This window comes from Gossypium hirsutum, chromosome A03 (genome assembly GCF_007990345.1).
Source record: "Gossypium hirsutum isolate 1008001.06 chromosome A03, Gossypium_hirsutum_v2.1, whole genome shotgun sequence".
Lineage (NCBI taxonomy): Eukaryota > Viridiplantae > Streptophyta > Magnoliopsida > Malvales > Malvaceae > Gossypium > Gossypium hirsutum.
The window spans coordinates 107,235,499-107,307,587 of record NC_053426.1 but is presented as its reverse complement, the minus strand read 5'-3'; the positions used below and the strand labels follow the sequence as shown (position 1 = coordinate 107,307,587).

Sequence of the window (72,089 nt, the reverse complement as noted above, 5' to 3'; positions counted from 1 at the left end):
TAAGGATGTGTTTGAGATAATTTTTGAAATTTAAGCTCAAATTTAAAAGTTATGGTATTTTCAGTTTTAGGGACTAAATTAAAATAAATACAAAATTTGAAGAATGTGCTGTATAGATGAAATTGAACTCTTATTTAACTTCAATATGCTATTAGTTGATATTTGGAATTGATAATTGAATTAAATTAGGTTTAGATCAAGAATTACAACAACCGGAGGATTTACACAGAAAAGGGAATACTGTCGAATAGTCTGTGTTATTTAAAATGTCATCATTTTGTCAAGTAAGTTCATACAATATAACTAAATCTAAACTGTTGTTATGTTATGTTTAAATGTGTAATTATGTTTTATTGACAGCTTGAATTGTTTATGAATTGTTACATAAGTTGATGATTGAATTTAATTAAAATGGATTGATACAAAATGGAAATGTTAAGGTTAAATCCCGATGAACATAGTAAAAGCCTCATATGCGAGGTTACGGGTAGGTGCCCGATGGTACCAAGCTCTAGCATTTTTTGTGGACTTGAAGATACACATGACACAAGTTTAGCTTGGACTAGTAACATTACATGTATATTACGCCATAGCCAAGCTATTTGTTGTGTAGGTTTAACCCAGATGGGTAACCAAGCACTATTGTTTATGAACAGCTCAAACACTCATTGACATTTGTTGTGTAGGTTTAACCCAAACGGGTAACTAGAAACTATTTTTTTATTAGCTCGGATGAACAATTGTTATCAATTTCACCTATGTACTAAGTTCTTTTATGATTGATAAACTATAAAAGTAACACTTTCTAATCCCATACTTAGTATACTTTTGGATGATTTATTATATAATTGAGTGAATTAGATGTTCTTAATCCTTTAATTTCATGTTTTATACTCAGGAGAGCATAGGGGAACAAAAAGAGCAAAAAGGGGCCAAAAATGGACAAAACGGGCTGATTAAAGGACCCACACGGCCAAGACAAATTCCACACGGGTGGAGTATACGCTCGTGTGAGCCACACAGGCTGGCCACACGCCTATGTGGCAGCCCGTGTCGATATCACTCCAGGTTTCCCAAATACATGAAAAAAGTCAATTTTTAGGGTTTCTGAGCAGTCTAAAGTCTATAAATCCATACTAGAGGAAGACCTAAGGGGACACACAGAGCAGATAGTAGAAAATACTTGAAGAGATGCCGTTGGAGTCATCTCGGAAGCAGGATCTCCTCCAAAACTGAAGATCTCCCTTCAATTTCCTTCAAAGTTTTTGGGTTTTCTTTATGTTTTGTTATTCTTCTATTTTTGAGATGTTTTCCCCCATTAGTATGAACTAAACTCCCTAAATACTTAGGGAGGATGAAACCTACGATGGATTTTATTATTTAATTATCTAAATTACGCGATAAATACTTGTTCTGGTTCTTAATTATGTGTTCTTAATCATTGCTTAAATATTTTCAGGATATTAATCCAAGTTTGATGTGCTTATTCAGTGGGGCAAAAGTCTCTGTTTAAGAGAAGATCTAACATAATTAAGCGGAGTTGCATGCAATCCTAGAAATAGGAAGACATAAATCTACCGGATTAGAGTCAAATCTAATAAAGGAGTCCATAGATCGAGTAATGCGACAGTAGGGGTTTTAATTAGAAAGAGATTTCAATTAATCAACTTAGAGTCAATTGTTCTTAGTCTCGAAAGAGATATTAACATAATTTAAGGATTCCTACAGATCAAGACAAGTGAATAAATCGTTTAATTCAGAGTCAGAATAATAAGTGAAGTCTAGGTAGATTCTTCCTTGGGTATTGTCCTCATTATTGGTTTATTCGATTATTTTCTCCACTCTCTGTCACGTTCAGTAGTTAATTAGTTAAGTTAATTTTTAGATTAAAACAAATCTCTTATAATTTAGGCTAAATAATAAAGAGATAGTTAATACTAGTACTTTTAGTCCTTATGGATACGATATTCTGGACTCACCATAACTATACTACCATTCGATAGGTGCGCTTGCCTTAGTCGTGATCGTAGTCTAGTTTAGTGTTCCATAAAACGATCATCAGTGATGTTTCATTGGGTAGAAATAAAATATGGAAATGTGAGTACATCAAATTGGTGTTGGCAAATGAATGAACTTGATATAGAAGTGAGATACAAATTGAATTGTGGTGGAAATATGAACATTTGAGGTTATATGTATGGATTTAAATTCAAAACCTTACTTGATGATGTTGTATTATGCATTGATAGGGTTAACTATTTTGCTTAGTGAATGGTATATGATAAGAAATTAAGGTAAGTAGACATTTATATTGTATGAGCTTACTAAGTCTTTATAATACTTACCTGTGTTACTATTTTTTCTGTAGATTTTAGACATCCAGAATATGTTGACCGGATCAGCGAGAAGCATATACCTTTTGTCTGCCGATTCGGTAGACTTTTGATGTTTCGAGCTTGGCTATTTGTGGCATGTACATAAGGTGATTAAACTTTTTCAAGTTAATAAGTATTTTTTATAATTATTCTTGTATATAAGCATATATGATAACTTGCTAAATGATGGATTATTTGTGGCAAAGTTTGGATGATGTTATGCATATGAACTAGTATGTGCTTGTGTTTTGGTATTGTTAAGTTTGGATATATATATATATATATAAACATGTGCATATGGTGACTTAAGTAAATGTTGAATGGTATTAGCAAATGTGAATGGCAACCTTAATTAATGACATGTATGTGACCTAGCTTGAGGTAAAAAATGGTTAAGTGTTTTGGTATGGATTGCAGATTTCTATCGATGGTCATTGTAACACCCCCTAACCCCAAACCGTCACCTAAATAGGGTTACGAGGCATTACCGAACATATTGATTAATTTACAAACAATTCATGAATAAACAACAAACATATTAAAATTAAATCATTAAGTCTCTTTTATAAGCCCTCGAGGCCTAAATCACTTATTATAAATGAACAGGGACTTATTTAAGTACTCCGGAAATTTTTTTTCATAATATAGTTATTTTTTTATTTATTTTTTTATTATTATTTTAAAAAAACTCAATATAACCTTTTTAGAAACATCTAACCTTCCCTGCAATTTCAATTTTGCGACCAATTCAACACAAACAACAACTCAATAAATACAATCCTCATCCAAATCACATTCGTTTCATAACAATATCACTAGTCTTTATTTTTTCTAACATTATAACCATTCATACTTTCAAGTAGTATTTAAACATCTTAGTTAATTTCCATTCATATCATATATCAACTTATATTAACTTAACTAATATATTCATGAGTTAATAGAAAACATAGTCATATAAGCTTCAATACATGCATATAAACCATTTAAAGTATTTATAACAAAATCTACCGAAAAATCGAGATAGTGTGACTTGAGCGTGATGATCTGATCCTCTGACCCTCCCGTTAATCTACAAAGAGCAATAAACATTACAAGTAAGTGACTATAGCTTAGTAAGTTCGTCGGCTTTAACTATAAATCTTACTAAAAATTAGTTTTCTAAAATTCAAATCATATAGACATTTCAAGTAAGTTACTTTCATCTTGTAAGTTATAATCTCATTTAAAAAATTTTACTTAATTGAGCTCAATAATAATAATGATAACATTACTTACTTTTCTTTTTCCACACGTTACATTTACGACTTACCAACTTATCCATTCAAGGAACGACTTACGGATTTGAGTACATCGTGATCTGAAGCCCGAAGTCTAGCTGAAGCACATAAGTGCTAAATGGAAGCCTATAGGCTAACTGAAGCACACAAGTGTTAAACAGAATCCTGAAGGCTAACTGAAGCTCATCAGAGTTGAATTGAAACCCCAAAATGGTTAACTGAAACTCATATGAGTTAACGGAAGCTCGTAAGAGCTAAACGAAAAGCAAACACGAGAATTCACAACAAATGTTGAATCTTGATTTACTTGGGTAATTTACCGTCAATTCATCTTTTTCACTGAACAATCGTACTCATTTCCTGCGTTCCGTTCCTCCGAAATACTCAATTCAATTTCTTAACTTTTGTACATAATTTACTTATTTTCAACAATTAACATACATAAATATTAATCACCATTCATAAAATAATATTGAAATTTAATACTTTAACCATACGAACTTACCCGGAACAATTTGCAATAGTTGTAGAGATTTCTAGAACTATTCCAAAATTTTCTCTTTTCCTCGTTTATCCTCGATTTCTTGATTTGTAATATAAAATTTTTCCATTTATTCATTAGTATTTATTCAAATTATACTCTAATTTACAGCTTATGCACTTTAATTTTTGAAATTGCACTTTTACCCATAATTTTATAATTTTTACAATTTAGTCCTTACTTAATTAACCCTCCAATTGAACTAATTTTTATCAATTAACACTTCATTCTATTACTTTAAACTACTTCATAACTTTTTTAAATCATAATTTCAGAATGATACCTTAATTCCAAACTTTTTCACAATTAGGTCCTAAAAATCAATTTCCACTAAAATTGCTTAACAAAATCATCATATAATAAGATTAAAAATTCAAATTCATGCTAAATCATCATAAAATTACATAAATTATTCATGGAAACTTTAAATTTCACTCATATAATAAAAAATAAATGAATTTAATAGTAAGACCTAATTGTAAAAGTCTTAAAAACACAAAAATTACAAAGAAAAAGCAAGAATTAACCTCATATGATGCAAAAATATGAAAAACCAGCTTATTCCAGGCCTCCTATGATGTTTTTAACTGATGGGAAAGAAGAAAAATGAAGTAAAACCTAGATAATTCCAATTTAGTCCTAACTTTATTTAGTTAGTCTTGGCAATATTTCAATTTTTCCCTTATTTCACTAATTTCCTAACTTTTCCTCAGATATTGCCATCCAAAATATCTCCCTTGGGAAAATTTTCTCTTTTGGTCCTTCCTCATTAGACACTTAATCTATTTAATCACTTTCACAAGTTTTACACCTTTACAATTTAGTCCTTTTATTTAATTAACCACCCAAACGATAAAATTTTCTAACAAAATTTTAATATGATATTACTAACACTCCATAAATATTTATAAAAATATTTTTGGCTCAGTTTTATGAGATCGAGGTCTCGATACCTCGTTTTCAACTTAATTTATTTAATAATTTTTCTTTAAATTTTAATTTCACCTATTTAAAATATTTCTAACATCTCTCTCACTTCTAAATATTATTTTATTTTAATTTCCTAATCTTAGTCGTCAAATTTAGTGATCTCAAATCACTGTTCCGACACCACTAAAATTTTAGGCTGTTACGACTCTCCCCCCTTTAGGAAATTTCGTCCTCGAAATTTCTTACCTGAGAATAGATTTGGATATTGTGTTCTCATTGACTCTTCTGTTTCCCAGGTTGCTTCCTCTGAACCATGTCGATGCCATAGTACTTTAACTAATGGTACCTTTTTATTCTGCAGTTCTTTAATTTCCCGAGCCAAAATCTTCACTAGTTCTTCTGAATAAGTCATATCTGACTGAAGCTTAATTTCTGTATGCAGAATCACATGTGAATTATTTGGAGGTAAAGCGATACATACCATTTCCATTAATACTATACTCTGAATCCTGCTTGTCTCGAGCTATTTGTTTCTTTAATACCAACTTCGAATCTTCATCTTGTAACTCCCAAATTCATTGGAGAAATACAGGCTTGGCTTTCAATTCCGCTGTTACATATCCATCTTCACTAACAGACAAATGCGCATTCATTGACCGAAGTGCAAATAAAGATGATTTCCAATTGAGTGCTTCTGCAACTATATTAGCCTTCCCCGGATGGTAATCGATAACAAGGTCATAATCTTTTAATAACTCAAGCCATCTTCTCTGTCTAAAATTCAACTCTTTCTGCGTCATCAAATACTTTAAACTTTTATGATCTATATACACATAACATTTTTCACCATATAAATAATGTCTCCAAATTTTCAAAGCAAAAACAATTGCAGCCAACTCCAAATCATGCGTAGGACAATTCTTCTCGTGTGATTTTAACTGCCGAGAAGCATAGGCCACCACTTTTCCCAACTGCATCAACACACAACCCAAACCATTCAAAGATGTATCACTTTATACAACATATGGCACACTTGATTCTGTTTGAGTCAACACTGGAGCTTTTGTCAACATCTTCTTCAATTGATCAAAACTTTGCTGGCATTTGTCAGACCACACAAATTCAACATTCTTCTGTAGCAATCGTGTTATAGGCGAAGCAATCATTGAGAAATTTTTAACAAAGCGGCGATAATATCTAGCTAAACCTAGGAAACTTCGCACTTCCGTTACATTCTTTGGAGTTTTCCAATTTACCACTGCAGATACTTTACTCGATCTACTCGAATCCCTTCGGCTGAAACAATGTGACCCAGAAATCCAACCTTATCAAGCCAAAATTCACATTTGCTGAATTTTGCATATAATTGCTTTTCTCGCAAAGTTTGTAGCACTATCCTTAAATGTTGAGCACGCTCGGGTTTTGTCTTTGAATAGATCATTATATCATCAATAAACATAAATACAAATATATCCAAATAAGGCTGAAAAATACGATTCATTAAGTCCATAAATGCAGTAGAGGCATTAGTTAAACCGAAAGGCATTACCAGAAACTCGTAATGACCATACCGAGTTCTGAAGGCAGTTTTCGGCACATCACATTCTTTAACTTTCAGTTGATAATATCCGAATCGAAGCTCTATCTTTGAAAACACAGTAGCATCTTTCAACTGATCAAACAAATCATCAATGCGAGGCAAAGGATATTTATTTTTAATTGTAACTCTGTTTAACTGCCTGTAGTCTATGCACAACCTTAGAGATCCGTATTTCTTTTTCACGAATAAGACTGGTGCACTCGAATGTGACATACTCGGTCTAATAAACCATTTGTCTGGTAATTCCTGCAACTGTGTCTTCAGCTCTTTTAACTTAACTAGTGTCATACGATATGGTGTCACTGATATAGGAGCTGTCTCCAGTACCACATCAATCAAAAATTCAACTTCCCGATCTAGTGGTAAACCTGATAATTCTTTAGGAAATACATCAGGAAATTCATTAACAACCGGAAACTGTTCTAGTTTTGGTTCAGATCCTCGAGTATCAAGGATGTAAGCTAAAAATACCTCATTACCCTTCCGCATTAACCTCTGAGCCAAAAAAGCTGAAATAATTTTGACAACATCATTTGAATTCTCAGGCTCAATAGAAAGTATATCACCTGTCTGACATTTCAAACTGATCCACTTCTCGCGACAATTTATCACAGCATCATGTTTTTTCAACCAATCCATTCCAGTATAACATCAAATCCCGAAAAGGTAGCAACATTAAATCAGCAGGGAACTCACAGCCTTTTATTTTCAGTGGAAAATTTCGACACACTAAATTTACTATCACACTTTGTCCATACGGATTAGTAACTTGAACATCATATTCAGTTGGTTCAACAAACAATTTCTTTTCTTATGCTAATACTGTGCAAATATAAGAATGCGTAGACCCTGGGTCAATTAATGCATATACAATAACATCAAAGAGATAGAAAGTACCAACAATAACGTCTAGAGTCGTGGCTTCTTCTCTAGCTCGGATGGCGTATGTACGTGCCGGTGCTCTAACCTCTGACCGAGCAACATAATCTTTTACACTCGAACGAGTAGCTTCTGCAACATTGCTTTGACTCGCACGTTTACTTCTCTGAGAAGTAACCATCTGTTTTTCCTTTTGTTCTTCTTTATCTTTTTGTAACATAGGACAATTTCAGATAAAATGATCAGTGGCTCCACATTTGTAGCAAGCTCCTGCTTTACCTTTGCATTCACTTAAGTGGTATTTTCCACAGTGTTGACAATTAGACCTAGGAGTATTTTGTACATTGGCTTCACTAGCAACTGATCTGATTGATATTCCACGATCAGGTTGAGTTACTCTAGTCTTCGATCGTTCAGGTACCGATGTAGCTCAAATGGAATCCTCTTTAAACTTTTTAATCGGAAATTTTGAAAATGATTTGAAGGAGCTTCTTTTATAAGATTCTTTATTTCTTCTTTCTCGTTGCATCTTTCTGTTGTACACTTTTTCCATCTTTTGAGCTCTATCTGATAAAACCAAAAATTTTCAAATTTCCGTACCACTTATCATCATTCTAATTTCATCATTCAGCCCTTCTTCAAATCGGACACACATGTCTTCTTCTGTAGGAACAATCTCTCGAGCATATCTGCTAAGGTATACAAACTCTCTCTCATACTCAGCTACTGTCCGATTTTCCTGTCGAAGATCAAGAAGTTCTCTCTTTTTCTTGTCTAAATATCTTTTACCAACATATTTCTTTTTAAACCCAGCCTGGAAATATTCCCAAGTAAGTTTCTCGGCTGGTACCACAGCTTCTATTGTCTCCCACCTGTGATATGCTTCTTCTTTTAGCAAGGAAACAGCACACCTTAAATAGTCATCTGAAAAACAAGCCATTTTTTTAAACATTCTTATCGTGCTCTGCAACCAATACTCAGCTTTTACTGGATCATCATCTGACCTGCCCCGAAATTCTTCAGCCCAAATGTTCTAAGTTTTTCTATCAGAGTTCTCTCACTTGATTCAGTTACCGGAGGAAGAGGTGGAGGAGCAACCGATGGTACTACTGGTGGTACTAGGGGGAGGAGGTTGCTGGGTCTGATTCCTTTCCTGCATCCTCTCATTATACCACTGATTCATTACTCTAATAATCATGTTTCTAAGTTCTTGTTCTCGCATCAAGGAAATTGGAACATCACTACTTGTCCCTTGTTTAGATGTTTGTACTTTACTATTTGCTTATTCCTGTTCAGAATGTTCAGGTCTATCCGACATCTTTACAATCTATTAAAAAAACAAGGGTTAAATCGGATCATACACATCACACTATCACAGATTTATATGGCATGTATTTCTAAACATTTTACACATCACATCCATTCTGAGAATCGACTAAACCGAAGCTCTGATACCAATAAATGTAACACCCCTAACCCCAAACCGTCGCCAGAATAAGGTTACGAGGCATTACCGAACATATTGGTTAATTTACAAACAATTCATGAATAAACAACAAACATATTAAAATTAAATCATTAAGTCTCTTTTATGAACCCTCGAGGCCTAAATCACTTATTATAAATGAATAGGGACTTATTCAAGTACTCCGAAATTTTTTTTCGTAATATAATTATTTTTTATTTATTTTATTATTATTATTTAAAAAAAACTCAATATAACCACTTTAGAAACATCTAACCTTCCCTGCAATTTTAAATTTGCAACCAATTCAACACAAACAACAACTCAAATCTTCATCCAAATCACATTCGTTTCATAACAATATCACTAGTCCTTATTTTATCTAACATTATATCCATTCATACTTTCAAGTAGTATTTAAACATCTTAGTTAATTTCCATTCATATCATATATCAACTTATATTAACTTAACTAATATTTTTATGAGTTAATGCAAAACATAGTCATATAAGCTCCAACACATGCCATATAAACCATTTAAAGTATTTATAACAAAATCTACCGGGAAATCGAGATAGTGTGACTTGAGTGTGATGATCCGATCCTCTGACCCTCCCGTTAATCTACAAAGAGCAATAAACATTACAAGTAAGTGACTATAGCTTAGTAAGTTCGTCGGCTTTAACTATAAATCTTACCAAATATTAGTTTTCCAAAATTCAAATCATATGGACATTTCAAGTAAGTTACTTTCATCTTGTAAGATATAATCTCATTTAAAAAAAATTTACTTAATTGAGCTCAATAATAATAATGATAACATTACTTACATTTCTTTTTCAACACGTTACATTTACGACCTACCAACTTGTCCATTCAAGGAACGGCTTACGGATTTGAGTACTTCGTGATCTGAAGCCCGAAGTCTAGCTAAAGCACATAAGTGCTAAATGGAAGCCCGAAGGCTAACTGAAGCACACAAGTGTTAAACGAAAGCCCGAAGGCTAACTGAAGTACACAAGTGCTAAATGGAAGCCCGAAGGCTAATTGAAGCTCATCAGAGCTAAACTGAAACCCCAAAAGGGTTAATTAAAACTCATATGAGTTAACGGAAGCTCGTAAGAGCTAAACGGAAAGCAAACACGAGAATTCGCAGTAAATGCTGAATCTCGGTTTACTTGGGTAATTTACTGTCAACTTATCTTTTTCACTGAATGATTGTACTCATTTCCTGCGTTCCGTTCCTCCGAAATACTCAGTTCAATTTCGTAACTTTTGTATATAATTTACTTATTTTCAACAATTAACATACATAAATATTAATCACCATTCATAAAATAATATTTAAATTTAATACTTTAACCGTACAAACTTACCCGGAACAATTTGCAGTAGTTGTAGAGATTTTTGGAACTATTTGAAAATTTCTCTTTTCCTCGTTTATCCTCAATTTCTTAATCTATAATATAAAAGTTTTTCTATTTATTCATTAGTATTTATTCAAATTCTACTCTAATTTACAGCTTATGCACTTTAATTTTAGAAATTACACTTTTGCCCCAAATTTTACAATTTTTACAATTTAGTCCCTACTCAATTAACCCTCCAATTGAACTAATTTTTCTCAATTAATACTTTATTCTATTACTTGAAACTACTTCATAACCTTTTTAAATCATAATTTCAGCATTAGACCTTAATTCAAAACTTTTTCACAATTAAGTCTTAAAAATCAATTTCCACTAAAATTGCTTAAGAAAATCATCATATAATAAGTTTAAAACTTCAAAACCATGCTAAATCATCATAAAATTACATAAATTATTCATGGAAACTTTAAATTTCACTCATAGAATCAAAGACAAATGAATTTAATAGTAGGACCTAGTTGTAAAAGTCTTAAAAATACAAAAATTACAAATAAAAAGCAAGAATTAAACTTTCATGATACAAAAATATGAAAAACCAGCTTATTCCAGGCCTCCTATGGCATTTTTAGCTGATGAGAAAGAAGAAAAATGAAGAAAAACCTAGATAATTCCAATTTAGTCCTAACTTTATTTAGTTAGTCTTGGCAATATTCCAATTTTGCCCTTATTTCACTAATTTCCTGACTTTTTCTCAGCTATTGCCATCCAAAATATCTCCCTTGCAAAAATTTTCTATTTAGGTCCTTCCTCATTAGACACTTAAGCTATTTAATCACTTTCACATGTTTTACAACTTTACAATTTAGTCTTTTTTATTTAATTAACCACCCAAACGATAAAATTTTCTAAAAAAAATTTTAACATCATATTACTAACACTCCATAAATATTTATAAAAATATTTTCGACTCAGTTTTACGAGATCGAGGTCTCGATACCTCATTTTCAACTTAATTTATTTAATAATTTCTCTTTAAATTTTAATTTCACCTATTTAAAGTATTTCTAACATCTCTCTCACTTCTAAATATTATTTTATTTTAATTTCCTAATCCCAGTTATCGGATTTAGTGATCTTGAATCACTGTTCCGACACCACTGAAATTTTAAGCTGTTACAGTCTTGTTGGTGCCAAATGTGGCATATTGATTGTATGTTCAGTTGATTATGGAAATTTACACATGTTTTGGGCAGGTCTAATTGGTTGTGAAATACATTATAGGTCAATTTTAAAAGGTTGATTTATGCTATGCCTTAAGTGGTTTATTATGACGTATGCAGTCTCACATATGACTGTGTGCTCTGTATGATCAGGGTAGTTCTGGATAAACACGGTTACAACCTATCACACGTTCTAGCTACACGACCATGTGAATATTTATAAGATTTTATATTTAGGTCCACACAGTCTGATGACACGGTCGTATGACCCTGTTATACATGGTTTCAGTTTGTGACACATTTTGGATACACGACCATGTTATCTAGCTCCACATAGCCTCAGCCTGTCACACATCCCTGTGACCCCTGTTTTAAAATTTTACCTTTATTTTTGCATAAGTTTTAAAATAGTCATGAATTGATTTTGAGTCGATTTAAGAGCTTTCATAAGCTCGATTGAGACTTGGATTTGTTTGAAATTCATGTTAAACATAATACATGACTTGTATTTATCGATTTATTGAATACTGTTGATGAAAATGTATGAGATTGTTTCTGTTTATTGTTGTAGCATCCTATAGTTCGGGTGTGGTGATCGAACCGGGTAAGAAGTGTTACAAGATAATTAGAGTTAAGTTTTCGATGTTAGGTATTTAGAAATTGGGTTCTTGAATGAAATTGTATTTTCAAATTTGAGTACTTTGATTTGGGTTTGGGGATTTCGGTATTCTAAAATTGGTTTTTGGAATTGAATGTTTAAATTAGGGATTTAAATTTTAAATTTTATTTTAAATTCTAATAAATCAAATTTTTTTAGCGTGCACTGCACCTTCAAGGAATCTACTTTTTTTAGAGATTGGATTGACAAAACCAAAATAAGTTAAAGAACCAATTTTTATCCTCTCAAAATTTAATAGTTGTTTATGTGTGTATATATATTTTTCCATGTTGTTTATTTAAGAGAAGATGCCAAAATGGTACTATTATTGATATTATAATGCTATATATATATTTTGTAACTCCCCTAATCTAGAATGAATCGATATATCACAAATAAAGGGTATCAGATTTGGACACTAAGACTACTTAACTTGAACATCAATTTCAAAACTTTGTTTTAACATAAACAAACTCATTTGAATTTATCTAAGCCATTTCTAGGCTTCATTTAAAGTTTGGTAACAAACAGGGACCATTCAGGGGTTATTTGGGTTAAAACAGGGCATTAATGCATTTCCTCCACCAAATTCTCCATCAGTATCAGCTAGTGCAACACCTTCTCCATCAACATTAGTTTCAACTGACCTCTGTCACCCAGTATAGCAGCTATTGTACCTCCTCATATAGCTCCCCCAACATCAAACCCTACCTCTAACATTAAAACAACACAAATTAAGGTAAGAAAGTTCAATTGTTTGCTTCCTTTTTCTAACTACCAAATTATACTTGACAATGTTTTCTTCTTTATTGTTGCTAGGTTTATAGGATTTCAATATCAATTTACCAATCTCATGCAAAAGATTTAATTAACCCTGTTTTCATACCACAAGTTAGTCCAACTTGTATTGAATTCATATTGTTTTTGGATAGAATGAAATCAGTTTGAATTGATTTGACACTTCTCATGTGTTTTGGTTTTGCATTGAAAGTTGTATTGATTTCATATTGTGAGGAGATGTGCCTTTACCGGTAACGGTTGTTGGTGCATTAAAACTATCAAAATTTAGACCAGGTAGAAAGAGAGTAAGACATATTCTCATTGGAATGGGGTTATTTACTGATGATCAAACAGATTACAAATTTTGAATATAAGTATATCATTACATTTCTCAAGTTGCAATAACTTAAAATAACATATACAGTTTTGGCTTTACAGTTAAAGTTTTTCTTCACATGTAGTTTGGGTTAAATGGAGAGACTACGATATCTTTGTCATGTGAAAAACAAACTAAAAAAAGGAAGCTTAAGAACACTATTGAAACATTAAGCACTCAAGAAAGTAAAATAACTAAGATTACAAAGTCAAAGTCTAATCCAACCAAGATCTAAAGACCTTTATGGATATAGAATGATGAGTCTGTTGAAATAATTCATCATTTTGTGCAATTTCAAACTATTGCCACAACAAAGCAATGTATAATACCACAATAAAATGAAATGTAATAGGTAAGAGATATAAAATGACAATAAGCCTCTTTTCATTTCCATCACCATAAGGCATTACAAATCATTCTTCACTCTTTCCCATTATTATAAAACATTACAATATTGTTCATCACTCTTTCGCATACCATAGAACATTACAATATTGTTCAACATACACTTTGATTGCATCAATTCACTAGCATAACAAATGAATTAAGAACATAATCAAGAAAACATTAAAACAATTTTACACATAACTTTATTGCTTTTTGATATCATTTCTTTGTATGCTTTCATCTTTTATTTCTGATACGTCACCTTCTTCTGTAACATTTGCAACTCATCCATGTCCACCAAATGTTTAAGTTCAACATTTTCAATCCTCAACTTCCTGTTTTCACTCAATAGTATGTTGATTTGCACTACTAAATCTTCCACTACATTGTTATTATCTTTCACAATTGTTTGTCCATCGCCACTTGCATCAACCCAACGAAAAAAATTGCATCCATTAGATTATAAAAGAAAACAAAAAAAAATCAATTTAAACACAAAAAATCATAACAAACCAATTTACACGAATTTTAAATCGTAACATGTATTACAAAGTACGAACCAAACATATTTTGGTACGAGAATATGCATTGAGCATATTGCATTTCCCCCTAACTTTAAATCTATAAAATGATTTAGTGCATTATAAATTTTGTGAAATGAGATGCTAAACAAAATATATATATATATAATTAATAAAGTTTGGAATAAATCACATTAAAACAATAAGGGGACAAAATTAATATGAGAACAACATTTTTATAACCCGTAAAAAGCAATATATTATATGCATAATTACAAAAATTATCAAACTCAATTAAAATATTTACCAATAGCCTAAAATGATGAGAAACTAACTCAAGTGCAATACATGTCAAACTAAATCGAGCATTTAATGATAATATCAAAAAGCAATTAGGGGTTCCAACTTTAAAGACCAATCTGATCTAAAAAAAAAAAATCTAGAGATCAATATGAAAAAAGTTATTAATTTTAGGGACCCAAACAGTATGTTTAGCTTTTTTTTTATTTATGTGGAGTTACAGAAATCTGAAAATTTTAAAAACTTAATTTAATGGACAAAAAGGAACTTAAATTCTTCTCTCCATCCAATTATCCAAAGCCATTCATTTGAAAGCTGTGTTTCTACTGACGTTCATTAACTGTGAACACACGTTTTTTTGGTACAATAGTCAAGTGTGACTTCTTCTTCTTTTTTGCCTTTTAAAATTCAAATCTATTAAATTAATTGAAGATAATGAGATATTGAGATAAGGGTCGGTTATCAGATACGGATTGAATTAAAATTAAAAGATGGTATAAGAAATGCCAATTAATTAATTATTTATTTATTTTTTAGTTCTTGGTATCAGTTAAGTATGCTTATTGGAAGTTGATTATTTAAAGATAAATTACATTTAATTATTCCTTTTATTTTCTTAAATGTCTTAAATTTTATTTTAGATCATTCTTTGTACATTAAAATTTTACTATCATTACAATTTTTCGATAAGTTATTGATGTTTTAGATAAAATTTATTATACCCAACTGATTTACTCATAACCCAACCCATAAAAAACTTATTTATTTTTAAATTATTGTATGGTTGAAAAAATTTATCTGTAAAGTTTATATTTTTTTCTACCACACGATAGTTTAAATATACATAGATTTTTTAATTATAATTCGGGTTGAGACATGAGTAAACCAGTTGGATATAATATATATTCTCCAACTTATCAGTAACATAACTTAATAGAAAATTGTAAAGGTGTCATGATTTAAATAATTTTTAATGTATAAAGACTAATTTAAAGTAAATTTTAATGGAGTGACTAAAATCAACTTTACATAATAGTATAGGAAGTCATCATAGAGTTTGACTTCTAAAAATACATATTAATATTTAATTTTATAAATATCTAATTCACACTTAATATATAATGGATAATTATCTGGCACATTGTTAATGAAAAATTTTAACTCTGCAAATGAAGTCGAGATTTTATTATGTGATCTTAAATTATATTTAAAAAATTAAAATATAAAATAATAAGTATATGTCAAAATCTCAAATTCGCTTATGTATTCAATAATTATCTATATAATTATGTAATATTTTAGAATTAATTGACCAAATATTAATTTAATTTAATTTATAATACAACTATTAATAAGTTTAGGATCTTAATCTCATTGTCTAGAAAAGTTAGTGTGAATTGGTAAAGAATCAAATTATTTTTTAAAAATGTAATTATAATTAATTAAAATTAATCTGAGTTTATTATCATTGCTTTAAATAGGTACGTCGCTCGGAGTACTTATTCCTGCACGCCAAATCAACTATCCCGTGTTTGAAAGCTTGCAGCATACCTTTTTCTATGGTAAGAAATTTGACCTTTTTTAAGTAAAATTTCGATGCTAGGTTTTGATTAGTCGATGTATAATGTAGTCAATAGATATAAAGGAATTTCAAATTATTTTTTTTGAAAAGTAAGAAATAAACATGAATAAAACTTTAAGAAATTTCATATATTTTTTTCTAAAAAAAAGTAAGAAATAAAATACAAATGAATAAGATTTCAAGGTTTGTTTATTAAATGAATCAAATACAAATGAAGTTTGTTTGTTTAATTTATTTAAGTTTGTTATACCCTCACTCGACATGGACACCTAATGGCACAATAAACAATCTGAGAAGCACTCATAGACGACCTTCCGCCTTGCAGGCCAACCACCCGCATGCCTCGAAACTTTTATAAGGCTAATCATCTTGGGCCACCCACTATTAGTGGGTATACACTTCCAACCACTCACTATTAGCGAGTACACGTTTACCACCAAGAGGGGACCACTAAATGGCCATTGAGGCATAACAACCTCATGCTATCTCGACAAAGGAAATGTTAAAGCAGGCCCTCATTTGGTGTCAACCAGCCTGTCACCTAGCCGATCATATGAGCGGGCCATCGCTTGTACTGTCTGTGACATAGCACCATCGGGCATGGGGACTTTCCCCTTATAAATACTTCAAGGCGTGACGATGGAGGGATCTTTTCCCTTCCTTCAGCAACCTTAAGTATATCACCTAACACACGGTCTCTCTCTCATCTCGTTAACTCCTTGACTTAGACTCTTCATCTAACTTATGTGAACCAGTCTCCTTGTCACCACCACTATCTTTTCATTCTTAACTCATTTAAAATCATTTAAAATTTATTTATTTGTTTGATTATTACATAATTAATAATATGATTATTGTTCTTGTGCTTATTTTATTTATAATATAATATTAACATTTATATTTGGTTGTTTTATATCTAAAAATATTTTTTTTATGTTGATTTGTTTATTATTTATGAACATGTTTGTGAAAATGTTTGTTTAATATTCACAAACAAGTTCATTTAACTTAAATGAATGGACATGAATTTAATTTTTTTTTTACTTTTATACCGTATATTAAGCCCTTAATTGAATCAGTGTCACAACTAGACACCAATTCAATTAGATAATGACTAAAATATCATCTCTTTACAAAGTAAATTATATTATTATAAGGGTATTTTATCACTTTTTAATATCTTTTATATAAAAAATAGAAAAAAAACACACATATCATAATTAAATGTAGATTATAAATTAAATATCATAATTTATTATCTATTTATTTAAATAAGGGATAAATATTAAATTTATATATGAATTTTGATTTGTTATAATTATACACTTACAATTTAATTTGTGGTTCATATTTATACACGAAACTTTAATTTTGATACAATTATATATATTTAAAGAAATGGATACAAATATTTATTTTTATATTAGATTAATAAATTATTTGTATATGCAATATATCAATGTAAAATGGTGCTAATTCGATAGTATTGTCTTTAATTTGTAAAAATTGAATCAAATCAAATTTTCGAACATAAAATTGCACAAAATGAAAGTTTATATATGACATTACACATTAGATCAATGTTTATGTATAATTTTAAAATTTAAATTTAAACAAGAATTTGATATTTGGACCTTCAAATGCAGTTGGGTCCAAGGCAATCAAATAACAAACTAGACCCCATGGCCAATGTCTTTCTTTAGTTATACATTTTTGTATGCTTTAAGTTAATCTACCTATATGTTGAATTTGATGCTTCTATGGGGAGAAATCACATTACTAAAGGAAAGTAAATAATTTGTTTTTTTTAAATAAAAATGATAGAAAATTTGGCATAATAATGAAACATAACACAAACATGACATAAAATAAAATAGAAAAAATAAAAAATAATAGAAAAATATAACATGATAATGAGTATCTGAAAGGGGTATATTCTTTTTACCAATATTAATAAATATTAATACCATGTACCATTTTAGATTTATGATTATTTTTATACAAGTATTAATTTAGTTATATAAGTTATGATACTACTATTTCGAAGTTATATATATAATGAAAAAATAAAATTTTATTTCATAAAAGTAAAAAAAAAAATTATTTATCACAATTTTTGTAACTATTATCAATCGTAATACAGTCATCCATCTCTATATCAGACACTCTCTATAATAGCATTTCGCTATAACAACTAAATTTCTAGTAAAATCAATTTTTATATTTTATTTTAACTCTCTATAATATATTTTCACTTATAAAAGTAACATTCATAGTTATGAATAGTTATGAAGTACATTTCTTATTAAATTATTTCTCTACAACAACATATTGTTTAAATTTTTTATTAAAATTATAATTATTTCATATAAGCAAGCTTGTTAATTATAATTTATTAAATAAAAATGACATAATTAAAATATTGTTTCAATAAAATATTTAAATTTCACATGAAAAATCTATTAATCATATTTTATTAAATGAAATAATCTTCAATTTATGAAATTAATGATATAAATTCAATAAACTATTAAACTGCCTAATTAAATATTTTACTATGAATTTGAAACATTATAAACTTAGAATTTGGTTACTTGAATTTCATAACTCATAATTAATTAATTAAATTTGATAACTCAAACTAATTAATTAAACTTGTTAGATTTACATCATAATTAGTCCTGTGAAAGAATATACAATAAAATAGGGTAAACTACAAAAATAATCACTTTTATTTGCCTCAGATTACATTTTAGTCACTTATGTTTGAAATGTTACGTTTTAGTTACTTACGTTATTGTTTTGTTAAGAAGTGATCACTCTATCATTAAACTCCGTTATCTCCCTAACAGTAGTCCTACGTGGCAGTCCAAATAGGCTTTAAATGTCAATATAGATGTCCAGTAATTGGGATGAAAATAAGTTTTTAATTAAATAAATTTAATTTGGACTGCCACGTAGGATATCCAAGTTGGCATTTAAAACCCATTTGGACTGCCACATAGGACCGCCATTATGGAGGTAATGGAGCTTAACGGTAGAGTGATAATTTCATAACAAAATGATAACGTAAGTGACTAAAACGTAACATTTCAAACATAAGTGAAGAAAAATATGCATAAAAGTGACTTTTTTGTAGTTTAGGAAATAAAATATACATAAAAGGTTAAAACCTTTAAAAACAAATAGAGATAAATGAATATTTTAAACACATAATAATTAAACTTCAACATCTTCTAGGACAAGATGCCAATGGCAGCCTTCAAACATCAAAAGAGTGAAGAAAGGAACAAAACTGAGGATACTGACGTTTACCATAAGAAACATATCCACCATATATATTTATGAATTGCAATTACAAACAAACCAATACCTGAATATCTATAGATCCTGACCACACGTCTCTGTGTTTTCAAGGGTGCATGTTCATCCCTTCCCCATGTAGACGACTCCTTTTTTAAATCTACAAAAAAAGAAAAAAAACATAAGATAATTTTCATTTATCAACCATGGAGATTGAAGACCACAAAAATAATTCCAATATGAGTAACAAACGTGATTTTTATTGCTTACTGAAGCGTTTTGGCCGTTGGCAGTCCTCCATTAATCTTTTCGCTCGACTGTTTAGGAGAAGCATAAGCCATGATCAACAACATGACAAGCATTATACGTTCAACACAGGGTGGTTGTTGGGGAAGTGATAGACTTAGGCTTCGGCTTTATGGCAGCGTTTTCGACCTGGCCGTGATGCCATTGATAGATAGAGTTGAGAGCTTACAGGGAGTAATAAGGAAGGTTAAAAGAATAGAAGCTATGGGGCAAACAGGTAGATCCAACTATGTTGATGTAACAAAATTTCCCAAAGCAGGGACATCAAAGTTATCAACAGATGAAATGCCTGAGGTGAGTTGAAAAACTATATATAATTTCTTGCCTTACAATCTTCATATACATTTTGGAATTCAACCCAAACTGAGCTAAACCCGAATTCAGCCTGTTATGTAGTCTTGAGTAGGGTTATTCTTGTCAACTGCAAAGAAATGATGGTTAATAAGGACATTCAACTAATATGGAGATTAAAATGACTGTAATGTCCATGTGCTGAAACTTTTTGTAGTTCCAACACTAGCAAGTTTTATCACAAGTGGCAAAGTGCAATTTCCTGAGCAGAAAGGAAGATAAACATTTGGCTTTTTATTATTGAAACAAACAGAAAGACCCTAAGGAATCAAATTAAAATGTGCACCTTTTTCCTTGCAAAGATAAGGCCCCATACCATACAGAATTTTGGCTCTTTTTATTTCTTTTATTTGGTCTATAAAGCAAGAGCTTCATTACTACTGCAATCTCAGACCAATCTGCATTTCCCTTTGTTAATCAAAACATGCAGGCTCCAACTGCTCCTTCCACTTACAATGAAAAGATGTTAGCAAACTATGTGCCAGTCTATGTGATGCTTCCAGTAAGTTCCCAGTAAACATATCGAGTTACTGAAAGATAATTTATCCACTAACTCTATGTTACTCTTTTCTTTTTCTTTTTCTCCTCAGTTGGGTGTTATTTCAAATGATAATGTTTTTGAAGATCAGCCCAAGATGGAAAAGCAGCTCAAGGAGCTGAGAGCAGCTGGTGTTGATGGGGTAATGGTTGATGTTTGGTGGGGGATTGTGGAATCAAAAGGACCTAAGCAATACGATTGGAGTGCTTATAGGAGCTTGTTTGCACTCGTTCAAGAATGTGGATTGAAACTACAAGCCATTATGTCATTTCATCGATGTGGTGGCAATGTTGGAGACGAAGTTACCATCCCACTTCCACAATGGGTGCTTGACATTGGTGAAACAGACCCTGACATATTTTATACCAATCGGAAAGGTAACCGGAACAAAGAATACCTCACTATCGGTGTCGATAATCAACCTCTTTTCCATGGAAGAACTGCTGTCCAGGTTAGTGTATTTCAGGAGTTGTTCTGTAATGATTTTCATATACTTCAATAATGATTAAGATAGATTGTTGAATTGCTTGTAGTTGTACAGTGACAACATGAAGAGCTTTAGGCAGCACATGTCAGATTTTATAGAAGCAGGGCTCATAATAGATATTGAAGTAGGACTTGGTCCTGCAGGTGAGCTTAGGTATCCCTCTTATACAGGAACACAAGGATGGGTTTTCCCTGGCATTGGAGAATTTCAATGCTATGACAAGTACCTCGAAGCGGAGTTCAAAGAAGCAGCAACGGGTGCAGGCCATCCCGAATGGGGATTGCCTGATAATGCCGGGGAATACAATGACACGCCTGGATCCACAGAGTTCTTTGGATTGAATGGGACATACATGACTGAGAAAGGGAAGTTTTTCTTGACTTGGTACTCCAACAAGTTACTAAACCATGGTGATGAGATCCTTGATGAAGCTAATAGAGCTTTCTTGGGGTGTAAACTGAAGCTAGCCGCAAAAGTATATCATTAAACTAGAAGCATTTTTAACCAGAGGCTTAAATCTATCAGATTTTACTTATTTTTGTGTTAAAAAAACAGGTAGCTGGAATACATTGGTGGTATAAATCTCCTAGTCATGCAGCAGAACTTACTTCAGGATATTACAATTTGAAAGATAGAGACGGATATAGACCTATTGCAAGGATGCTATCAAGGCATTATGCTATTTTCAATTTCACATGTTTGGAGATGAGGGACTCAGAACAAAGAGCTGATGCTAAATGTGGACCTCAGGAACTTGTTCAACAGGTAAAAATATAGGGTCAACATTTTCTTCTGCAGGAAAACAAACTCATATGAAGTACATATCAAGCTGATTGCAGAGTGAATTCATCCATGGGCACATTGTTTTGCAGGTTCTGAGTGGGGGGTGGAGAGAGGAGGTAGAAGTTGCAGGAGAAAATGCATTATCAAGATACGACAGCAATGGTTACAATCAGATGCTGTTAAATGCCAGGCCTAATGGTATCAGCAGAGAGGGTTTGCCAAAGCAAATTATGTATGGGGTAACATATCTTCGTTTATCAGATGAGCTTTTGAAAGACAAGAATTTCAAGATATTCAAGACATTTGTGAAGAAAATGCATACTGATCAAGTAAGCAAACATTTACATACATACATAGACAATACCCTTGAGGGGATAAAGTTGGTGTTTTTTTTTTTTTTTTGTTTCCCAGGATTACTGTGCAGATCTGGGAATGTACAATCACCAAATAGGTCCATTGGAGCGGTCAAAGCCAAAGTTGGTGATGGAAGATCTACTGGAAGCAACCAAGCCAATGGAGCCATTCCCCTGGGGTGAAGAAACAGACATGAAGGTTGATGATTTTGATGGTGTACTTGCTAATTTGATAAGAAAGCTGTTTTCCTTGTTCAAGTGAGATAAAAGGGTCAAAAAAATAATTGGAAATGGAGTCGAAATAAATAAATAAAAACCTTCATGGTTATAAATTATAATATAATCACCAACTCTGTGAATAATTATAACAAATGCCATCTGTATTTGCCAGGAATCATCAGGCTTATCAACCATAACTTTCTTCATTAAAAGCAAGTAGAGAGTAGATTTGTTCATATTTTCTCTGTACAATTTTTCATTGAGAAACATAATTTCAACAATTCTTTTTCTTTTCTTTTTCTTTTTTACCAAATCATTGCATCCTTAAGTTCTTCTCCATCATCCTCTCTGTTTCATAATATCCCTTGGTCAACCCAGTCCAATTATGGTATTAGTATGGCTTAAGATGTGATTTGGTACCCAACACTTTTTTAATGTATTATATGTAATCTAGTACCTGTATTTAAAAAAAAATTATATATTTTGGTATAAAAAATAACAATGTTAACATTTTAATGTATAATTCATATTTTAGAGTTGATTTAATGAAAGTTAAATTTACTAATATTATTAGGCTTGAATTTTTATTGTTTTTGTTAATAAAAAAATTTTAGTGAATTGTTTCATTTTTCGTTTAATTTGTCAAATACAATTCAATGGATGTGATTTAATTTAAATTTTTTTGGTTGATTTAATGAAAATTAATTGCTAATATTATTAGTTAATTATGAATTCTCATTAAATCAACTCTAGAACTCGAATTAAACACTAAAAAGTTAATAGTGTTATCAAAATATATAACTTTTATCAAATATAAAAAATACATTGAACTTAAAAGTAACCCCGATATCACATTAACAAAATGAGTTTAATTCAGGTACCAAATTTATGCATTAATTTATGCATTATCTTTACAAAATTTGGTCATATTATTTTATGAAAAATTGAGTAATTAATTTAGTGGTAAATCACGTGAACATAAATGGTTGATTTTTTATTAATTCATTGCATGTATATAGTTGAATTTGAACTAGTAATTTTTAGGTAAACAATTATTATAGTTTGATAGTATTACACAATTGGATTAACTTCTCAGTTTTTAGTGTATTTTTGTAAAAAAAATGTAACATTTTCAGAGATAATGTTAGATTCTGGCATAAAATTTTTCTGATTGGATTGCTAAAATAGCACATTTCCATATCTAAAAAATATAAGGTTGTGGAGTGTTTCTACCACTACAAAAAGAGATGGTCTCTCCACTTTTAAATTATCCCATAATTTGTCATTTTCTTCTTAAGTCAATTTTTTTCCCTTTCTGTTTGTAATTTTTCAATTGTACATTTTGCTTTGAAATATATTTGGTAATGTCTGAGCATGTAGGTGTAATTTGCTAAAGCTCGTTAAATTTCTAGTGTTCTTTATTGTTTTTATTTATCTTTTAGTATTTTGTAAGATACAATTACAGTGATATATTATACTATTAAATTGCATTGTAGGGGAAAAGTTTTTATTTTTCTATAGGTATAAAATAGTCTGCTACCCTAGCACGCTGAAGTCTGTCGCCACTAGCATGATTATTTAGGTCTTCTTTTTTCTTGTCTTTTGTCTCATATTTCGTCCTTTTGCAATCTGTGCTTCATCAAGTCGCTCTTATTCTACATCAATGGAAAACGAGTTAGCAGATCTGTCACTCAATGAAGAAGAAGATGAAATTTTGTAGATTCAAATAGATCATGTCTCGGGTAACGAAAGGGGTGAGTTCCAATTAGTAGGCTATTTTCTAATGACAAGTATTATCCACTTTCCAGCTATGAAAAACGGATGGCAAATCTGTGGCATACGGTTTGTGGGGTTCAGATCCAGGATTTGGGAGAAAAATGGTATTTATTTCAATTTTTTCATGTTATGAATATGAAAAGGGTTCTCAAGGGATCCCCATGGACTTTCAACAATCATCTGCTAGTCCTTTATAAGCTACAGTGGGGGGAAGACCAGCTAAAAGTTCCATTAATTTTTTCTCCTTTTTGGGTACAAATTCATGATGTTCCAGTTGGTTTATACTCAGAAAAATTAGCCGTACAATTGGGTAATTTTTTGGGGTATTTTTTGGAATATGATAGAGCAAATCTAGGAAAGGAGAATCGTAATTATATACGTATAAGGGCTCAGATTGATATTAGACGACTATTGAAAAGGAAAAAATAGGTTATGTTTAATAGAAGATGTTCATATGTCAAATTTAAATATGAACGATTATCTCTGTTTTGCTTCTATTGTGGTTGATTGGGACATAATAATTCGTTTTGTGAAGCTAAAATGTTGATTGGGGTGGAAGTTGTTGAATTAGGTTGGGATCTATCTCTGCGCGCTCAATCACGCAGAGCCTTATCGATGAATAGTATCTGGCTTAGGGAGGAGGATAATGATGGCAAACGTGATGGGGATAAGAGGTACATTCGGGGCTTAACGAATAGAATATGGGGTGATGATAATAATGCAGGAGGTGGAAAGATTATTGATCCAATCTTGGGCTTTAATCTGGAAGGGGGGTCATCAACTCTTGATCAACAAAAAGAAAATAGGACATCAGATTTGATGCATACAATTATGGAGCATGATCTAGAGAAAAGAGTCATAATTGGAGAAGAAAGGAAGAAGAGAGCTAGATGAGCTTTAGAAGATGTATCGGTAAGAGAAGAAATTGATAACTTATTGGTAAGGAATAGAAGACTGGTAGAGTTCAATCATTTAACATCGGCGGCTGCCCAGAGGCAAGTCGACCGGTTACAATGAAAATCTTAAGTTGGAATGTCCGTAGTTTGAGAGACCACGGACGATTCGGTGACTCCGGCATATGCTGAAGGTGTATATCCCCAAATTGTTTTATTTATGGAGACTAAGCTGGGTAATAGACAGATGGAACAAGTGCGACGGAAATGCGGTTTTGTGCATGGTTTGGAGGTTGATTTAGAGGGTAGTAGAGGAGGCTTATATATGGCATAAAGAATAGATCTCTCGATTAGACTTCAATCTTTTTCAAAAAGACATTGATGTGGAGATTGAGGATACTGAAATACGAGGAAAATGGAGATTTATAGGTTTCTATGGGTCCCCTTATGCACAAGATAAGAATGACTCATGGGATGTCTTGAAAAGTCTAAGTACTGACAACGACACACTGTGGTTTGGTTGTGGGGACTTCAATAAAATAATGTATGGGTCTGAGAAGAAAGACGGATTACCTAGGGACAAACGAAGAATGGATTTATTTCGGAGAACTTTAGAGGAATGTCATTTGATTGATGTAGGATATTCTGGCAGATGGTTTGCTTAGGAGAGAGGTAATCTTTCAAAGATGAATATACGTGAAAGGCTTGACAGAGGAGTGGCTAATACTAGATGGATATCCATGTTTTCGGAGGTAAAAGTACAACATTTAGTACACTCTTTTTCAGACCATTGTCCTCTATTAATTAACACGTGTAGTGAAGAAGAACGGTTGAAAAATAATTTTTTTAGATTTGAAGCGTGGTGGCCATTGGAGGATTCTTTTTTCAATGAAGTTAAACGAATTTGGGAGATGTCTTCAAGGGACTTATTACAAAGGTTAGAAGATGTTAAGAAGAGATTGGAAAACTAGGCAGGACAAATCCAAAGGAATCGAAAGAGGAAGAAGCAGGTCCTTACAGCTAAGTTATCAGAATTTTATGAAGCAAATAGAGATGATAATAACCTAGCAGAGCTGATCGACATAAAAATTCAGTTAAATTTCGAGATTGAAAAAGAAGAAAGCTACTAGGAACAGAAGGCTCGACTGAACTGGTTAAAATTTGGAGATAAAAATACAGCCTTTTTTCACAGCTAAGCAACTCAACATAAAAAGAAAAATCTTATCCAAAAGTTGCTAAATGAATATGGTAGCAAAACTGATGTATTACAGGAATTAGAGGGTTATATTTCCAAAAGCTATTTTCGACAGGACAAATGGGTGATTCAGGTCATTTATAATCAGGCATTGCTCGGTGCATCCAGGATGAGGACAATAAACAACTGGCTATAAACTATACGAAAGAAGAAATAGAAGTGGTGGTGTTCGAGATGGGACCTACGAAGGCGCTGGGAGAAGATGAACTTCCTAGACTATTTTATCAAAAATGTTGGCCCATCATTGGAAATAAAGTCACTGGATTCTATCAACGTCTTTTAGATATGGAGGTTAGTTCGATTAATTCTACAAATATTGTGCTCATCCCAAAGAATTCTAATCCTTCTAATATGACGCATTTTCATCCAATTAGTCTTTGTAATTTTTTGTATAAAATATTGGCAAAGGCTATTACGAATTGTTTTCGAGAAGTGATTGGAAATGTAATGATGCTGCACAGAGTGCTTTTGTGTCAGGAAGATTAATATCTGATAACGTGCTGCTAGCTTATGAAATTCTGAATAAGTTGAAGTAGAAGAGGGTTGGAAAGAAAGGGTTCAAGGCAGTAAAACTCGATATGAGTAAAGCTTATGATCGGGTACAGTGGGATTTCATAAAGTAGATAATGATAGAATGGGCTTTGCAACTAGATGGATAGAGATCATTATGAAATGTATTACTACTGTTTCCTATTCAGTGGTCATGAATAGACAGCTAGGAGTGAAATTTCAGTCGCACAGAGGACTTGGGCTGGGTGATCCATTAAGTCATTTTTTATTTCTTCTATGTGGTGAGGGCTTATCGAGTCTAATGCGATTAGCAACAAGGGAAGGTCTTTTGAAAAGAGTGAGGCTAGTAGGAATGGTCTGCCGATTTCACATTTGCTATTTGCAGATGATTTTATCCTATTTAGGGAAACAACAAGAAGAGGGGCACAGTTATTCAAAAACATTTTACAAGAATATAGACTTTTCTCGGGTCAATGTGTGAACTTCGATAAATCAACAGTTTTTTTCAGTAAAAACACAAGGGAGGAAGATAGGCAAATGTAGCTAGTCTATTTGGGAGTTCGAAGTTCAAGCGAGCCTGAGCACTATTTGGGTCTACCGAATATGGTGGGGAAGAGGAAGAAGGAAGCCTTTCAAAATTTAAAAGATCGCCTTAAAAAACGTATTGATAACTAGAGTACCAGGTTTCTATCACAAGGCGAGAAAGAATTTTTTATGAAATCTATTCTCCAAGCTATTCCTACGTATACGATGACCTGTTTTTTATTGCCTAGTTCTTTATGTGGTGATCTCGAAAATATCATAGCGAAATACTGGTGGCAGAAGGGGCATAGGAAAAGGGGAATTCATTGGTGCGCTTGGAAGAACCTTTGTTTTTAAAAAGAGAATGGTGGTTTAGGTTTTCGAAATTTGAGTCAATTTAATATTACGTTGCTTACCAAACAAGGATGGCGTTTGATTAATTATCCTAATTCATTACTAGCCAGAGTTTTAAAAACGAAACATTATCCAAATTCGAATTTCCTGGAGGCTCAGTTAGGAAGTTTACCTTCACTCACCTGGAAGAGCATATGGGCAGCTAAGGGTCTCCTTCAGAAAGGCTTATGTTAGCGAATTGGAAGGGGAGATAAAGTCTCTATCTGGAAGGATTGTTGGATTTAAGGGGTTGAATAATTGGAAAGGCAGAATAGCTCAGACAATTTAAAACTAGAGTTAGTATCGGATCCTATTGATAGGGTAAATAGAAAATGGAAGGTACAGTTGATTAATGATACCTTTTATTCGGAAGTTGCCAGGAAAATTTTACAGACCCCATTATCGAAATTAGATAATGAGGATTTCCAAGTTTGGAGGGGCGAACCGACTGGTGAATACTCAGTTCGTAGCGCTTACAAACTATTACAAAATGCTAATCTGGATCCTAGCAATTATTTATTACAGACCTAAAATAAGAAGTTTTTTGGAAAGCTATAGAATCTACAACTACCATCTAAGATTATAGTCATAATCTGGCGCATTGCCTGGAATTACATCCCTACTTTAGCCAATCTTAGATATAGAAGAATAGTGACGAAGTTGTTTGTCATTGTTGTGGTTATGGGGAAGAAAATTGCCATCATATTTTTAGGCAATGTCCTGTAAGCATAGAAGTCTGGCAATTATTAAATTTGTCTTGGATCACAAATATTATGCAGCAAAATTTCTAAGAGTGGCTTACCGCAGTTTTCAAACAATGAACAGATGAACAGTGCAGATATTTTTGTTATACTTTATGGTTGCTTTGGTACTCAAGGAATCAGCTTACACATGAAAGATTATACTCAACAGACAAAGATCTCGCACAAAAAGTCCAGAACCACATAGCAAAATATGAAGGGGTTAGAGCAAAGAAGAGCCTATCGAATATGGTGTATAATCAAAGAACTGTAGAGAACCTACCGATTATAAAAATCTAGTTTGATTCTGTGTTTGATACCAGAAACTTCAGATCGGCGACTGGGCTGGTGGTTTGGGGAACGACGAACGAGTACTTGGCCTCAAAACCGATTCTTCATTATAATATTGCATCTCCGTTTGCAGCAGAAGCATATGCAGGATTAGAAGCAGTTAAGTTAGGAATCAAAATGGACTTTCAGGAAATACAAATACAGGCAAATTCACTAACAGTGATAAAGAAATGCCAATCAACCATAATCGATTATTTAGTTATTGGAGCAATTATCAGAGACATTCAGGCTAAGAAATCGTGCTTCTAGAAGATAGAGTTCAGGCACATCCAAAAAATGAAGAACATGAGTGCTCACAATATTACGAATGAAACATTGAAGAGAAGTGAAATAGCTTACCTGGAGGATGTAGAGATGAATCGCCATAATGGTGGTATCACAGAACAATAGGCAAGAAATCTGGATTAAGAAGATAATAGGAGATTTTGTTTTAAAAGTAGATAGCAAAGAAAGAAAACATTGGGCAATGCAATCGTCAGACGGATAGAGCAGATGGGACGGGTGAAATGAAAAGATAAGAGGCTTAATGGTTTCTAGCCATTGAAAGATTGACTAAGGGTAAATTTAGGCTTCCTTTTTCTAGGCATAATTATTATCGGTCGCCACACTTTTGCTTTGTCATTTCTTTTCTTTTATTGTTTCTTCCTATTTTGATAGTTTTCCTTTTAATATGTAATAGGCCGGACTGTTTATCTTTTGGGCTTGTTTTAACAGGCCTGAATCCTTTGTCTTCTTTTAATTTATTTCAATAAATACCCAGCCAATTCTTAATAATAAAAAAATTACATTGTAGGGAGATATTTACTCTTTTTATCTTATGCGCATAACTTGAATTTCAAACATTACATTGAGTTGATAATACTAAATTCTCAATAAAATCAAAATTCTAAAATATGAGTAATTTCAATACCACACTTCCGTGATCTTATATTACCTGATAATGTGATATTTTATTTTTCTATTTTTAATAACTTTAATTTATTTTACTTAAATTAAAACAAAACAAAATAGAATAAATCAAATTCTCTAATTTCTTTTATATATTCTTCGTGTGCCGCTAAGTTCAAGGAGTCCCAAAATGGGTTATCCGTCCAACCACTTCGGAATTTTGTGTAATGGAGGAACATTTAGATTTGTAAATTGGTTCTTCTTGGTCAGGTGGGTGTTACTGCCTTCTCTTTTAACAAAAATTGGTGCTTCATTTATCATTAAATCATTAATTATGGTAAAATTTTAATAATTTATTAAAAATATTTAAAATTGATAAAATATATAGATACATCTACAATGAATTTATAAACAACTATTTGTCTAGATTCATTCAAAATGAGTATAAAATTATAAAATTTTTTAAAAATATTAATATATATTATATAAAAATTTAAATATGTAAAAAATCTGAAAAAATAGTAATTTATAAAAAATTATAAAATTCAAAGAAACAACTTGATCAAACTTTTCCGAAATACTTACAACATGTTTAGTTGGGGGCTTAAGAATAGATTCCAGCCCAATTTGGCGGGCCAACCACCAAACATTAGTTTGGTTTGCTGTAATGCTATTATAGCCCGAATCTATTCAAGGCGTATTACAGGGAAAATGTTGAATAGTTATTCCTTTCCCTCACCACTGAATAGCCATTTGTTCCCGTGTGAAGTAAAATTTTTTCCCCCTTTTCAATTTTTGCCATCACCTCTAAGAGAGAATGAAAAAGCTCTGAAACCATCATCTTCTCCCTCAGTTTCCCTTTTTCCCTTTGATTGCAGAAAATTCCTAGGTCAATCTATTCTTCGTTCCTTCTTTTTTTTTTCTTCACCTTTTAAGCCAATAAAACCTTTTGGTTGCAGAATTGCAACACTTTTTTTTAGCTTTTTCACTGCATTTTTTATTTCCTTTATATGAACTTTTTGGTAGTTAGAGTCATCAAAAAGGAATCAAGAGATATCGGAATGGGGAAATCTGGGACTTCGAGGACGAAGTAGTGGTGGCAGTGTCGACGGTAATTTCACTCCCTCTCTCCGAATTTATTTCTATTTATTGTTATTTTTAAGCTTAGGGTTCTCATCTTTATTTTTCTTAGTTGGAAACCAAAGACAATAAACTTTTCATGTATTTAACAGAAATAGTTTCATATTCGAATAATTAAAGCACGAAAATTAACATTTTGTGAAAAGAAAAAAAAACAAAGGCAGTATTTTTCTTTTATTGGCAGCATGATTATGTGAAAATACTGAAGTTGTCTCTTCATTAGAAACTTCTAAAGAACTAGTGAAAAAGAGGATTAGATAGTGCATGGAATGCATTTTGATATTTGATTGTGGTTACACGAATTATCATTCATTTGGAAATCATCTCCAGGAAGATCTTCCCAGCTTGTGAAAGCATGTGTGTGTGCTATCCTGCTTTGAGTCAAGATCTCGACAACCTGTTAAGCATTACAAGAAATTATTGTCTGAAATATTCCCCAAGTCTCTTGTGAGTATCTACTCTTTTCTTTTTCTTCTTTTTGGATTATACATTTTGGTAATGTTGGTCTTGGTGAAACTAGATAGGAAATCTTTGTACATATTTGGGTTTTTGGTGATGGCTATTTAAGTTAGCTTGCTTTTGAGTACTTTAATTTTTAATGTAAGGATATCAATAAGGAATATTTGATCCTGCAATATGCCAATAATGTCTGCTAAAGTTTTTCTTTTTGAATCGGCGCTAGATTGTTGTTGTGATTGTGGCTATTCAGTTGGTTACTTGGACTCACCTGTGAGTGTCGGATACAAGTATGTGTCCTGTAAGGATATGTTCAATTTTGACATAAGTTTTTCATGTATTTGGAGATTCATATCCTACACTCATATTCATTTAAAATGAAGAATTAAGCTACATAGCTGCCTAGAGTTCTCGGCTTTGACTCTAATGCCATTTGAGTACTGTAATTTCACAAATAGAATAAAAATACACTCCTCTATAGTTGGTTTTTATACTTTAAAAGAAAAAAAAAAGTTATTCTTTGGTTGGATCTTGGAAGTAACTAGAGACTAAGCAAAATTATTAGATACGGTTAATTAGCAGTTCAGTTGGTGCATTTTTGAAGAGTCATTGTTCATTTTCTGTTAGTTCATGCCATTGTTTTAGATGTCAATTTTCTGTACATTACAGAAACTATGGCCAGGGAAACATTAGATCAAGTTATGGCATATGCACTTTCAAAATCTGGTTTTTATCAATCTGCAGCATACATTTCATGTCTTCTTTTTGCAATGGCATTTTAAGAATGCCATTTTTTCTTATTCCTAGAATGCTTACAAGTTATGACTCTTTTTGTTTACCAGAATAGTGTGAGAAATATGTCAAGCCTAAAGATGTTGTAGGAGCAGAAGAAGTGAAGTCAAGTGACGAAAAACTGAGTGAAAATGAATATGCTGCCTCAGATGATGAGGAAATCGCCGGAAAATAGATCTTTAGGCACATATTATGCCCTGCATACTCACTACGAAAATTGTCTTGTGTTGTACATGATGTTCAGCTCCAGGAAAATTCGAACATGACAGAACCGGGGAATATTTGGAAAAATTCCTAATTACCCCTTTTTGTCAGTACTATCCATGGATGTTTGTGTAAATTAATCCGTTGTTGTTCAATAATTCAAATATTTATCCACTGCTGAGACTTTAAAAAGCAATTCTCCCATATGCTCCTACTCCTTATGTGCTTGCATCAATTATACTACCATTTATTATGCTTTGTTAGTGTTCATTTATACATTGGTTGATCTAACTTTGGTGATGACTTATTTGGTTGCCAATGGAATTTATATCTCCCATATCTCCAACACTTTATGGTGGAATCCATTTTGCATGGCTTTTGATTTGGTCTACAAATTTTTGGTTGGCTAGGGTAGTCTCATAGAGAAGTTAAAACATAGGTTTGTTTGGTGTATAAATGTTTGATATTTTTCATATATATAAAAATGAGAATAATTATTGCTTTTGAATCAATATTTGTAATTTTGGCAACTCCGATCCTATGAGATTATGTTATGATTTTTATTAATTCATATTTTAATAAAAATTATATTAAGAATATTATTAAATTATATGTTTTTATTTTTATTTAATTATATTTAGTAATAATTATATTAAAACATGATTAAATTATTTACTATTTTAATAATAATCTTAGTAAAATTTAACAACAATAATTATGTACTTAAAAAAAATCTGTTAGGGTTACGCTGGTCATTTTAACTTTTTTTCTTATATTATTACAACATCATTCCATTCAACCAAACACAAGAATACCATTACAGTTCTATTCCATTCTATTCAACCAAACAATTAAATTACTAATTACAGTTTTATTCCATTACAGCTCTATTCCATTACAACTCTATTCCATTACAACTCTATTCTATTACAGCGAACCAAACGTACCGTTAAGGTCTGTTCGAGGTCTTTAACTCCACGAGCCATATTTGTATGAAGGCATAAACAATGGGTACTGACTCTGCTTATGATGATAATCTTCAGGCGATATCCATGCGAAAGGTTGAGCATTAGTGATAATCTCATCGGTTTCCTACATTTTGAGCTTGATTTCATAGTTCTCTTCAGCATTTCAGTTGTCAAAGACATGCAACGAAAAAGAGTTGTGTAAAGTGGTTGCGAACTTTATATTGAAGTGCACCAAGCAAAGATGTTGCAATGTGACAATTTTGAATTTTATAATTTTTTATAAATTATTAATTTTTTTTCTTTGAATTTTTTACATATTTAAATTTTTATAGATTTTAATAATTTTATTTTTAATTATTTTATAGGCTTGCGCTGATCTTGAATGAATTTAAATAAATTGTTGTCCATGTTCATTCTAAATATATATATTTATCAATTTTAAAACATTTTTTATAATTTTTTATTTTTTAAAAAATTGTCATGTCAGCACCCTTTGCACGTCAGCACACTAAACGGTTAAAGCAGTCAATTGACAGTTTCCATTAAATGAAGGGTCTAGTTGATTATTTCTTTTGTCATTGAGGGTGAATTTTTTAAGAGTTTAATTGATTTTTTTTTCTTTTTACTAAAGGCTTTTTTTTTTACCCTTAAGCCTTAAATTATCACATGTGATGTGTAATGAATAGTTGACTTTTCTCTATTAATGTGATTAGGATCATGATTTGAACATAAATATATGACATGTACAAATATAACTTAACTATTTCATACAATCCATTCTCTACGTGTAATAAACTTATTTCACTCAGTAACTAAAAAGATTAGATTCATATATTTTACTACATAGTTTTGTACTAATAATGAATAGTTGAATTTTTCTATAAATATGATTATGATGCATGATTTGAATAGAAATGGCATATGCTGATATGAGGTAATTGTTTTAGATAATCCATTTTCAACGCACAATGAACTTTAAAAATTAAAAAACTATCTCACTCACTAACTCAGATAAATTAGATTCATGTATTCTACTATAGGAAGTGGAAAGTCCATAGTTTTAGACTAATGGAAGCCTTTTCTTTTACTCTTAAATATGTTAAACAAGAAATCTCTATCCTTAGAATTAAGGGTATATAAATAATCTGAATCTAAAACCTTAATTATTAACAACCGAGTTACTCTATGTAATAACTTTGTAAACATTTAGTCAACACATGATTTCTGTTAAGTGAACTAATCCCAACTAGGAGGTTAGACAGATTTTCTTCATGAAATACTATTTTATTTTCTAGTCATAGTAATCAGAATTGTATCAGTACCGGATGCCCCGATCAATACGTACTGTTTTGGACCTAAATTTGATATCAAGTAGTTTATGTACCGTTTTAACTAAAATTTCGATATTTCAACCCATGTCAGTCAATACAAGCTTGTATCGATGTGTAAGTGCCATACTAACATCTTCAGTTTACTCTTGAAGCCTTAGTCGAGTTAAAAAAATCCGTTAGTGAGGGAATTTTTGACAATTGGCATGTTACAATAACTATCTGACCTTCTTGAATGGCCGGAAATTTAATGCATATTCTTCCCCCTTGTCCTATAATGTCCATTTTCTCATAGTAGCCTACAACAAGTTTTCTTCCTTCGTCATTTTCGTATTCGATTTCCCTTTTCATAATGGGTCGCAAGAGGCTGTTGATCAAGAGAATTGACAACCCTTGTTCTCGTCAAATAGCTTATTCAAAACGCGGGAAAGGCATTCTCAAGAAGGCCACTGAATTATCAACGTTATGTGGTGCTAATGTTGGCCTTTTGATGTTTTCTCCTACAGGTCGATTGACCAGCTATACTCACAAGGGAAGGGTGATGAACAATATTTAATTCTACTATTATTTACTTCTTTCTCTTTTTGTAAGTTATAAATGCATGTTGTTGTAAGCTCTTTGTTATGCCCTTTTTACAGGTTCGAGGATATCTTTCTTCGTTATATGGACCGGCATGATGATTTCAGTAGGTGTGTTTCAGTAAACTTCTCTATTGTTTTGTTTAATAAAAGGTTTCACAAATAGTTAAGCTGAGGTTTGGTCCTCGTCTGTGTTTCTGCTTTATTTCAGACATCTTGACAATGAAGAGGTAGTCTAACTCTTTCTCTTCTCTCCGTCGCCTTCAATTTCTAGTGATCCTAACTGGTTATTGCTTGTGGTTACAGTTCTTGTACGAAAGCCTGAAACATTTGAAGGAAGGTTTGATGTCCCTTTGTATCTATCTCTTTCTCTCCAAACATGCACATTTGCATGCTTATACACACAGACAGATGAATTTATGGTTTCTTTTCTTTTCTTTCTTTCTCACAAAGAATTCTTTCTGTTTTTTATCATATGAACAATTTCATCGGCTGTTAAAGCAATGCATGTTCAGATTGGAGGTAAACAAAAACTCTGTATAACTTGCTGCTCTTTCTTAATTATGCTCTTCCATAACTATTTTGGTTTCCCTGCAGACTCTTGAGAGAAAACTCTGTGAACTAAACCGGAAAATATATGAAGCTCAGGAGAAGATGAGGTCATATAGTCCAGATGTGTCCAATATCTACTCAATTGCTGAAGCTCAACACCACCAGCAATTTGTTACCAAGGCAATTCAACGAATTGAAAAGTTCAAAGTGAGTTCATTTTTTTTTTTCACTATAGTGTGTTTTTTTCTAATATGATGTGATGAATGTTAACAACATGACCAATGTTTGTTCTTCACAAACAGAAGACAAAGCTGCTTGAGAAAGAGACTTCACCTTCACTGTAAAAGCTCAAACACCGTTATCCTTCCTCAGACTTGTTCAAATGTATTGCAGAAAACAGAGATAGGTTAGGGTTGGACAGTAGTTTTAGCACTAGAGTTAGTGTACTCCTTGTCTAAGGTTTGAAACTTTGAGAATGACAGGTTTTATAGTTATTTTAAATGTGGTTTGCTTACAATACAATGTAGTTGGCAGGTTGTTTAAATATACTTTTTTTTTAACTCAATAAATTGTAGTTTTTCTCAACTATGAAATTTCAAATTTTTATGTTAAATATCACCTTTGTAAGGGAAGATACCTAGAGCTGGTCTAGTATGTATCACACTATTAAACATATGAATTTTTTCAGGAGGAAAAAACTAAAAATTAGGAAGAAAAATTTAATTTGTCATTTCCATATTTAAAAGAGATAAGAATGACGTATAATTACAATTTCATACAATCTTTTCTCATGTTAAAACTACTTTGTTGTCTACATATTTCATACACAAATATTCTTTTATAACAATGATAAATATTATTTTTGCAAATAGTAACATTATACTTGGATCAAATTTGGCTGCCAAATCTGAAAAAAAAAAGTAAGATTGATAAAAAAATTTCAAGGATAAAATAGTAAATTGATAAATAAAAGTAATACATCTGCTGCACCAGTGAACTTCTTACTGCTTTCAGCTCCAGTTAGTTTTTGGGATATCAGTGTGGTGAAAATTGATTTTGGTTGCACTGAAATGCTCAACCAAACAGGTTGCCAGTGAGGTTGGTAGCCCAACTGCACTTCACTGGCGTTAAACGGTGAACCAAAGGCAACCTAAGTAGACCAAAAAAAGGTTTAGGTACTCAATTGAATTTTGATGCCAAATTTAGGTATTGGGCAAAAAAAATTTTAAAATACTAAATTAAACCTTAAATCCAAGTCCAGGTACGAGGATGTATATTTACCCTTTATATATATTTTGATTTAATCAAGTACTTGGTGGGTGATTATTGCAAGAAGTTCATATTGAAATACCCAAATTTAAACAAAATAGTTGTGTTTCAGGCTTTTTAAAGTAAAAGGTGATCACTCTCAGTCAATCCTAGAAGCCCAAAAATATGGATCCATGAATTAAAGTAGCGATTTAGTTATAATTAAAGCCCAATGGAAGGAATAAGGAGTTACAAACTGAAACCTCAATGAACCAAACCTTGGTCACATTAACATAGGGGCACTCAGCACTACAAACAATAAGCAACCGAAGTAATTGGCTTCAGAAATGAAGAGTGAGTTGTGTAAAAAACCATGAATGTGGCAAAAGCAAAGCATAGAGGGGGATTTCATCAAAGCACAATTTTGTACAATATTTACTCACCAAAATGCAAAGAGAGAATTGAGATGAAGAGGTGAGGTTGGCTGGCTGATCATAAAGCTTCAGTCTCCTACTGTTTAACTCAATATTCATCGCATGCACAAACAAAAGCTATTTCACTCAGCCTGTCACTTTCTCTCCCTATCATATCAAAAAAACCAAATTAGGCTAATGCAAAACCTGAAGTTCATGTTGGCCATTGGTACAAAATTTCCCTTTTCATCCAGTCACTGTCACTGATGCACAGAGTGGTAAATCGGGGGACATAGCTATATCAATCTCGGTTTGAACCAGAAATGTGTCATGCTTTTTTTGGGGTACAAAAATGTCATGTTTTCACGTTACGCAGGATGCACCCAACAGTAAAAATGAGCAAATAAACAACGTTAAAAGATTGAAAAAAAGTCACTGTCACTGATGCACAAAGTGGTAAATCAGGGGACATAGCTATATCAATCTCGGTTTGAACCAGAAATGTGTCATGCTTTTTTTGGGGTACAAAAATGTCATGTTTTCACGTTAAGCAGGATGCACCCAACAGTAAAATTGGAGCAAATAAACAAAGTTAAAAGATTGAAAAAGAAAAAAGGATTAGAGATAATTATACAAAACTAATTAAAACATGAAAGAGGGGTTGATAATGAAAAGATTCTGAGTGTTCCAGGTAAACATTATAGTCTTTAAGATTTATGTAATAAGACCCCAAATATATTAAGATTTGTTGGTTTTGTTTAGGATCAAAAACTACACATTGGGTCCAAATCAGACAGATAAAACAAAATTTCAGTACTCATATATCATTTACTATCAACCAAAAGTGGAAATGATGAAACAAACAAAATCCCTTAATCCTTGCATTGATTTAAGCCCTCCGATGAAAAGCTAGCACTAACATTTAGGCTAGTACGACGATAAAGACTGAAAAATATAAACCCAAAAGAAAAATCAAAGAGAATCCCTAAAACATTTATAGTATAGCGTGTAAAACCGTATACCCCAGATTCTATTTTTCGTTAGTTAATTACCAAAGAGAAATTGTTGAAGCATGGTTTTCCTTTCCTTGGCCTTGTTAAGCGAAACCAACTGCTCAGTAGCAAAAACGCAAAGACCCTGTGAACAAAGCATGGTTTGAGCCACTGGAGAGTTAATCAACACCTGCAAAAGCTGTTGCCGGTTTAGCCTTCCCAACCCAGCAAAGCCGACTTCAAAAGAAGCATTGTTAAGATGTTGGGTGGTGGACACAAAGCTGGAAGTGATGGGCATGGATTGGAGAATGGAGACTTGAGCTTGCAAGAAGCGGATGTACTTATAAGCCTCTTGGAGCATGGTGGCCACATCCATCTTCTTGTCCCATGGCATTAGCTTTTGGAGACAACGGGTCTTGTCGCTACGCTTTTGCCTCCGCTTTCGGGCGAGCTCGCTGTGAGGGATGATTGGAGGAGGAGGAGCGTTGGAGCTCTTGACGATGGAGTCGAGTGTTTGAGGGTTGTTGTCGGAGTGGGAAAGGACTAAGTCGAGACGAGTGCGTTTGGATTTGGGAGTGGAAGAAGCGGAGAGAGGAGGAAGACGGTGGAGGGGGCGGAGGTCAGAAAGGAAGAGGGGAGGGGAGGGGAGGTTAAGAAGAGGGTGGCTGGCTGGGTCAGGGATATCGGAGGAGAAAAGGGAGAAGTCGAGGTCAGGGAGGGGAAGAGAAGGGAAGATAGGGTCTGGATCAGGGTCTGGGGTGAAGAAGAAACAAGGGCCGTCGGGTTCATAGGGTAGAGGGAGGAGAGATCGGAGATTGGGGTCGTTGAACAACTTGGGTTCATGGGAGTTTATCATCATGTTGTTGAACTCGGTATTATGAACACTAGAAGTGAAAGGTGAAGGAGCGTAAGAGTGAAGTGGATGAAGAGTGGAACAGAAATCGTATTCCTCCATTTTCATGGTGGTGTTTTGCTTTGCAGAGTGGCCTCAGGGCGAATGTTGGAGACTGACCAATAAAAGCAGTGAAGAGAAATGGGAGAGTGTGCACACTCATATAAGGACGTAAAGCGACGGGGGACACGTGGGGGTTGATTACTAGATGGGAAGTACGAACGGTGGCCCTAGAGAATTAGCGAAGGCGGCGACACAAGAATCAAAGATGATTGGCCTGCCTTTCATATATCATATATAAATATAACTGACACACTCCGCCCTTTAGTACAGATCAGGTCAGGTCTGAGACAACCTCTGCTTTGTCGATTTTTTTTTTTTTGTTGTCTCTTGGAGGGTTTCAAGTCGCCGGGTTTTTACATCGGAGAGGCTTGTAAATCTGCATGTCATTGCCGCAAAGAAATAAAGAGGTATAAGGTTAAGGACTTGCACATGTTGGAGATTTAGTTGGGATCTTTTGTTCCATACTGAAAGCAAAATGGACAAAAGGATGCCACTCGCTGCTTAAATTTGGAAATGGGATTAGCTTGCTTTGAGTTTTGAGATAAAAGGGAATGAATGATATTATTAAATATTTGATCATCACTGCTAATAATACATCCTCCTTGAAAAATATGTTGATGATTCCTTTGGCATTCAGGTAAAATAATAAATGAGGCAAAGACAAGGAAAAGTTCTTTTGACAAAAAGGCCTACTAAACGAAATGAATTACAGAATACAAAGATGAAAACTGTACATAAGAATGAGAAGAAAAGGGGCACAAGAAAATGATGTTTTGGAATGATTTTTCACCAACTACCCCTCTTAACCCAAAGGGTAGCTGCCAAACTAAAATTGACAAATCATTCCAAAAACATTTACAACCGCATTTGGCTAATAATATCCTACTGCTCCCCACTAAACTCAACCCCTACAACAATGTCCTCATCTATCCCACATTGCCTGGAATTTCGCAGGTCTATGCTTCAACCATTGCACCATCTCTCTGTCCAGTGAACTATTGTTCAAAACTGCATCTAGCATTGGACTCCCAAAGATTCTCGGACTACCTTTGAATGTCCATATTCGGTCCTTCGGCCATGGTCTCTGAGCTTGCTTCTCCTGCACCAACCACCATATTAAAAACAGTAACTATGGTATTCCTAGTGATTTTCTATACATGGCAATAATGTTTCCAGTCAAATACCGTTGCTCCTCTACATGCAAGTTAACTGTGGAAATGCTACATTTCTAATTATGATATAAATGATAATTAACTAGTCCACAAAACAATCAGGTTAAAAAATCAGGGATGTCATTGAAAACTGTGTTAAACAGACGACCTTCATCCCCAGCAGGCAAGTGATCTACAGAATGCTCGATTTGAAGGCAATCTGAGTGCTGCCCTCAAAACTTTGAAATTGAAATAATCCAAAACAGCATCTTACATCATTACAAATGGATGAAAGAACTAAGAAGCTTACCATCCATGACAGCATAAATTTGACAGTCTTTGGGCCATAAACACGATGCCTTGATGGCTTCTGAACCTTGGCGTAGAAGCAACCAATGTCAGGTAATGATAAGCAACCCCTACTTGCTCTAAACAGGCTGGAATCTGGATCAACACTGGTCTGGTTATACCAAAAAACTAGCTGCCCCAAACAATAATTTTCACCATACGTCTTGCAATATTCCTGAAGACCTGTGAACTTGTCAGAGTACTTGGGGCTCAGGTCAAGAGGACTAATGTAGACAGGGGGAGAAGTTACTGCTTTGTACTCCTGCGTATAAAATGATTGGTTATATAAAATGATAATAGAATAGCATTCTCTACTTCACAATCCCCCTCTACCCTTTCGGAAAAAAAGAACGTTCATCAGAAAGACAATAGTTAAAAACTCACCCGAACTCTTATGAAGCACTTTGTGTAAGCATAAATATGGATCAAGTCAGCTGCAGCATCATGCCGACACTTGTACGTACATGGAAGATTCCGAACCTCATCCCTCAACCTTCAAAACAAAGAAATGATTAAGTTTGCATCTTTCCTGGAATGAAACAGCATGGAAAAAACTTTAACGAGGACATTCCACTCACCATAACAAAGATTTCTGAAGTTCTTTCAGAATGTTGTCAGACCATGATGGGTCGTGCGCTTGAATCTTGGACCTCAGCTCATTAAGCATTTCATCTTCCACATGAGGAGCCATGGACTGAAGAAGCTCCTCAACAAGTGATCCCTCACCTTTCCAGAGAAAGGAAACAGCTTCTTCAGGACTGAGCCTCTCTATAGGTGGTGGAGCCTTTTTGGGGTCACCAAACACGCATCTCATGACATACCTCACCTGAAACAGAATCAAAGATGATATAATATAGGGATACTAATAGAGCATGTACATAGTTTTCTCTAGGAACTAGCCTCTACTTAATTTGATATCATTAAATGCAATGTTACGACAAAGATGACTCCCATCCAACCATTAAACCAAATGAAACCAAAAGTAATCCATGCATTCCGAAAAGTTTAAACTTCCAAGATTTTGAAGATTAGCTCTTCAAAATAATAAAACACCAGGTCAAAGTAAAGATTACTGAGTCAGCATAATGCACATGACCGTATTTTATTATGTAGAAGATTGAACTTCAGATATGTCATTCAGAGACGGAGGAATCACCTTGTCAAGAGTAATAGCCAAATTCTGAAGCCTCTGGTTATAGACACCCTCAGCCTACCTCGTTCAACAGGAAAGTATACAATTAGCACTTACATTTTGACAGTAAGCATAAAAAGCTTCAAACAAACGTAAGCAGATACAAGCAAAGGCACAAAAACATGCAAATGCCATGTACAGACTAAATGAGAACAGCAACATACCTGAATCTCTGCATCATTCCTCTCTGCATCAAGAGATATGTCTATACAGTACTTCTGCTTCTCTTCCAAATTATGCTGTAAAATTTGCTCAGGGAGCTTTGTTCTCTCAAAATTTATGAATCTCACCTACACCAGAAAAGAAATGTCAGCAAAACAGAAGCTCCCTCCTTTTTTTTTCCTAATCCAAAAATGAAGTAATGAGATTACAGCAAACCAAGACATACCACACGAGCTGAGTAAGCAACCAACCAATCAGGCAATCCACCAAGCAAACAGCTTCCTAGGCCAGCCCTCCCTAGCTCAAGGTAATCTTCTTCAGATACAGAATTTAGTTCACAAGCTTCTAGCATTAGCTGTTGTCGGTCAAGTATACCATGCCACTCCTTCAGTACCTGAAGAACAACATAATTCCTACAATAACTTCTAGGAAACTCAAAAGGGCAAAGGTCAACTTATTTAATAACAGGTAATATACCATATCATTTTATTTTTACAGGCAAAAAGAAGATTCCATTTTTTATTTTTATTTTTTTTCAAAAAAAAAAAACCATCATGAAACTGCATACCTTCTGAAATGCACCTTCACCAGTCAAATTCAAGTAGCTGCCACGGCAAACTTGACTACCACAGAGACAGACAGATGCTTCATATTCTTCCTTGCTCTAACAAGATAAGCACCAATCATGAGCTATAAAAACATAGGAATTATCATCCCTAACAAAGCTGATAAGACAAAAGATTCAAACCTCTGTAACGGAATTATAATCAAATGTAATCTCCTCGCCATATCGTATTGCACGTAGAGCATAGATTCCAATTTGGTACTGACCATCTACAGCAGTAACTCTGCGTCCAAGAAATGGTAAATATTAGATGAATTAGAGGAAACAAAATCTTGGTCGGAACTTGATTTGTAGCTAGGCTAAAGTTTGTTCAGGATCACAAGTTACAAGCAGAGGGTAAGGACAGGTCATGCCAATAGAAAAAAGCTTTATGTGCCAAAAAGAACCGAACTATTGAATAAACAGATAATACAGAGACTGATTTAAATACAATTTGTCCTAACAAAAAAGGATAAGTTAACTGGAACCACAGGGCAATAGTCATATTAGAAAACAGTCTATCTATTAAAACAATTCCAAATATCTCTATTATCCATGCTACTTCTTTCAGCTTTTAGGAATCCAAAATCCTTGCAGAGTCTTAACTAAAGCATACCCAAAAGTGCAAAAGCTCATAACAGAGTACAAACAATTGAGTTTTATTGACAACAGTTAAACGGGTCCAAGAATTATATATGTGTCAAACATCAATTATATAATTATTAATATAAAGAATAAAAAAATCACTGATGAGCATTTTACTCCATATTTAAAAAATCTGAATTATTCTGCTCTATAGAAGTCTTGAATTCCCAAACTAGGGAGAAATGGGGAAGAGAAACAAAATGACTAGATATATAGCTTCACAATTCTGCACAGAACAAAATGAGCAACAGAATATACTTACTTGGCTTCACAATTAGGATGACATGAATGACAAATTCGACTCGCATAATTGGCCTTATGCATTGCATCAACAACAACTAAATCATACCCACCCGCATCACCCTGATAAATAAGAGATGATCAGAAAACATTTTCAGAAAAGCAATTAAAATTAACTAACCAATAACAACACTTAGTACAAGACGTGTTTAAATGGACCTTTGGCCTCTCAAGGTAGATGTTGTAGAACTCGGGAGCTGGATCCTTGCTGTTATTCTGCAACAGCCGAATCCCATCTTGCTTCTCAAACCATTTCCAAACAGGATAAACCTATGAAAATTAAAACCCGTGAGGACAAAAGACTTCAAAGAGTCTCTCTATTCAAAAGCCAAAAGCCAGAAAATAATTACACATAATGATAAATAAAAAAGTTTTTTTTTTTTAAATATAGCTGAAAGTTAAAAACTGTATAAGAAAAATGTAACAAAATATATTATTTGCACTAAGGCATAGATAAAAGAAACTGTTTGTAATCTAATTCGCATCATACCTCTCCCAAAAACTCTACAACAAAATCTTCCTCTCTAAAACCACCTTCCTTGTTGCAGAGAACACCCAAACCCTAATAAAGCATATCCAGTAGAAAAAAATGTAAACACCAGCATCATAGAACAAAGGAACAAGGAAAAACAACATAATGTTATTAAACATGAGGATAAAGAACAGAAAATAATATATGAGATATGAAGCATATGTATACCTTTCGGTAAGCAACATAATTGTCATCAGGACGATCATCTATGGCTTTCAGTATACCTTGACACATTTTCATTGTTCGTTTATCACAGTCCACCTCAGCAACTCTTTTAATTTCTTCTACAATGGGCTTCAACGGATACATCATTGGAGTGTTCCCAGTGCCTGTGAATTGTCTAACTTGCTTATTCAGAGTTCGAAGGAGAACATCTTCAATAAAAGATTGCTTATCCTCTAAAGGCCATTCCAACTCCTCCGGCATGGAATCAAGCAAGAGGTTGTGAGTATAAGGATCAATTCCATAAACTTCTTGCTCTATAACTTCATCTCCAAGCTCTTTTCTGGGTTTATAATCTTTGACTTCAGGAAGTTCCATATCCAACTCCTCAGTGCCAGTTTTTTGAGCATTGAGCTTCTCGGCATAGTCCTCTGGCAAGGATACTTGCATCTTACGCCGCACATCCTCCTCATCAGCTACAACAACGTACTGATCGATGACTTCATATTTCCTAGTGACAGGAGGAACCAGACTGGCTTTGGTCATTCGAGCACCCCATTCACGGTCATCAGCCATAGAATCAAAACTATCTCCTGCCATGAAGTATCCATCCCCTCTTGACTCCCCAGACCGACCTTCAGGCTTGAAATCCAAGTCACTCTCAGTATCTGAAGCGGTACTCTCAATCTCACTCTCACTTTTGCCATCCTCAGAAGAGCGATCAAGTTCATCAGATGTTTCACTTTCTGAGTCAAGCGATTTCCTATTAAGTTTGGACAGACGCTTTCTAATTTCTCTATCAGATGCATATTCCCCATAATCAAAAGCACCATTTGCAAAAGAAGTGCCATTGCTCTTGTTCATGTACTTTCTTTCAGTGACTGCCTTACCAAGTTTCTTCTTGTACTTTGAGAACCCAGTAGGTGAGTCATCTTTCCAAGACTTCAGCAATTCATCTCTTTCATAAGAAGATGTAATTTTAGCACCCTCTTCTAAACGTGTGGCAAGCTGGATAAATAAAGTAATTATGCGATTCATGTCTCGAGCACCTCCACGATTCTTTGCTCTACAACCAACAAATTGGTATACAAACAAATGGAATGGTTAGCATATTATCAGATACTCATGCTGAACACATGGCCATAAAAATAAAGCACAGGAGAAAAGCGCAAAATTAACAATTTATGTTCAATAAATGAAAATAAGGGAGAGAACAGCTCTAGGCACATACAGAAGAAATCAATTTTAATTCATAAAGAAATGTTATACAATTATAGGCGGCAGCCTTCAGACAATTAACTGGGTAACACATAACCACGCAAGTCAAATGACTACAGCTTGGATGACTTAAAGCCTTTGCAACTTAGAAATATTCTTTAATACAATGTATCAAATTAAGATGTAAAAGAGGGAACTAGAAAACCTTACTTTATTGCATCCCTGCACATTCGGCTGATGTCCTCTTTAACATAACCCAGACCATGTCCAATGTAATAACCATTTTTCATTTTCTCCTCAATTTCTGCAACCTGAAAACCAAATGACAGCAAAAGAATAAAGGCTTTTAAACATAATGTATGAAACAAAAAATGCACAAACAGAAAGCACAAGATCCAGAGTACCTTGGGCACAAAAAAATCGGAGGTATTCTCCTTCATTATATCCCTTAGACTAGAAGCAAGGAATTCCTCCATCCGCTTATATCCATTTTCGGATTTTTTAATGGCCCATCGCCTGATACGAGCTTCCCTGGATAAAATGGATGAGGACTTCCTGGCATCAAATAACTTTGAACGCCTATATAAACTTTGGCGAAATAGTTGGTTTGCAGAGTCTCTTCTATCAACACTTTCAAAATAACTCTTCAATTCGCCAAAATCATCGATAGCATTCCCCAGGCCCGTTTTAAGGCCAGATGAAGTTTTCTCGGTAATTTGTTTCAGAGTCCTTATTTTAGAATTAGACTCATCTGAGATTGTCATAGCATGCAAACTTGTGCTCTTGAACCACCTCAAATTGGGAAATTTGACCATCAATTCCCCAAACTGGCTGCAACCTCTAATATCTATATAAGATAAACTAGGAAAAACTTGAAGAACATCTTCAAGTGTGATTGAACTTATGTTCGAGCAACCAATCAGAATCATGGAATTTATCCGTTCTTTGTTGTAACAGTTCTGCAAATAAAAAATTGTATTAAACCAGAGGTGTAAAGGGGAAAAAAATTATATGCAAGTACTTTAAGCAACCATGAAACATACCAGGATTTTCTGAGCTATAGAGTCACTGCAGTTGGGACCAAGAGATGACAAGTCAACCTGCCTTGCAATACCCTTGTAAAACCTAACAGCAGCTCTCCAGTGTTTACAAGTCATAGAAGCAAAGACAAGGGATTTCATGTCAGATCTCAAGAAATGGAAGACTCGTGCTAGCACATGACCATCCAACAAACCCCAGTTACCCATCTCAGTAACGGAACATGCACTCTCTTGTTCATGGAAGGTCACATCACCACATAAATCTTCAAATGCAAAATCATCCTTTCGGATTGATTGCAACTCATCTTCAATATCATACTCTTCTTCACTTCCATTAATCATCATTCGTGCCCGTTTGCCATTATCTGCAATGCGCAGGCCAAGATTCATCCACATATGAACAAAGAAGAAAGATTAAACAAATGTCTCGTAAATTTACCAAACGGAAAATTGTGAAAATTCACACATCACACACTCATCTTCACCAAGTCCAAGACAGAACTGAGGACCCTTACCAACTTAAATCAGTCATCACATAAATATCTACACACACACACACCCTGTAAACTGGATGTATGCCATATAAAAGCCAAAATGCCATGCCATATAAAAGCCAAAAGAGTGAGGAGAGGAAAAAAGAAACAACCTAAAAACACTAGCCTATTCCAAGTAAAATTTCATTGCTTTTAAGAGAAGGTCCACTAAAAAGGCATATTGAAGACAACTAAATATTAACCTAATAAATTATTATTTTATATATTAGAAAACGTAACAAAATTTTGCAAAATACCTCATACCTTGACACTACCAAGAAACTTGTGAAAAGCTCTAGCATCTCATTCTATATTAAAATATTTCTTTGCCAATCCAGATGTAGACTCATTTAGCAATTAAAATAACTAGAGCATACCTGTTTTTTGGTAAATATGCTTGTCCATCTCTTTCTTTGGCTGTTTTGCACTGATCCATGGGTCTAAAACCTCATTTATGGCTGCAGCAAATTCCCGACTCTTAAATGATTTCATTACCAATTCATGAAGCTTCCCACAGGTATATCCAATGAATTGGGGGTGTAGCCTGTGAAATGAACTGGAACTTGTATTATTATCAGCGACACCTTGGGAATCTAAAAGTGTAGTTCCAGAAGAATCAGCAGATGATGCAACATTCCCAGGCCGATTCCATGCAGTGACTTCAAGACTCCCTGCAGCGGAGGTGACTGGAACCCACATTTGATCATATTTACGAAAAGCACTGCTATATTTCGGGATAACTCCTTGATCTACCAAAAACTGAAGTTCAGAGAATGATGAAGGTCCCCTTTCATGCCCAGCACCATCAAGGTAGTACCATTCACCCAAGTGTAACTGCAACTCATCAACAGTACAAACATGGTCTTTAGGAGTATTAATGGGTGCAACCTTCCATGATCCTTTCAAGCGTTGATCATTAACAGCCTTTGATAGTGAATCACTTTCTGCCGATGATTTCTTGACATCACTAGTTGTCGAGTGTGACCGGGAAGATCTTGAACAGTGTCTCTCCTTCACTCGAGTTTTTGTGCGAGGTGCAGATACAAATGAACCCTGATCCTGAACCACACATGCATTTATCCGGACTACTGGAAGCATGGTTCCCTTCACTCCTCTCACAGCAGAAGGCTTAATTTGATTCGATCTACTAATATCATTGCAATCATTTCTCTCTTCAGCAATTGAGAAGGCCCAAGGAGGGAGGTCAAGCCTTTTGCTATGAGAAGGATAGTACAGGTCATCTTTCATATGCCAGCGAGGGTCCTCATACCCAGACTTTGGCATAAGGCATAAAGGGTAACCATCATTAAGAACAAGTTTTTTCCTCGAAGATCTATCCTGAGTAGCTTCCTCATTCCTCTTCCAGTCCCCACCCTTGCATGACCATCGACCAGAAAACCAGTCACTAGAGTCAGCACAGGAGGAACAATCAGAGATTGCAACAGCCCTGGGCTCTGCAGCCTCCTTTGCATTGGTGTCAGAGTAGCTAGATAATTCTTCAGTTACTTTATCATGCCAATCCCCTGTGCGACTCAAAAGCCAAGGGAAACCTGAAATAGCAAAGATAAGGAATAACGTTACATCACAAGATGGGTGACTAAATGCCAGAGATATCCTGTTACTTTCTTCATTTTGAACTCATCTCAATGTTATTACATATTGTTCATATAAAACTACTGTACTGATTTCATTTCAGTTACAATTCAGCCTCCCACTCTGCTTGGTAAATCTTGATCAGCTCAAGTGCACATAATATCCCAAAAAGACCAAATGCTTCAGGTAAATTATATTGATCTTGAAAAATCAAAGATGCCATAATTAGGACAAATCTTAATTCTTGATCAACCAAAAGAAATTAAGCATGCATGCAGACAAAATATATGCTGAAATATATCAACTAAAAATATGGAGAATTTAAGTAATTAAGTCCGATGGAATCTAACACAAAAGTACAAGAGTGCTACCTTTATTGGTAATTTACATTAGCCTCATCAATACACGAAACTAAAACTTCATATATTTTAATTTAAAAGATGCCCCTATACAGCTATCTGAACCAAGCAAGTAAACTCTGACCTAAGAATAATCCTTATTAATTGTGGGAGGTGACAGGAATCAATTGCTGACCACAAACCTAGAAGAATATAAAGACAACTTCAAAAATAAAATTGAAAACTTATTTTTCAGATATTAGATTATAAAGGCCAACCATAATGTCTGAAATACTACTATTTTCCAAATTCCAGCTGCGTGTACTTGTCAACTTAAAATATATTATCTCACAGTAGAAGATAGGAGGAAAGAATCAATTAATCAAATGCTCAGAGGTGTGATTTGAAATATAATAGCCATGTCTTAATAGAAAAGTATGATTTGAAATATAGGCTTCTACAAGAAATACGTACCATCAGAGTTCCCCCATACTTCCCATTCCGCATCATCAAAGGTCATTTGCAGAGCTTCTGCATGATGGAAAAATTCCAGAGAACAGGAAATAAATAAGAAATCTCCTCAAACAAACACAATCATGTACCTGTCTATGTTCTGTATAGACATATACACATATAAATGTATGCGTATTAGTGTATACACATATAAATGCCAAGGAACCGCACAAAAAAATCAAGTGCCAGAAAAATGTAGGTATATAGACTTCAAGAGGAGTTAGTATTGGAGAAAGAAAAAAAAAAAGTAGAAAGAAATATTGTTAGTGATGGCATACCCCCAACTATTTCAAGCTCCTTGCCAGGAATAATATTGATACCGTCCAATAGAGCTCCAACCCTTTCGTCAATGTGAAGATCTTCTAAGGAATCAGATGTGGCTGCACTGTCATCTTGGAAGCTCATCGTCTCATCACCACTGTGAGTGGCTAATGGCTTGAGATCTCCAGTTTCCATCAGCAAGTTACCAGGAGCTTCAGGAGGGCTAACCAGCTGTGTTACCGAGTCCGATACAATGGATGGAAAACTGGCAGTCAACAAGGGAGAAGCTGCATTTTCAACAGTCACCCACCTATCACTATCTAAGTGCTTGATTAAATGATCAGACAAAAGAACCCCTTCTTCAACAAGTTCCTTAAGGTCACATAATTTTGAAGGACCTCGCTCGATACCAAAAACATCAAGATAAATCCATTTACCAACGGCGGACTCAGCCACCACAGGAATGTGAGGTGGTGTGTCGCATATGTCCATGTCTTCCTCCATTGATTGCAGCTCTTCAGGAGGTGCCCCATCAACAAGAAGAGGAGGTTCTTGGCAATTTACACTGGGTGTTGGAGATTGATCTTCTTTGTGAGACTCACACACGCCATTTTTTTCATCTGATCCATTCAAATTGTGCACGCTGATCCTATCTTGAGATTCTTTAGCTGAGGAATGTGAGTCTCTTCCACTATGATCCCTCCGACTAACTTTATCTTCTTGCCCCTTAGAACCATATTGTGAGCCTCGCTTCTCATTTATGGCACCCTTTTTACTTGTGTCTCTTTGATTTTTGGTCTTACTCCGATCATGTGGAGACCGTTCCAAATAGCTAGGAGTCCGGTCCCTGCGATCATGAAATCTAGGCCGATCCTCTGGGGACCGCCCTGCATTGATAGGACTTCTGTTTCTATGGTCATGATGACGACTCCGATCATATGGGGATCTCTCACGAGAATACACAGATCTATCACGAGCATATGGGGATTTCTCACATGTATATGGGGATCTGTCCCATCGAATTGGACTCCGATCCCTGTGATCATAATTCCTGACCCTATCACGTGGGGACCGCTCAGAATATGCTGGACTACGCCCACACTTATCATACACAACTCTAGATGACAAGGAGGATTCATGATGTCTTGAAGTGTACTTTTCCAATGAAGACATTCTTGATGAAGAAGAATTTTTATAGAACCTCTCAACAGAGTGGCGTGAGTAGAGCTCTGGGTGGGAATTTCGACCAAAATCATCAGAGAGCCTCCTACATTTTGAATTTGCATAGTCGCCATAATCTCCATAGTGCTTGCGGTCACCACTATCTGAATCAGTACCATGCCGCTTCAGCCTATTACCAGAAGAAGGGTACTCTCGCCCATGGTTCTTACCATTGCTGTACTCACTCTTATATAAGCCTTCCTCATCCACAATCTTTGAACTGATCCTAGAAGTCCTTTCCTGGCTAGTTTCCCATCTGGAAGAACTTCTGCCATGCAGGGTGCTTCTACTGAATTCCTTCCTGTGATAAAGATCGTCAACTGAGTACTTACCTGAAGGTGGAGTGCGTTCCATCTCATATTTCCAGCTTTTTTCCTTCCCTAACTCATACTTCCGATATTTACTGTAACTGTACTCATCCTTCATCAAGTCCCCCTTATGCCATCTATCAGGAATGAATTCTCCTTTCTCTAGGTCATCTTTGGCGCCTCTCCATGACCCAAATTCTCCCTTTTCAGGTTCCGCTTTCCTTCCTTTTTCCAGAACCATCTCCCCCTTCGCCACCTCCCCTTTTCTCCACTTACCTGTAACAATCTCTCCATTCATCACCTCCCCTTTTTTCTTGGAAACAGTTTCCTCTTTCTCCAGCTCAACTTTCACTTCAGGAACAATCTCTTCCTTCACTACTTCCCCTTTCCTACATTTCTCACTAGTAGTCTCTCCCTTCTCAATTTCCCCATTCTTCGACTTGTCAGTCCCAACCTCCCCATTCTCCCCTTCTCTGGGCCACTTCAACGTCCCCAATTCACCTTCTTCCACTTCCTCCTTCTGCCCAGAATTCTCACCTTTATCAATCTCTTTACTGTTTTTCAGTCCTGCTTCAGTCTTTGCTTTAACTACCAATTCACTCTTCTGTGATGTTGCTGCGGCTGCTGCTGCTGCTGCTGCTCCCACCACCACCTTCTTCTTAACCACCACTACTTTCTTAACCTTGACCAGTTTCTTTTTCTTTCGCGGCAGCTGCGGTTGTGGCTGCTGCTGTTGTTGCTGCTCTTGTGGCTGCTGCTGCTGTTGCTGCTGGGCGTTGTCTTTGAGGTTAACAGGCTTTGTAGTGAGCTCATTGTTGGCACAAAGCGTTTTTTCTGTAACTGGAAATCTCTCCATGATGTGCTGATGTTGATGCTGATGCTGCTGCAAAGGCATGCACGCAACTCCATCGCCCATGGAAATCTCCACAAGTTCTTCCGAATTCTCCAACTTCTCTCAAACCCTAGCTCTCCCCTTTCCCGGGTCTATCGATGCTCATACTTCACAAAAACTCCTCCCCTTTTTTTGAACTCCCGAAATCTTCCCCCCTCCAAATTTAACCTAATTCACAACAAAAATTTCACCAAAAAAAAACCCACATCAACCAAATCAATGTAGGGTTTCAGTGAAAAGAAGAAACCAAAGAATCAAGAAGAGAAAACAAAAGCATTCGAAATCCACACGGTTTCTAGGGTTTGAACACCGCGGAATTAAAAAGAAAAAAGAAACAATGTTTTGAATTAAAGAAGAGATTAAAAAGACAAAAGAATCTACCGAGAAAAAACAATAATCGAGGGCGAGGAAATCGTGAGAGAAAGCTATAAATCGACGAACGTGAAGAACAGATCGAGAGAAAACGACGACCAACTTGAGAGCTGTTGCGTAAATAGAAATCTTTGCGCCAAACAAACAGAAAAATAATAATAGAAATTATAAAATAAAAATGAAAACGAAAATTCTATCAAATCCCTCTTTTTATTTGGCTCTCCTATTATTTATTTATCTTTTTTTTTTTTCCTCCTCGGTCTTGTAATGTATTCTCTCGCCTTTGTGTTATTGGTCTGAAAGACGAAACCTTCGTGATGTAAATTTCTTTGTATTTTTTCCCCCTTTAAACCATCTTTAACCTTTGATTGTGAAATTTACGGATTTAAGATGTAATTCTTTTAAAGTACAATAATACCCCTCTTATTTATATATAATTACAAATAAGAACTGAGAAGGAGAAGTAGGACCGTCTGTTGAATCGTATAATACTAGTGAGGATATTTTCGGAGTTTTTGACCCTTCAGCTCTTCATTATCCCTCCTACGCCTTCAAACTTGGAGTCCTTAACCAATTGACTCGGATTGTTTTTTTTTTTTTTTAATATTAATGGACCTTTTAAATTCACAGTACTAAATAATTATGAAATGTTCCAATAAAATCAACCCTAAAAAATATTAAGATCTTAATTTTATTATCAATTTCTAAAATATTGACTTTTTTTTAATATGTAAAGTAAGACCTTTAATTTCAATCCATAAAAAGGAAAATTATCCTTTCTAAACTCATAATATAGCAAGTTGGAGCAAATTAAATAATGTGCCAAGTAATTTAAATATAAAAAAAATGTTAGATTTTGTATTAAACAGGAGACATTTACTAAATATGAAAAAATTATGAAATAAAATAAATATGATATGATATGATATTAAATTTAATATATAAAAATTATACCTATATTTATATTTTTAATATTTTATGTCTACACAAAAAAAACAAAAAATACAAACAATAATTATAATAACTAAGATTTATTTGCTATATAAGAGAAGATCAGACCCAAAAATAATGAAACAATACAATATAGGGTCATTAATTCATAAATTTAATCAAAAAAAAATCCCGAATCAAATATTTTCTTTCTTGTTGTGCGAAGACAGACGATAGAGAGGAAAGTTGTCGGCGCCGGCGTCGGCAAGTGAGATTCTGAAAGTGCGTAGATTAAAAAGGGAGTTTATTTTTTGGGGAGCTGGGATATGATGCAGAGAAGGGGGATAAATCTGAAAGATGGAGAATTTTGGTTTGGGTGGGCAAATAATTTAGGAGAGAAAAGGGACTCTCGAATAACAAGGTTATGATTGTTGGGCTTACTTTAATGCTAAAAGAGACGCAATTTATTGGATTTTCATTCATTTTTTTAATCTACTTGTATGAGCAACCATGTGGAAAGCCCAGCCGCCATAGTCTGCTGGTGCATCAACAGTGTGTAGGGATGTTCTATGCTTACTGGGCTTTGCCCAATGGAAGAACTTTTCTTACTGCAAAAGCTGTATATGTTTTTTCTACTTTTAAGTTTTCTAAAAGAAAATTAGTCCAGAATTAAATTTTTGGTATTTGAAAACTCAAGTCTTCAAATAAGTTTTAAATAATTTTTTTTCAGATATAATTTCCTATATCTATACCATTATTTAAAATCTTGGCTGAGTTGGTATTACTCTCAATTAAGTCACCAACTCGGTTAGGAAAATTACAAACTTACTCTTTCATAATTAAAATAAGTTATATTATTTGAGGGTATTTTAGTTTTTTTTTAATTTTAAAAATAATAATAATATATATGAAAATAGTAGGATTTGAACCCGAACCAATTACATTAAAAAACTTTAATTTACCATTCAATTAAAGCTTTATTTTGATTTATGTGTATATTTTAATTTTATTATGTATACTTTATTCCCTCTATCAATCGTAAATATTGATATTGTTGTTGATTGGGTTGGCGTTACAAGTCAGTTTGACACTAACTCAAGATTGATGACAACATTATACATTTTATTTTTTTCAATTTAATATTGTACATATTGCACTTGTTGTTAATAATTATTTTCAAACCTTATGTTTTAATTATTTATTGTATGTTATATTTAAATGCATATCTGTATTCTAAATACATCGTATCCACATGCATATGTCATGAGCTACCCAAAGGAGCCTATGACCAAGGCACATTTTGATGATCTATCTTATTCACTTGGGGTCATTTGGCCCAACAAATTTGGCCCATTACTTGGAAAGATTGAAGGCTCATCTACTTAGCCTGGTGAACATGTAAACACTCTAATAATTTATATTTTACCATGGTGAATATTTTGTAATATTAAAGGATCTCGTAATCTTTTAAAGAATCTTTTAAATCTTTTAAGAATTTTAACTTGTAGATTATTTTTAATCTTAGTTGTTGATGTGTTAATAAACTAGACTGTTGGGTCATGAGGAGCTCGACTATGAACAGAGCCCTTCCCCCCATTTGTAATCACCCAGTTGTATTTCTTTAAAGTAATAGAAACACTTTGAGAGCATTTACTTAAACACTTGGTCTTCTTAGTTATCTTATAGCTTTTTTGTTCGTTTTTTGCTTCTTCGCTTGAGAGTTTACTTCCGCTTTATTTCGGTGCCCTAGAGAATTTCCTTTGAGAATTTTTGCCTTTTCAAGAGATAGGCTAACTTAGGCGGATTTGAAGCAAAGGAATCACCTAAGCCCGCAAGGTTTGTCAGACTAAAATTCTAGCCCTATGATAGTTAGTACCAAAGCCAATGTTTGATAAGGCACAGATTGAGATAACGAAAGAAGTAGACAAGTAGATTGTGCCTAATGAGACCCATGGGGGGCAAGAAAGCTAATATATCAAAAGATATGATGTCAATTTTGAAAGGTAGGTTGTCAAATTTAAGGGCTCCATGGGTTATATGAGGGAGACCTTTAAGGTAATCGAGGGACACACAACAAAACTGGAATTGGGGAAAGATCAGTTCAAGGAACAAGTGTTGGGTTCCATTGATGCTAATGTGGAAGAGATGCACAAGGATCTCAAATTCACTTATGATAAGTTGACCGATAGAAATGATGCTCTCGAAGCTATGATCGTGGCTTTCAATGAGAAAATTAAAGTCATGGCGTCAAGAATTGAAGAGCTTAAGGGAGAGCTTGTTGTGTGCATAGTTGTTATAGGTAAATGGATGTTGGTTTCGATTCATAAATAGCATAAGATGGATGTTCCCAAACTAAAAAAGTTTAAGGGGAAAAAGTCCACAAAAGATGTGGACAATTTTCTCTGGGGTGGAACAATACTTTCATGCGATAAGCATTGAGGATAATTCCACCAAGGTAAATATTATTTCAATCTATTTTACTAATGTCATTCTTTTATGGTGGCATCATAGGTGCATGGATGAAAGATGAGTTGGTATCCCTATTGGGACTTGGGTAGAGTTCTAGAATGAATTTAGAAAGCCGTTTTACCTCGAGTATAGGAAGGAAGAAGCTCGGGCTAAGTTGTGTCAGCCTACGCAACAAGGCTTAATTCGAGAGTATGTCCAAAAGTTTGCTGAGTTGTTACTCTAAATCCCTTATTTGAGTGAGAAAGAGACATTATACTAGTTCAATTGTGGGTTGAAGCCCTAAACAAAACAAGAGTTACGTCGAGTAAGGGGTAAAGAGCCTACCAAAGCCATGGTCAAGGCAAAATCCTTTGTTGAGCTTGGTCCGAAGAAAAACAAATTTGAGTCTTCCAAGACCAAATAGATGAGCAATGGTAGGGGAGACTATGAGGAAAAACATGATAGAAATGGAAACAATGGAAAGGGTAAGAATAATGCTAATGGAAAATCACAGAATGAGAAGGCAAAACCCAACAACTGCCGAAAGGAAAAGAGAATGAAAATAAGCCTATATAGTGCAATATAATACTGCCTAAAGGGATCTAAGAAATCCGTGGCTAGTAAAAAAGACAAAATGAAGCCCGATGAGGAAAGTGTATTGAGTCTCAGATAAATGATACTCAATTCTACAAAAGCGAAAAGTGATCACAAGTAAAAAGGGTTGATGTTTGTAGACATCAACATCGCAGGTCGAATGAGGAGTGCTCTTGTTGATACAAGGGCATCAATTTGTTCATGTCGGAAAAAGTCGCAGGTAAACTTGGTCTCTCATTTAGCAAATCAACTAAGAAGATCGAGACTGTTAATTCTAAAGAGATCCCAACAGTGGGAGTAGCACAAAAAGTTTAGCTACAGGTTGGTCAGTGAAAAGGCAAGGAAAACTTCAAGGTAATTCACTTATATGATTACGACTTTATTTTTTTCTTGAATTTCCTTTACAAGTTTCATGTTTTTTTGGTTTTTTTTGTCGATTGCATATGTATCTTGGATACTCGTTAGCAATAATCTGTTGTGCCAGTGAGTGGGGACATGAAAGGTGAAACTAAGATATTATCGGCAATTCAACTAGATAAGGGTATTCCTTGTGGTGGGCATGTTGGCTTAGTAAATCTAATTACTAAAGAAACCTCATTGGAAATGCTAGAAGTGTAAAAAACCGATGTGAGCCTGTTGAGTTATCAGTGGGGCTACTGTTGGAAGAAAACCAATTTAAAAATGGTTTTTTCATGGTGGAATTCTTTTCTTTTTAAATTAAGTCGGTTTTTTATATTTATAGTAATAAACTTTTTCCAAAAAGTACCTGTGCTTTGTGCAAGATGAATCCCAGACGTTCCCAGTTTTCAACCGAATGACCTTCTCCGCTATTCTCGTACCACGAATCACTTCAAGTGTGGGCTCAGACAATCGCAAGTCAAACATAGAACAAGAAATAAATTCTTACTTTCATTAAGAAAGTAATTCTCTCTCAATAGAAACCAATAGAATTATTATCCCTAAAAATAGAATTTATATTTAGAAGTAAATTTTCACTATATTTTTTTAGTAGAATAACAATATTTAAAATTGATGTGTAAATACCTCTACCAATGCCATCTATTTATATGAAGAGATATGAGAGTTTTGGTTGAATTAGTAGAATACAAATAATACTTATCTTACAGAAAAACTAGTCTCCTAATTTAACCAGGAGAAATGAGTGATTAACTCTAGTTAAATAATAAAATTATCCACAACATTATTTAAAAAAACCTACGATAATATCATCTTAACTAAATATATAAATGAAAGTTTAATAAAAATATACACAAAAAGTTGTGTTTGTGGAGCATTTAGAATTTTTTTTTATTTTTCCTTTAGTTTGTTAGATATATAAAAAAATTTATTATTCTCTACTTTAAATTTTAAATTTTAAACTTTAAATAAAGTAAAGGAAAATATTTAAATTTAAAGTAGAAAATTAATAAAAAAATAAAGAATTTATATAACAAATAAAGTAAAGAAAAAAAAAGACAATTTTTAAATGCTTCAATAACACAACTTTTCGTTTATGTTTTTATTAAAGTTTCTTTTATATATTTAGTATGAGATGATATTATTGTAGATTTTAGTATGAGATGATATTATTGTAGATTTTTTAAAATAATGTTGTGGATTATTTTATTATTTAAAGTGTAAGATATTTTTTTCCTTGCTTAATTTTTATTTGTTAAATGGTGAAGTTTTATTTGTGAAGTTTATTGATGAGTATTTCATAAAATTAATTAATATTCATTGCATAGGGAACGATCGTACATATATAATTAGAGCTCAAATAATTTGTAATTAAGTTCCGACTCTTCGCCTATTAACTACAACTTATTTAATCACGAAGTCATTCCATTGTACTACCATGACTAAACTCTTTCTTATTATATATCATTACGAAAGCTACTTTAAGGTCTTTTTTAACATTGCTGTGGACAAAAACTTTTGGAAGAAATGTACTGCTAAACAAGTAACTTTTGGTTAAAATTTTTGGCTTCTTAAAAGCACTTTTAGCCAAATGGAAAAACTAAAATTTTTAGTTTTTCTCTTCCCAAAAGCACTTTTCAAAGCTTAATTACTTTTTCATCCCTCGAACACACGGTACTTTCTGAGTTTTCTCTGGTTCTTCCTTCTCTTTCACTTTCTTTCCTTCTTTCATTTTTTTGAAAGGTTTTTGCTGCTTTCTCTCTTTTTCTTTCTACTCCCTTAATCACATCTTCTCATTTCAACTCCCCATTTAACTTTTTCATTTTTTTTCTCCCATTTTAGGTTAAGCTCTTTTTGGTTGTTGCTAAGTTTAGTTGCTCCCCATTTTAGGTTAACTTTCTTGTTTCACCTTTGATTTTCTTGGGTTTTCTGTTTGGTTGATGTGTTTGATCCTTTTGTTGGGTTTTTCTTTTTTCCCTATTTTGCTTTGATTCTTTTGTTGGTTTTTTCTCCTTTGATTTGCTGGATTTTATCCCATCAGTACCTTCTAGAGTTTTGTTTGATGCTATGTTGAAACTTCTAAAGAACATGGAACTTGTCCTTTGATATGTATAGAGATGATGCACGACTGTTAGAAGTATATTGCTATAAGGTCAGAGAAAGAATTAACATTTATATTATCCTAGCTCACTAGATGAGAAGATCCTATGTGAAAGACATATCATATATATATTTTTTTCTAGTTTATTATGCCTGAACGATTAGATATTCCTCTTTTTCAATCTTGTTTAACACTCGAATATATTTATTCTTGCCTTTAATTGTTAATAGTTAAGGTATTCGTATAGTATTTGACTATTGGTAGTGCAAATGTTTTTTCAATCCTCTATTTTTAGGGAAATATCTACAATGGTGACATTAGTTTTCTTGGATAAAATTTCAGTAGGAAATAAGTGATGATATTCGTTGCATTAATTTATCCCCTCCATAACAGTTTGAATGAAGACTCATTTCAACAAATTTGTTTCTCTCAATTTGCTCTTCTCATCTATGTTTAAATTATTATCAATTCTGTCATTGTTGCTATTGTATTTGTGTCTACAAGCACTTCAGCTCCTAAACATGTTTGTTTTAAGAGTAAACTTCAAGAGTACCTAATGGTCTCCTCCTGTTATGCTTCAAGACTAAACAATTTATGATTTTATGAACACTTTTATAACTGTAACCCTATTGACTAGATTAGGTTCCATGTTGATTAATCCCAACTGTTGGCAATATGTTATAGTCGAATCAAAATGTCTTAAAGCCATCTAAATGCTATAGGAAGCTTGAGAGGCGACATTGTCTCACAAATTGCTTATTTGAGATTTCCATGTTTAGGTTCTTGTCCCTCGTACTAACCATCTTTTTTTTTGTAATTTCTAGTCTTGAATAAATTTGTTTATGATGAAAAGAATCTCATATAGTTGGGTTTTTAGAGAAGAAGAAGATGATGATCAACAGGTGGAAGAGTTAGACATTGGAAAGGATAGACAGTAAGTTTTATCTTTTCATAAATGGAAATAATTTATATTTTATATTCTTAAATAGAGGCATAATGAATATATTTTTTTGGGGTGAGAATGAATTGTTTTTAAATTTAAAATTCAAACCATTAGAAGAATAAATTAGAGAAGTTACTAACCTTGAATATGATTTTATACAAATTTCCTACATAAATCCTTTTTTTATATAAATTTTACAAATAAAGTTTTTGGTGAGAATCTATTTCTTTTTATTAATTGTGCGATATTATGTAATAATTATCGTTTTCATGTTCATTGTAACCAGTGCAAATTGGAACTTGAAAAAGTTGTTCACAACATATATTATGAATATCAAGGTTAAATTATATGTTAAATTCAAAATATATTGACTCTTTGGCCTATGTTGATCTATGCAATATGTTCAGTACATTTGGCTTAAATGTAAGGTTTGCATATTGTAATAGAGGCTTTGCTTGATTTAGGTCTCTATTATGTTATGTTATGTATTTCTTACAATACAAAACTTGGATCCAATTTTTGTTATAAAGATTTATATACAAATTGCCTGCCTTTTTAGAGCCATTTTGAATGTGTTTTTGTGGAGTCATATTTGTATAATGGAACCCTAACTTGGATTTGATTATATGGCAGATTGAAATACAACAAAAGCATCAACATTTTCTTTAAATAGAATCTGATTTTTTGAAGTAGCAATGGAAGAGGACTTGCTTTTCTTCTTCAAAGATACATCTTTCGATCTTTGTTCCTTCAAGGTACGCTTTTTTTATTGTTTTCTTTTTCCTTTTCTACTTTCTCCTTGAGAGGGAAATGGCTTTGGTCTCCATCTATGATTTGTTTGTTTGGTTTACTGACTGAAATGAGTATGTTCATATACATAATAGATATTCGGTGGTTGAAGTTAGTGGTACAAATGTCAAAACAATGTGGGATAAGAGATTGATAGAAATATTCTTTGATATTTTTATTAAAGAGATATTGAAAGGCAATAGACCCGGTTATCATTTCACAAAAGATGGATGACTAAAAATAATGACCAACTTCGAGAAAGAAACATGCAAGGCTTACTCATAAAAACAACTTAAAAATAGGTGGGATGGCTTGAAAAAAGAATGGAAGGCTTAGAAAAAAACTTAAAGGTGAAAGATGCTGGTCTAGGGTGGAATCATATAAAAAGAACTGTCGATGCATCGAATGATTGGTGGGAGAGTAGGCTAAAGGTACATTAATAATTCTTAATATTTTTGTTTTTTTTTCTTACTTTTGATGTTACTGATAATTTCTTATTAAACTACTAATTTATATGTAGGTTGTGCCTAAAGCTCTAAAAATTAGAACATCGGGCATTGATCCTAAATTCGATGGGAAGTTGGACCATATGTTCATGGGGGTAGTTGCAACCGGTGATAAAGCATGGGCACCTTCTTTTAATACACTCCGTGGTGAATTTTTTAAGGATATTGACAATAATATACCTGAAGAGAATGAGAAATAAAATACGAGAAATGATGTTCACATTGATGGAAATAGTCAAAAAAAGAAAAACACCTGAAATATCTATTTCACATTTTAAAACCGGAAGGAAAGAAATCCTCAAAGCAAATTAGAGGGGCTGCAAGATTTCCAGTCAAACTAAAAAATTATGCAATGCAACTGATAACATGAATCAAGCCACATGTAGTTTGACTTCTGCTATGGATCCATATGGTATTCCATAAGCAGTCAAAGTGCTTGATAGCATGTCAGAGGAAGTTCTAGAAGCTAGTCTGTTATACTTTTTCTCATTGAAATTATTACTCAATAAGGAAAGCGAATTATATTTTTATCAATTAATCCCAAGATTAGAGCTTTGTGGCTTAAGACGAAATTGGAGGAGAGTTGAAAATTTCTAAGTCTTCTAGGGTCTAAAGATATCTACTACGTGACTAAACAACAATGCTAAACTAGTTTTTATCAATAGTTGTTTATATTTGATTTTTGGATATCAAATTTATGTTCTACTTATTTTTGTGTAATCTAGTTTTATCAATAGTTGTTTATGTTTGGTTTTTGGATATTGAATTTATGTTATACATTTTTATTTGTAATCTAGTTTTATCAATAGTGGTTTATGTTTGATTTTGGATATAAAATTTGTTCATAGGTGATGAGTATGGTTGACAATGCCGACGAAGATGAAAGTGATGATGAAAGGGAAAAGAAAAAGATTTTACAACGCATGGAATGATTTAACTGATTATTTGTTGTTGCATCTTCTTCTATGTAATTATGTTATGAGAAGTATATATTGAAGCAACCATGCATGGATTTAAAACAGTAAGGTGAGGCATGGATCCGAGAGATCATTGACGGTCATGGATCACATTGTATGATTAATTTTGGGATATCAAAAATCATATTCACAAGTTTGTTGAGAGTTTTGGAGATAATATACAAATTGGAAATTTCAAGACACATATCTTCTCGTGAAATGTTAAGAATTTTTTTGTATATCTTGAGTGCCAGTGAAAAAGTTTCTCAACATAGAGAAAGATTTCAAAGGTCTAGAGCAATAATAAGTCGATACTTTGCAATTGTGCTTGTGAAAGTTTCAAGGATGGTCATTAATCTAATTGCACTTGATGATCATTTTTTTTATCTCAATACTCGAACAAATACGTAACGATTCTAGATATATGCCACATTTTAAGGTTAAAATTTAAAATTATATTATTATATTTTAATAATTTTTGTCAATTAAAAATATGCATGAGAGTAATATGATTATTTGTTTAAGATTGCATAGGTGCAATTAATGGTACTTATATTGTCGTTATTCTTCCACCAAATGAACAAATTCCCTACATTTAAAGAAAAGATGTCTCAACTCAAAATGTTATGGTAATATGTGATTTTAATAAGTATTTCACCTTTGTTATGGTTGGATGGGAAGGATCCACCAAATAGTAAGATTTATTGATGCAATTCGAGATCCAAAATACAAATTTCCGCACCCACAAAATGGTAAGATATTTCATTTATTTCTTTTTTAATAATAAAGTATAAGTTCTTTAATAGCTAATTTAAAAGAAAACAAACAACTCTTGAATTAATTATTTATCATATTATGACATGTAGGAATATATTATCTTGTTGATTATGAATATTCTCAAATGAAGGGTTATCTTGGACTATATAAAAGACAACAATATCATTTGCTTGACTTTTATAGAGGTAGACCTATATCTAGTAAATAGGAGATATTCAATTATTCGTATTCATCGTTACGTAGTATGATTGAACGAACTTTTGGTGGTTTGAAAAAAAAATGGATCATTTTAAGGGATATGCCAAGTTATAGTTTTGAAAAGCAAACAACGATCGTTGTTGCTATAATGGCGATACACAATTTTATCTGAAAACATGTTTGTCAAATTTATGTAAATTTTATGGAATACAAAAATATTAACAAGGCATATGAGAATATTATTAATCCAGAAGATGTGTATGACAGAGAAAGTGATGATGATGATGATGATGATGATGATGATGAATCAAACAATTCAAGTGATTTTGAAATGGAATTAACAAGAGATGCTATAGCTTCTAGTTTAATGAATTCACTTTAAATTGCAAATGCTAATGTAAACTTTTTAATATTTATATACCGTATATAAATATTTCCTCTTTTTGAAACTTTAATTCAAATGCATGTAATATTTTAATTTGTTAGATTTATATTTTCTATGTTATGTTAATATCTAATATGGGTTATATATTCAAATTACATTTTAAAAATAAAATAATACAAATGTGTTAGTATCTAATTACAAATATTTAATAGTTATATTTAAATGTTTAAAATACAATTTATATAAATAATTAATATTAATTGCTTAAAAATATTTAAAATTTATATGTCATATATTAAAATATTAACAACTAATTATAATAAATTATTTTTTATATTCTTGCAAAGATTTCATAAAATTTGAACATTATTTAAATGCACATTTGTTACCTTATAATACCATGTTTAAAATGAACATTTTATTTATCACAAGTACTTTTTGACAATAATAATAAATACTTAAATATTAAACCAAACTTTTTAAAAGGACTTCTTAAAAGCATTTTTCTACAATACTTTTTAAAAGCAATGCTAAACTATCCTATTAATAATTAACATTCATTATGGAGGGAACGATTGTATATATATAATTAGAGCTCAAATAATTTGTAATTAAGTTTGACACTTCGCCTATTAATTACAACTTATTTAATCATAGAGTCATTCCATTATAGTACCATGACTGAACTCTCCCTTATTATATAACATTACAAAAGCTAGTTTAAGTGCTTATCTAATGACTTTGTCATAAGTGTGTTATCCACATAGGATATCTTTTATATATTTGGGATAAAATTCATTCTCCTAATATGATCCTATTTTATCTTATGATTACCATTACATCTTCCAATATGAAAAAGTTAATTACTGGCACGTAATATGTAATAGCCCGAATTTCAGTGATGTCGGAAACTGTGTTTCGAGGCCACTAAATCCAGAAAATGAGCTCATAAATTTTATTATTTAATATTTATAAGTTAAATGTGATTTTTAAAAGATTTTTGAATTAGTAAATTTGTATTTATAAAAATTTATTAGGTCAATTAATTGAGAAAAAGAGATATCGAGACCTCGGTATTATAAACCGAGCCATAAATATTTTTATAAATATTTATAGAGTGTCAATATTAGAGGTGTGCATGGGTCAGGCTACCTGGCCCGGCCCGAAGATCGCCCTGAAAATGGGAGGTTCGAGTAAAAATATAGGCTCGAAATATGGGTTTGGGCAAAAAAAGAGGCCCGTTTAGAAAACGGGCCGGACTCAGGCAAAACTTTTTTTGCCTGAGCCTGGCCCGGCTCGGCCCGAATTATATACTAAATATATATTTTTTATTTTTAATCATATTTACATTTTATTTTCAAGTTTAATATAATCACTTTTTATTATATTTTCAATTTGTGTATTGTTTTAAGAATTGTTTTAGTATCATTTTTTATTTGTTTCTTATTTTAATATTTGTTTTAAATATATTTGACTTATTATATTTTAAATTTTTTTATTTAATGAAATAAGCTAAAAAAATTTTAATATGGGCCGGGCTCGGGCTTAACAATTTTATTTTGGGCCTGGCTTGGACAATTTTTAGGCCCATATTTCAGGTTGGGTTGGGCCCAGGCCTAGAAAACGGGCCTAAAATTTTTTCTAGGCCCAGAATGAACCCGGCTCGGCCCGGACCATGCACACCTCTAGTCAATATGGTAGTATTAAAGTTTCGTCAGAAAATTTTAACGTTTCGGTAATCAATTAATTAAAAAGGACTAAATTGAAAAATGTGCAAAACTTGCTAAAGTGATTAAATAGCTTAATAGTATATAAAGGAGGACTAAAAGGGAAAATAGACCATCTTAGATGGCTGATGCTGCATAAGGTGAAAAAAATCAAAGATATTCATGTGATTAGGGACAAAATTGGAATTAAAATAAAGTTTATATGGCCAAATGTTATTTTAATAGTTTCTAGGCATTTTCTTCATCAATTTTCTGTCAAAAACAACCATTGAAGAGGGTTTGAGCTGGTTTTTTATATTTTAGCTTCAAGTAAGTTCAATTCTTGCTTTTTCTTTGAAATTTTTATGTTTTTGGACTTTTACAATTAGGTCCAACTTGTTACTTCATTAGTTTTTGATTTTGTTGGAAGTTTTGGAAGATACCATTGATAAGTTCATATGATTTTAGTTACTTGATAATGAAATTGAGATGTTAATGGATATGTAAATGTACTTTATTAAAGAATTTTGAGTGAAATCATGATTTAGGGATAAAATTGTAAAGTTGTTGAATTTATGGAAAATTCTAAAATTTCATGGAATTCAAGGGCTGATATTGTTATATATGAAAATATTTAGGCTTGGAACAAGGAATAAATTGCATGAATTTTATTTTCCGAGCCAAAAGACGAAATTGTCATTTATTAAAAGTTTAGAGGCAAAATGGTAATTTTTCCTAAAATATAAATTAGATTAAATTGAGTATGAATTGTATTAAATTGATATAAAATTTACTCGTATAGATCCGGGTAGTCCGAATATGGAGTTTGAGAGAGGAAAGGAGAAAATGTCGAATTAATAGATTTTATGTACACGAACAACTATCGAGGTAAGTTCGTGTAACTTAACTATGTATGTTAATATGCTTAAATTGAATTGTATGAATGTGATGGTATATATATATGTGTGTGTGTTTGTGTGTGTGATGATATATAAATCATATATATATATATTTTATGAAATTAAGGGTGTTCAATAAAGCCCAAAAAATGATAATATCCCATAAATGGTAAGTCCCGATTGAATAATGATTATCGATGGATAGTGTGATTTCCCTATATGAAATGAGGTCATGCATGTGTTGCAGAAAGGATTTAGCTCGGACGAGTAATCCATTAATCTCATTATGGAAAGGATTTAGCCTGGACGGGTAATCCGAAATGAGTCTCTTGAGCATATGTTTCAATTAGCATTTAGCCTGGACTGGTAATCCTAATTGTCTGGATTTAGCCTGGACTGGTAATCTGACAAAGCCCTTAGAGTATATACGTTACAGATAGAATTTAGCCTGGACCGATAATTCTGCTATATAGTATGTGGCTCGAGAGTGTACCTAAAAGGTACTACTGGATATGAATTGACGGATTATGATTTGTACACTATGAGTGTACTACATGAGAATCCATCGATAATTTAAATAAATTCAATGGACAAAGTTATAATATGAGCAAATATGAAATTGAGATAAATGGTTATAGATTGAGACATGATATGTGGAAATATGAAAATATGTTACATGAAATGAAATATGGAAGTGTGAGATGCTTATATATGAAGATGGAATGGTATGATGAATACATTCATCTATGAGAATAGATTGTACACCTTGAGTGTACTACCCGAGTGATTATCAATAGAGCAATTGATTATTGAGTAAAGTCCTGACATGAAATATATCGGAACTCGAGATGAATTAATATAAAATATATCTGAAATACATAGAAATAATTTGATATATGTTATGTGAATACATGATGTGGAAAAACATGTATGTATGAAAATCTAAATATTGATGAATTCATATATGTGTTTCTTGAAGTTTATATGAAATATGTGACTAATAAAGGTGATGAGAATGTGTGATAAGGCTTGTAAGATTAAATGGTTTGATTATGCCCCTTTATATTTATTTTGATGATGAATGGATGGTAAGTTTATTATTAAGTTATACGGACTTACTAATCATTATATGCTTACTCCATTTTAATTTTCCCTGTCTTATAGTAAATCAGAATGTTTGCTGGATTGGAAGCTTGGCGGAGATCATTCACACTATCCAACAGTTCATTCAGTGTATAAGGTAAAACAATTATGGTTATAATGGCATGTATAGGCTAATTTGACTAAATCTTGTCTTGTAAATTGTGGTTCGAAACCTAGCCATTGGAATGGCTAGTGATGATTGGTTTGGTATATTTATGAAATTATGATATGGTGATTATGTATGTGTTAGCATAGTCTAACTTTGAAAATTTACCAAAAATTGTGGAAATCGAATTAGAGGTTGAATAAAACATGAAATTAAAGTTTATTGAGTCTAGTTTTTCATAGAAGAAACGGTGTAAGTAATGGATTTATAAATTATGAGATATAATAAATTTAGTGAGACAGGGTCAGAATGATTTTGGGTTCCCCTGTTCTGACTTTGGAAAATCATCGAAAATTGTAAAAAAAAATTAGGGGTTCAAATTTATATGCTTAAATTTTTAATGAGTCTATTTTCAATAGAAACAAATGGAAGCATCGTCCAAACCTCTACTAAGAGATAATTAATTTTTAGTAAAGAAAGGTCGAAGCTGTCAAACAACAGAACAGGGGTAAATTTGAAGATTTTATTGTTCTTATTGGCTAAACCATATATTCTGAAAATTTTATGGTAGAAAGATATTTGAGTCTAGTTTCGGAAAAATCAAGTGGATCTTAATTTAAAATTCTGTAGCTCACGATATAAATAATTTAGTGACTATGACTCAAGTGGAGAGTTTTGCTATGAACAGTAATTTACTTGAATTATCTGAAAATGTTCTGTAATTATCGGTAATCCTCTGTAACCCTATTTCGACGATAGATACTGGTTGGGGTGTTACATAGTAAGTAAATCATTTGTCTTATGACAAATAACTCCTGGCCATGTTCCTTTTTCATTAATCATGTAATGCCAATGGGAGGATACCATTTACCCTTTATAGGGTTATGATTCCATTGTTATGGAATAATGCTACATCATGTAGAAGTCTTATATTCAATGTATCAGCTTTCGGTTTCTTATCTATTTGAACTTAGGCTTTGTAATCATTGAAGTATATGAGTCACGCGTACATAGTCCATCATCTACTCCGGATTAAGGTATGCCACACTATGAATATCACAAGTGAATAAATACATAAACGGAATTAGGATAAATTCAACTTGGGCCTTATTCGAAGTATTGACAATCCAAACAATGACATCTGTGTCTTTATCTTTTGAGAGTCATCAGCTTTGGTGCCTAACACAAGACATCTCCCCAATTGGACTTGATAGACAACAAAATAGTCTTTTAATCTATTTGCTTAATCTTGATTTGATTACGAACTGTTTAGATTATCTACTAATATAAGTTGTCTTCTTACGTTATGATCCGACTACATAATACAACTTAATATTAGTCAAACATTAGATAATCAATAAGCCAATATTTACTTACATTTTATTTTGCATGCAAAAACCGTTGAGGACATATATAAATGATATCAATGTATAATGGAATATTATTTAAATCAATTTATTTGAAAAATTACAAGTATAAACTGACAAATACACTACACTTAGGGCACTAGATCCCAACATGTTACATATTTATTGCGTTATTGAAGCATAAGCCCATTGACTCCAAAAAGCTTTCAATCGCAAAGAGAGGTAAAATCCAACTCATCTTGTTAAGCAAAATGGTTGGCCTTGGTTTTATGAGAAAAAAAAATTGTTATGCTTGAAAATAAGAAATCAAACAAAATGAGACAATACAAACAAATGAGTAATTGACTGTAACACCCCTTGCCCGTATCCGACACCGGGACAGGGTTCGAGGTGCTACCAGACTCAACTCAAGCATACGCATATAAAAATGGACCATAAATTTCTTTTAACTTGAAACTTCTCATTCACATGCATTATGTCCCTTGAACAGGCTCACGAGGCCTAAAACATACATTAGAAACGGTTCGGGACTAAACCGAAAACTTAAGAAAAACTTGGAAAATTCATGCTTTAAGGCTCCACACGCCCGTGTGGGTATGGACCTTGTGGTTACACACGCCCGTGTGGCTTGGGACACGCCCCTGCCCTTAGTCTGTGTGCAACACTGACTTTAAAACATGGCCATGGCACACGCCTGTGTGGCTGACCCGTGTACAACACTGACTTTAAAATTTTAAGTGCAGGGGATGCACGGCCATAACACACACCCATGGAAGTGAGCCGTGTGTCACACACGGCCTAGACACATGCTCGTGTGTCCAACCATGTGGACCCTAATAAGCTATTTTTCAAGCTTTGGTCACCTTTTTCACCACTTATACTTAATGGTTACGAAATACAAAGCAAAACATGATTACACACTTATAAATGATCTTGGCAAAACTTATTGCATGGAAACCTCATATCATTTGTTTCATACATGCTAGATTATTTTCCCATTTTGTATTTATGGTTTGCCATGTCACTATAGCACATTCAAAATTGACTCGTTTTTGTGACCATCACATATGACTATAAACATGCATAGAATTGTAGGTCATAGCCTACTTCAAAATAAGCCAATTCCCATGGCCATATACAAAAAGATAGGTATATCTTTACATGCCTACATTTGGCAAATCAAATGACACATATAACAAAATACTCAAAGGTCCTACACATGCTATTGAACAAAATAGAAATGTCTTTATACCACAGCTGGTCTATTTCATAGTGTGCTGGCTATTCAACCGTCTTCCAATCCTTACGAGTCCTTGAGCTCTAAAAAGTAGGGAAAAGAGAGGAGTAAGAATTTACATGCTTAGTAAGCTCGAATAACCGGAAAGTAAACTTACCAAGTAATTAGCATACATCCATAATAAATAAGGAAACCAACAAGTTGAAATGGTTCCCTATCACATACACTCAACCAATGAGTTAGTCACATAATAAAACACCATGTAATTTATCTTAAATGAGCTCATCATTCAACATTTCATTTTGTACATGTATTTCATATTAATTCCGTTGAGTGTCTAGTAAATCTCGATGGAATATCCATTAACCGTCAATTCATAAGGATGATCATTTCAGGTGTGCACTCCCGCGAACCTCATATCTTATGGCAGGATTAACAGTCCAGGATAAATCCCCCATATCGTAAACTCATAAGGTGATGTCGGGATTACCAGTCCAGGCTAAATCTCTTATTGCGACGAACACCTTTAATGAGTTCGGATCTGAATTACCAGTCCAGGCTAAATTCAGACCCTGATCGGATTACCCGTCCGGGCTAAATTCATAATGCACATGTATTCTTCGGGAGGCTCAATCATCCGAAGGAACACCTGTCCGGGCTAGATCCTTTTCATAATTGAGATCAGCAGATTACCCGTCCGGGCTAAATCCTTTTTGCAACACATGCAAGATCTTATTACACATGTAAAACATGGTTTATCCATTGAATTCCCTTTTAAACCTCAACCGAGACAATTTTTCAACACATCATTATTAGGAGTTTACTTTAAGTTATCCGAACTTACCTGGTATTCGTTTCGGTGCTATGTTTCGGTTATTTCGAAACCTTTCGTTTTCTCGATCGACCTCCGGAATTTGTTCCTCGGGGTCTATTACAACAAAATTAAATCATTAACACTCCACATTGCACATTTCAAGTCTAAATTTCACCCCTGATAAAAATGACCGTTTTGCCCCTAACATTTCATATTTTTACGATTTAGTCCCTAAGCTCGTATAATGAAACACATGCAATTTCTATCTTACCCAAGCCTAGTGGAACATTTTTCTTTCTTATGGCAGCCCACATTTTCCATTATTTTCACATTTCTACCTCATATTTTACAACTTTTGTAAAAAGGTCCCTTTTGGGGGTTTTCATGAAAATCACCTAGGAAAAGATGTTTAACACACATCTAACATTCATATTCCTCCACAATTCTTCAAAATACAAGTAATTCATGCATGGGCAAATTTTTAAACATGAACCCTAGCATGAAATATGGGTAGAAATGGAGAGAGCAAGCTACTAGAATTTCAAAAATACAAAGAACATTAAAAACGGGGTTTAGGAGCACCTACTATTGAGCTTGAAAAGCTTGAAAACCCTAGCTATGGAGGGCTTGAGAGTTTGGGCTGGTACAAGGGAGAAAATGGCTGATTTTTGTTTCATTTTTCCCATTTTATTTCATTAAAATGCCAAATGACCAAAATGCCCTTAAGCCATTTCTTTAAAATTTCATCCATGCAAGCCCATTTTTGTCCAAAAACTTAAAAATTGGGAAAATTCTCTCAAAGACCTTCTAATTTATAATCTAAAGCAAT

At 33.2% G+C, this 72,089-nt stretch overlaps 5 protein-coding genes and 2 long non-coding RNA genes across 11 annotated transcripts; 3 read left to right on the top strand and 4 right to left on the bottom strand.

The window, feature by feature from the left end:
• Positions 1–6,139: 6,139 nt before the first annotated feature.
• On the bottom strand, positions 6,140–8,788 carry LOC107887762 (uncharacterized). The gene is made up of 5 exons (XM_016811990.1): positions 8,680–8,788; positions 8,206–8,529; positions 7,624–7,812; positions 6,956–7,235; positions 6,140–6,422 (listed from the first exon to the last, which is right to left on the bottom strand). The coding sequence occupies exons 1-5, from the start codon at positions 8,786–8,788 to the stop codon at positions 6,140–6,142; spliced, it is 1,185 nt and encodes a 394-aa protein (XP_016667479.1).
• Positions 8,789–19,756: 10,968 nt separating this feature from the next.
• LOC107886845 (beta-amylase) lies at positions 19,757–22,899 on the top strand. 3 transcript variants are annotated; one of them, XM_016810926.2, is made up of 7 exons: positions 19,757–20,168; positions 20,656–20,727; positions 20,816–21,214; positions 21,297–21,725; positions 21,806–22,015; positions 22,123–22,362; positions 22,445–22,899. In XM_016810926.2, exons 1-7 carry the CDS (start codon positions 19,908–19,910, stop codon positions 22,646–22,648), a joined length of 1,815 nt encoding a protein of 604 aa, XP_016666415.1. In that variant the 5' UTR covers positions 19,757–19,907; the 3' UTR covers positions 22,649–22,899. The 3 variants fall into 3 exon arrangements, with proteins under 3 accessions (XP_016666415.1, XP_016666416.1, XP_040957154.1); XM_041101220.1 differs by having other exon boundaries at positions 20,071–20,168; positions 20,383–20,727; XM_016810927.2 differs by lacking the exon at positions 20,656–20,727 and having other exon boundaries at positions 19,758–20,168.
• A 1,106-nt stretch (positions 22,900–24,005) lies between these two features.
• LOC107886846 (uncharacterized) lies at positions 24,006–29,831 on the bottom strand. 2 transcript variants are annotated; one of them, XR_001680930.2, is made up of 3 exons: positions 28,757–29,646; positions 28,314–28,674; positions 24,006–24,260 (listed from the first exon to the last, which is right to left on the bottom strand). It is a non-coding gene; the product is annotated as an uncharacterized lncRNA (long non-coding RNA). The 2 variants fall into 2 exon arrangements; XR_001680929.2 differs by lacking the exon at positions 24,006–24,260 and having other exon boundaries at positions 28,300–28,674; positions 28,757–29,831.
• An 804-nt stretch (positions 29,832–30,635) lies between these two features.
• On the top strand, positions 30,636–32,717 carry LOC107886844 (uncharacterized). The gene is made up of 3 exons (XR_001680927.2): positions 30,636–31,044; positions 31,404–31,520; positions 32,372–32,717. It is a non-coding gene; the product is annotated as an uncharacterized lncRNA (long non-coding RNA).
• Positions 32,718–35,173: 2,456 nt separating this feature from the next.
• Positions 35,174–36,295, top strand: LOC107887761 (agamous-like MADS-box protein AGL104). Its single transcript, XM_016811989.1, has 5 exons — positions 35,174–35,327; positions 35,460–35,510; positions 35,706–35,821; positions 35,997–36,158; positions 36,254–36,295. The coding sequence occupies exons 1-5, from the start codon at positions 35,174–35,176 to the stop codon at positions 36,293–36,295; spliced, it is 525 nt and encodes a 174-aa protein (XP_016667478.1).
• Positions 36,296–38,410: 2,115 nt separating this feature from the next.
• LOC107886842 (transcription factor bHLH117) lies at positions 38,411–39,760 on the bottom strand. The gene has a single exon (XM_016810925.2). The coding sequence runs from the start codon at positions 39,563–39,565 to the stop codon at positions 38,657–38,659; it is 909 nt and encodes a 302-aa protein (XP_016666414.2). The 5' UTR covers positions 39,566–39,760; the 3' UTR covers positions 38,411–38,656.
• Positions 39,761–40,233: 473 nt separating this feature from the next.
• Positions 40,234–54,288, bottom strand: LOC107886841 (histone-lysine N-methyltransferase ATXR3). Of its 2 annotated transcripts, XM_016810924.2 has the most exons (20): positions 52,954–54,288; positions 50,169–52,740; positions 49,852–49,908; positions 47,824–48,996; positions 46,917–47,278; positions 46,278–46,832; positions 46,084–46,184; positions 44,662–45,721; positions 44,452–44,523; positions 44,121–44,231; positions 43,924–44,024; positions 43,161–43,260; positions 42,981–43,076; positions 42,639–42,806; positions 42,415–42,540; positions 42,215–42,268; positions 41,637–41,884; positions 41,443–41,551; positions 41,021–41,320; positions 40,234–40,658 (listed from the first exon to the last, which is right to left on the bottom strand). In XM_016810924.2, exons 2-20 carry the CDS (start codon positions 52,594–52,596, stop codon positions 40,482–40,484), a joined length of 7,398 nt encoding a protein of 2,465 aa, XP_016666413.1. In that variant the 5' UTR covers positions 52,597–52,740; positions 52,954–54,288; the 3' UTR covers positions 40,234–40,481. The 2 variants fall into 2 exon arrangements, with proteins under 2 accessions (XP_016666413.1, XP_040957140.1); XM_041101206.1 differs by having other exon boundaries at positions 50,169–53,270.
• Positions 54,289–72,089: the final 17,801 nt, after the last annotated feature.

Coding starts and splice junctions, on each gene's coding strand:
- LOC107887762 (XM_016811990.1), bottom strand. CDS start 8,788: ATGAATCAGTGGTATAATGAGAGGATGCAGGAAAGGAATCAGACCCAG. Junction 8,530..8,679: donor CTCCTCCACCTCTTCCTCCG/GTAACTGAATCA, acceptor CTTGTTTTTCAG/ATGACTATTTAAGGTGTGCT. Junction 6,423..6,955: donor CAGGAATTACCAGACAAATG/GTTTATTAGACC, acceptor ACATTGTTTCAG/CCGAAGGGATTCGAGTAGAT.
- LOC107886845 (XM_016810926.2), top strand. CDS start 19,908: ATGATCAACAACATGACAAGCATTATACGTTCAACACAGGGTGGTTGT. Junction 22,016..22,122: donor CTCAGGAACTTGTTCAACAG/GTAAAAATATAG, acceptor ATTGTTTTGCAG/GTTCTGAGTGGGGGGTGGAG. Junction 22,363..22,444: donor AGAAAATGCATACTGATCAA/GTAAGCAAACAT, acceptor TTTGTTTCCCAG/GATTACTGTGCAGATCTGGG.
- LOC107887761 (XM_016811989.1), top strand. CDS start 35,174: ATGGGTCGCAAGAGGCTGTTGATCAAGAGAATTGACAACCCTTGTTCT. Junction 35,328..35,459: donor TTTGATGTTTTCTCCTACAG/GTCGATTGACCA, acceptor CCCTTTTTACAG/GTTCGAGGATATCTTTCTTC. Junction 35,511..35,705: donor CGGCATGATGATTTCAGTAG/GTGTGTTTCAGT, acceptor TTGTGGTTACAG/TTCTTGTACGAAAGCCTGAA.
- LOC107886842 (XM_016810925.2), bottom strand. CDS start 39,565: ATGAAAATGGAGGAATACGATTTCTGTTCCACTCTTCATCCACTTCAC.
- LOC107886841 (XM_016810924.2), bottom strand. CDS start 52,596: ATGGGCGATGGAGTTGCGTGCATGCCTTTGCAGCAGCATCAGCATCAA. Junction 48,997..49,851: donor AGTATGGGGGAACTCTGATG/GTACGTATTTCT, acceptor TTGCTATTTCAG/GTTTCCCTTGGCTTTTGAGT. Junction 46,185..46,277: donor CCGATTTTTTTGTGCCCAAG/GTACTCTGGATC, acceptor TTTGGTTTTCAG/GTTGCAGAAATTGAGGAGAA.